The following is a 72,089-nucleotide window of genomic DNA, read 5'->3' as shown; positions in this document are numbered from 1 at the left end:
TTTTCCGGCAAAATTTATACGTGCAGAAAGTTGCAAGACGTCGCATCTTTGCATGAGCGTCGCATATTCCGCGTAAAATTTAAAATCAACTTTGTTTCCTTAACAAGAATGTGATGAAAAATTATATACTTTTTGCTAGATTTTTATCTGTTCAATTCATTACATTTAATTGATAAATGTAAAAAGATCCTTTACGTGGATATGCAAATCGGAAGAGAACGCGAAGGGCGAATACTGCTTTCATAAACTTAAGTATGAAAAAGAAATTCCACATGTTCAAATGTAATAACGAAATGAAAAGGCGAAATGAATGAAAACGTATGCGTATATCGGACGAGTGCATATCTTTCCTTTGTACCTCTTTGATAAAATTAATGTGCGCCGCTCGAGAGAGCACATTTTTTTAGTTCTGCAAGAACGACGTAATTGAGTTTCTTCAAGGATGTCCAGGACATTGTATGCGCGTTTGCCTCATTTAGACATTCGCCCTCACTTATCTTGATAACGCCGCAAGGAAGCACGATAAAGGTCATTTGCGTATCAGAAAGAGCGTACTTGGAGAACGAAAGTATAAAAGTATGAATAATGTTCGCGGCGCCGCATCGTTTTGCATTCTCGGTGTGCAATTTACGAGCGACCAGGGATAAACCGCGTATCAGCCCGCGTCGTATTTTCCAGTAAATTTCTGGGGGGATCTGGCAGAGGGGGAGGGGGGAGGGAGACAATGCGCATTTCTTCAAGGCGAATCGGCACAATTCTCCACGTGAAAGACGAGAGCGAATTGCGTGGTTGCTTGACTCGCGCATTATGACGGCACGAAATGGCGATAACGCCGACCGATAACATGCGATATTGCCCTCGCACTGCGTTATGTACGTACGTAGAACGCAGGTTGGTATATCTTTACGGTGGGCGAAATCTAGGGTCGCGATTACAAGCCGTGCACACACGCAGCGACGTAACGAGGGGATGAATCGACTCATTTGTCGTAACCTCGGCTATTTCGCTGACATTTCGCGACGGTAGCGGACTTATATCTTGGACTCGTCCCTGAACATGCCAAGATTGCTGGAGACACGAATGTTCGATATTTGAATAAAAGTTGGTAAAGAGTACGAGATACCAAAGGAGAATCGAGAGCACGGAACATTTAAATAGAAATAAAAAAGTGTGACGTTGAACGTGGTTTTCGAAAAGTGAAAATTTAAGTGAGCGATGTGAATTAAAATTGCTGACTCGCGTCACGTCTTTAACTTTTCAACATTTTATTTTATCATTGTCATCCACGTATTCTGCAATAGCGCTTACAATTAGCCACAAGATTTGCACTTCTTTCACGTCCTCGCGACCTCATTGTCACTCAAAATGAAAATTTTTGAATTAAATTAAATGTTTCTAAAGGAGACAGAGTAATATATATTTCAAGTGATATAATATCTCATATTTTATGCATTTCTTTCTAAATCAATATCCATATTCGATCGGAGGAATTGTTGGATATTTAAATAATCAGTCAACGGGTGGATTATTTTTCTTATACATATATATGTATTGATTTTCTATAAGCGCTTTTGTATGCGAATTAATAGTATTCCGCAGGCATTGTATTCACGTCGAAAAGCGCATTAACCTTTGCCCTCGGTATAATACGCGATGCGATTTTACCGCGATTCGCGAACAACCTCTTGAATTAATTGACGGAAGGATTCCGGGGCGCAGCGTATGGTAATGGAACAAACGCGTACTATTAAGGAAATGCGCACGAAGGCGCGCGGAGGAAATTACTCTGATAAAAGGAGGGGGAGGGGAGAGACAGGTAACAGCAGAGCCATGTTCTATCATTCCCTCGGGATTACGTAAACAACCCTTGCGCCAACACGCGCACTCGAATTGGACACACCCTGCTCTTATGCTGCGGCGTATCGCTCGAAATTTCGGACGTCGACCGTCCAGGTATCGCGCACGTATGTGCGCGCGAGCAAATAAGACGCCCGCGGGGAGCGTTGCCAAATTTACGACCCCGTAATTTCACATTCGTGAATGTGTACCGTTTCGTCATGTGAAACACATCGGACTTTAGCTACGTTGACTGTATACTGAGAACAAATATTATCCGACTGCCATTCGTAAAAAAGTAATTTTTAGGATACGAAAATTCTTCTTTACTATTGATTAAATTTCTCCTACGAAAGTTCAAATATATATATATATATATATCCTATCAATAAAATATGCTTGACAAGTCGTAGAGTTTGCAACTCAAGGAATTCCATTTTTTCTTGTTGTATATCTTTTTCTGTTATATCTTCGACTTATTTACGGAGAAAGATAAAGAAGAGAACAAAACTTTAACTCAATCTGCCTTCGAATTCACGTCTCGCATTAGACGTGCGCCACAAGTTAATAACTTTTACAATACGAAATCAACCCCGGAACGTCATTGTCTAACTTCGTACACGTATCTACGTTCCGTCGGATGAGCTTGATGAAGCTCCTTCATCCGATATGCGAGAAACGTTAATGTTCAGCACAAAACCATTTTCATTGTCGCCAAATGAGTCTCGGTCTCTGAATAATGGACGACGGGTTAACGCCTCGCCGCCGCGCCGTCATCATCGGCGCATGTCTGCCGCCGAAACGGCGAGAATTCTGGACAATGGGCCCGGACGGAAGTCCTACGACCCGGACAAAACGAAGCCACTTGTTACACGCTAATGCGATAGAAATTGTTTCCTCGACGCCGCGCTGCATCGCGCATCGCACGCTCGCATGAATCTTGCGTCGCGATCGATATTGCGCTTATTCCCGTGCAATCGCCCGTGGTAAGGTCGAAAGACCTAAAAGGAAGCTCCTGTCACGGTAATTGATGGACAAACGTTTCGACTTCGGGATACCGCGTATTGACTACCCGAGCATCCTCAAAGCGCACTCAGGCTATTGCACAACAAAGAGAAATATATCTTGCTGCATTGCAAATGCGAGCTTTCCTGCCGAAACCTATACATCGAATCAAACACGCGTATTTCCAGCTAATACGTAATAAACAAATAGCAACCGCAAAATCTTAAAAAAATATTTTTTATGAGAATTTTTTGAAGAGAAATGGGCAAAATTCACAGGAGACGCGACATCGAGAAGGAAGGAAATCTGCATGCACCGGAAACAATAGGTCTCTGAAGACCATCGTTATCGTACATTAAGAATAAAGTATTTATAAGAAATTCACTTGAGAATGTAGACTTTTTATTGGAATAGAGATACGATTAGTTGCTGTACTTGTATCCGATTTTTCTACAAAAGATCGTAATTAATCGTTAAGTAACTTCGAACTTTTACTTTTATATTTTACATTGTATGTTTTATACTGCACATTTTTATTCAACTTTTTTATTTAACTTTGTATCAGTTTTTTTATTTAATTTTTACACGACAAGCAATTTTCTGAGACGTATTTGTACACGGAAATATTGCATTTGTTAGTGTCTCTATTATAAACGTCTGCTTATGTGTTAATTTCACGAAAGTTTAATTTGTCAATTATGAGCTTTATAATTTATTATAAATTTTGTTGCATTAACGCTTGATATTTTTAATTATTCTTTACGAACTTTATGAAATGCATCGAGTTTTATTTTACTTTCTAAGAAGTTTTTATTTATACCACTCAATCACGAAGGTGATAACTAATTTATATTTGCATGATGACTGTAGCACAAAACTCATTGCAAACCGCAGTCAAACTTCCCTCGTTGTTGTTTCAAATTGTCGTTGTTAAACCCATGAAACTATAACGCACGGACACCATTTTGCGCCATGGAATACGATTTTAGTAATTATAACTACACATTTAAACTTCGCTACGACGGAGGTGCCTTTGATGTCGCAAGGGAAATAAGTGTAGTTTTACTACTACGCACAAGTGTAGTTTTATGCGTCACGACTTGATCAATACATCAGGGAACAAAAGATTGATCGTGGATCTCTCGATACCTATCGTATGTCGAGCCGTGCTATTCGACTAATGCGATTGTCCAATTTTGAAAAGATCGCATTCGGATGAAGATTACACAGGAGGAAGAGACAATTATTAATTTAACACCTACCTAACAATTTTGCGTTAATCGGGTTTATGCAAGATCACGGTATTTCAGTCTTCTACAATGTGGAACTTCTACGTCGTCACCCCCCACAATTGACGCGTTCCAATCGAAGTTCTAGTTTGTACGCTAGTTTAACAGGTGTCCAACTTACGCGCGTCGTCTCTCCCGTGAACAAGCGGGCACCTTCGAACGGCGAGCGTTCGCTAAAGGCGAATCTTCCACGGAGAAGATTCCTCGAGCGAGAAGTTGTACGAGGAATCCAAACTTCCGGCGAATTCGAGAAGCGTCACCGAATCCACCACCCGCGTCTTTTCACTTCACTTTTCCTCGCGACATTCCCGAGGAATGTGGAAAAAAAAACGAAGGTGCTCACTTGTTCACTGGTAGTCCTCCAACTCCTTCGGGACTTCTGGATTCGCCCGATTTTTTTATATTAGATCAACCGGTCGCGAACAATCGGTCTCACTCGAATATGATCCGTACATAAATTATAACTCGCGAATTATAAACTCGACCGGTTGCACGAGACTGAGACACTGATCCCACGACAATAACGAATCACGAATCTCACGTGTGTGACGTTGTTGGTGACACGTCGTGATACGTCTCTGACTGACCTGGTTTCCGGAGAGGATTCCCCTTCCTAGCTGACGAACGCGCGGGAACCGAGGCTCATGTCAAAAGTCAGTCGAGCGGACGAATAGCGGACCCGGCGGAGAACCGACTCTCTACGATGGGACCTCGCGATCCTCTGGGCTTCTGCCGCGCTCTGTGGCGTCGCGCGTACCTCAAGCTATCATCCAACAGAGGGGGAGGAGGAAAAACCGACGACGCCGACGCCAGCGTCACAGCGCACCTGCGCGCCTTGCTGGTAAACGCGCGCTAGCGAACGCGAACCCGGGCCCACCGTCAACCGACCGGGACACCCGGAGCTTCTGTTCCAGCAACCCCCCTGTTCCAGCAGCCCCTCCGCGTCCTTGTCGCGCTTCGAGCGTCTTCCGGCGACAATGAAGTCGATGACTGGCCACCTGACGATTCTCCTGGCATTCGTCCAGCATATATTCAAGCTTGTAGTGAGTTTGGAAAGGTGTAAACTCTTCGAGGAAAATAAAGCAAGTAGGAGACGATCAAGAAGTAGCGAAAGAGATTGGATAAACTTCTGAAATTTGCTACGATAAATAGATATAAGATAAAAACTTGTTTATTAATATGTTAATATTGAGGATTTGAGAGTTGTATATTTTTAAAATGTATACTTTTTCCTCACTATACTATATATTATATATGTATATTATATATCGTAAAAAAATATATAATAAAATATCTAAATGCAATCGCGAGCTTAGCTTCACTCGGAATCTTTTTATAAGCTTTATTTGATTCAAGGAAAAAAATTGGAAAGGCATTGAAATAATTTCTTTACTCGAAACAAGTAGTACGAACATAACACTCCTCCGACCAATTCCGAATAACTTCAAGTAAAGCATTCCGCTTACAAATTTTTCAAGGCTATTTTCTCAATTAGAAATTAGCATTTTGTTGAAGATACAGAAGCATTTGAATAAGACGATTTAAAGGGTTATTGTTTACTCAGGTATATTGTTTACTCAGTTGGTATTCAGAGACGTTCTACCATCTGAGTTTGCTCTTTGCTTCAACATTGCGGTGAGTGTAACGCTGAATATGTTATGCCGTTAATCCTCCAACTATAATATCTTCATGTAATCCTCCAGTTTCATGGCTATAAAACGCCAAAATCGGAATTTCGTGGAAGGAGAAGTCCTTAATTGCAAAACCATTGCGCCCACATAATCTCTTCGTCGAAGCGACACTTTACGAAATAGCGTGAGAGAATATTCGCATGTACGAAATGTCTTTGCCTTATTTTCTTTAATGCTTAATATTAACGGGAATTTCGCGTGAAATTTATGTCGCGCTTGCTAAATTGCTCGCATTATGAAAATGTCGTGACTCGCAAGTTTTTTGTGTGATATTAACTAAATCTTAAGTACGCGCGAATACTTCTCAGGTAATAACTACTTCTAATGATTACCAGAAAAAATCTAATATGTATAATTATAAGCTCACAAAAAAATACTGAATAAATTGTAACAAATCACAAATTCGTATTTTTTGTGAGCTTATAATCATAGATATTCTCGAAATTTTATTAATTTTCAGCTAAACGTTCGCAAATTAATGTGCCACACTATTAGAATGTTTATTAAAACACTGATTTTAACAAATGTGTTGAATATATTTATACACTTTTAATATGACAGTAATACTAACTTAAAAAATATCCTCAGCTTAGGTACTTATAATGTCACTCAGCTTAGTTGTAATTCCGGCTATAATTCCCGGATTGAAATCGATGAAATCGTTGAATCATTCATTTGTTTCGCTCCGCTCTGTTCTGAAGAACCTTGATGTTAGCTTACAAAGAGAAGGCTTTCTTTGTACGAGAAAAAGTATATTTATATCGACCGAATATTCTGTGAATTTAATTCGAGAAAGATTGTCGTTACTCTTATTCAGATACGCACTGAAATAAGGTTTTGGTTATAATAACCAAGGCTTGGTGGAATAGTTTCAACTAAAGGGTTTAGTGATTATGACAAAATGTTTGGTTAATGTTAACGTGCGTGTGTTATATCTTCCACTCTCTTGTAAAATGCATATATGTAGGTATATACATATATAGTTCAGAATATACGTATCTATACACTATGCACATTTATACGTGCTAACGTTCAATGATACATTGAATGTCGCGCGTATTGAACGGAGAGTAAAGAATAGAAATCTAGTTATATATAATATATTGTATCGTGCGACAAATGACAAATGGCACAAGTGACCCGTCAGCGATATATTTCACTTCTATAATATTGGCAAGCGTGAAATTCTCAACGAAGATATCTAACTTCTTGCCTTCGTAAGGCAATTATAGAAACCATAACTGAATTGCAAATGACTGAAATGACAAATATTCGTTATTCAGCTAGTCTAAACTTATTTGAACTTAATAGTGAGATTCAATTGACACACTAATCAATAAATCGACAGAGATAGAAGGTTGACAGAATTAAATTTATTATTCTAATAAATAATGTATAACATAACCACATTCAAACTTTCACGTGATTTAAAAAAAAAGCAGCGAATCTATTTTATTGTTCTTTTTATAGAGATGTTTTTACATTATGTTATATTTACAGAATTTTATATCTTCTTTTTGCCAAGAGAACATTATCAAAATTTACATGAATATCGATTTATAAGCATGAGTTAAGCGCTTATTCATTAATTTTTGTAAAATAGAAATTACATTTTAAAACAGCTTAATACAATTTATTATATACGATGCAGACGTATCAAATAATTTATACACTTGGAAAAAGAAAGCATTGTTTAGTGACTATAATATAAATTACATAAAATAATATATATGATTGTCAGCTAATATTTATTGAATTGTACGTAATAATAATAATCTATGTATCGTTGCAGAAAGAGAGGGTGGAGGGGAGGGAGAGAGAGAGAGAGAGAGAGAGAGAGAGAGAGAGAGAGAGAGAGAGAATGAGAATGAGAGAATGTTTGTATGTAGGTGTGCGGATATTTTAACGAATCGATCGATGCAAAATTTTCATGTTAATGGATGCGTTGGCGTTGGGTCAAACGCTCATATAGCCAGCGAAGTTAAATCCGTAAAATCTATCTTTATCCGCTTTACGCGTTGAATACAATAATCCATGTATTTTAAATCTTTGAAATATTGCACATTATTGCTAACATTTCGTCTTTTAGATGCGCATAGTATAGTGTTATACTTCGTATTATTTGTTTTAAATTTTAATCTTTTAACGCGTCCTTTTTTATATTAATTTTTATATTTATAAATGTTTATCTTAGGATGGCATAAACCTTACCATTCTACATTATTACAAACAGAAATTATATATAATTTCTATAATAATAATATAATTACTATAGTTAGTATCGCAAACATAATTTAGTACATGGCAAAACTCTGTCAAAAAGACATTGTGTCAAGTAACCCTGTTGAAGACACAAATTCTTACTTGTATACTTTGGAGTCTTAAATTGAAATTTTCTTCTCTATTACAGTCTACTTAAAAATATTTGAAGAACAACGTTCCACCGAGAAACTAAAATATCTACGGAACTTAATTAATATAAACTCTTCAATTCATTATATGTACCTAATAGCTTCGTAGAAAATCGATTACTGAAACCGTCAGCAAAAATATTTGATAAAAAAGTAACAGGATAACGGAACAACACTGTTCTTTTTATTCGCTTTCTAAATAAAAACCCTGCTGCATTCGGCAGCTCTGAAATTTTCTCTGTGAAAAATTAATTCAGATTAACGTTGCTATGACATGTCGAATGTATCAAAGAATTAACACCCTACACTCACGGGACTGTGGCTAAATTTGGCTTACGGGGCTAAATCGTTAACCGTAAACATATCGGTCATTAGCGTCATTAATGGCCAGCGCGTGCACGCATACACGCATTTTGCCACAGCAAACGCCTAATCAACGTCGAGCGTGGGGAAAGAACCGAAGAGCGAAGAGGGTGAACGAGCAACAACGAGCGCCACCGGCAACTGGGTCAATACTGCCACTCCTGTCTCACGTTCGCTTCCATCTCTAACCACTTCGCTTCCTCTTCGCTACCTTCCTAGTCTCGCAAATACGAAATGAGAAAATACAAGCATGATAATGATGCATACGAAATACACGACGAACTAACCGTATCTATCGCGAACTTTTTGAAGAGGATTTTTTATTAGAAGTATATACTTGTTGCCCCCGTAGTCAGTATCCTGCTACAGAAATCAGGATAAACGCAGCTAAGTTTTGCAGACAATATTATTAATTCTTTGACTGCAATATCTAAAAATTTTTTTTGATATTGCCTATTGATAAATAAGATAAAAATGTGATTACGATGTATCGCTTTAATTTACCATCTTTATATTAATTATAAAAATAATATTATAAACTGATATATATCATAGCAAAGAGAAGCTTAATAGATTACTTATGTAATTTTCATTTGCTTTTATGGTACGTTTTTCAACTGACATATATGTGGGTTTGTAGCTAAAAGGTTTAAGCGACAGGATATGAGAGAAGAAATGGTGGAAATTTAAACGTTGAAAGCGGGCCAGTGGCCGCATGTATCACGCATGATGTAGTGTAAAGTGTAACATTCTATATTTCATCTCGTAAAAGGCCATATCCTGCGAGCGAGATGTAAAATATTGCAGTAAATTATACTCACACTTGTTTTAATAATATATATAATAAATATCCTATCATCGAAATATTGAATTAATATTTATAAGTAAAAGCTTTAGATGAGAAATTTTTATAATTTTTTTCCTATGAAATAAAAGCAAATTGCAAAAATATTTGGCGACATAAAAATGGAAGCAAACATAGAGTAGATTCTAGTCCGATTCTTTGATCGGACAGAAGTAAATTTGCGAATGTAATGATAATTCTGCTTTACAAGTTTAAGAAACGGAGGTATTCTGAAAGGATTTTGCGCAATTAAGATAATTGTAAAGGACTGAGGAAAAGAGAGATAAAACGACCGCCAAGTTTCCCCCGAATTCTCTCGAAATCTCTGTGTCTCGAGATCGCGGCGAAACTGCGGTAGTCGTTGAGAGGAAACCGACGCTCCTCCATCATGAACAGGATGCGCGTAATACCTTCTCAGGGTGTGTAACCCAGGCGTCGCGACGATGAAAAACGGAAGAGCCCGCGGGTGTAAAGGGGCTGGAAAAAGGGTGAGACGCCGCCGGCGTCTCTCGGATGAAATTCAAGGAAGAGGAAGCGTAAGTGACTAGCCAAGCGAGACTTTCGTGTTATATTGTCTTCGGGTTCTTAGCCACGCGAAGGAAACCGCGGTATTCCGCTTCCGGTATTCGCGGCCGTGCTATTCGATGCACATTTTGACGCTTCTGACTGTTCACTGCAATAAAACGAGAAATTTCGATATCCATGCCTCATTGAGGACCGAGACCATTGACCCAAAAACGTCGAAGCCAAATTTAGAGAGTTACGATCGACAGAAAATGAGGAACTTTTCGAAAAGTGTATATATATATATATATATATATATATATATATATATATATATATATATATATATAGAAATGATGCTCTCACTGCTCTCAGCAATGCTGCTCTCGGCAAAAATGATGAGATTAACTTGAAAACTTTTATATACCGTAATTGAAATTATCCTTAATTGCATACCGATATTTCGATCGTTAATCACAGTTTATATATAGTGAAAGAAATTTAAATATGTATCTCAATTGCTCTTTGCGCTCTTCATACATCAAAATTTTCTTTCAACATTATGTGTTGTCGTGTCGCATTTGCCTGTAATTCCACCGCTGTTCTTTTTCTATCTTCTTAGCAGCATGTTATTTGCATTTAAATACTTATCCAGCGGAAAGCAGGCAAATTCCGTTACTTGCTGTTAATGCAGCGCGAGAGGATTTCTTGAAAGCGACGAGTAATCTTTATCACCTTAAGTACCCATGTCGCCGCTTCTTTTTTTTTTGGTTGCTAACGGATTACCCAGAGCTACTATGAGAAATGTGAATAAGCGAATCATGAAATAAATATTTATGGGAGGCAAATCTGAGCTGCACTCCGCTCACTAATTAATATTACTTAGTCGCAGTTGTACATTTAACTTTTAACAACCTATGCGTTCTAATCTAAAAAAGTGCGGATTTTACTTTTCAAAAAAAAGAAGACAAAGAGAAATGTATTTTTATAGGATAACACATTTTTTCACGATCCTTTTCAACAGGTTAAATATGGGTATTGAACGCGAATTGCCGAATATTGTTCACTTTATCCAATAAAATATAGGAAAAAAATATGGCGTAACATTTTCTACGCTCTGAATTATATTGCTGCTTGAAAATTCATTTTTTCCGATTTATGTTTTTTCGAAGGTTGTCGAGTTTAATAGTTTCGTTCTGCTCTTAAAGAACGGAAGAAAATTTATGATCTAACATCGATAAATCCATAAATATAAAATTGTCGTAAAATAAAACAATTCTCGTTTTAAAAATATTGTAAAATTAATAGTAAGTTTTTTTAAATATTTATAAATGATAAAAATTAACAAAGCATAAATTTTTAATAAAGGCTATCAGAGTGTTTACGCAATTCTTTAGCTTTAATATGCAAACGATAGATAAAGCATATTTTCAAGGTAAAATAATTCGAGGTAACCGATCTACGTGAATTTTCCGCTGTTTTATATTTCGACGTATTGGGAAACCGAAAGAGACAAGATAAAGAATCGGCCTATCTCGACGCTCTAAAACTGGAGCGCTCGATGCATCGAGAAGACTCGGGCCGAGTTTCGAAACTTGATGCGACGTGAGACGTTGAACAAACTTCTTTAAGGTTTCGCTCTTGCGTGCAACACGAATATATATAAAGATATCAGATTTCTGCATGAAGTATGCGCGGCAGTTTGCAATACACGCCTATAGGTACGAAAAACGCGATGCGTGATGCACGTGAAATTCTTTTAATTCATATTCCCGTCGTGATCGCGAAATCGCCGCCATCTGATATGCCTGCCAGCCGAGTAATCGTTAAACGCAAGACTTTTACACGGTTTATGACCGCGAAGAATTACGGAACCGCGTTCTCTCAATTACAGCCGTGTTCTGCTCGGAATTGTCGCCACGAAATTTTATACATCTCGTTGCAAATGCGAAACGCGATAAAGCGTGTCGCGCGAGAAATGAATAAATGTTTTTGTAACGGTGCGTTTACCTTATTATTTGCTCCGTTTTCGAATCGAAAGCGATCAGTTACATTGAATCCACCGCGAAACGTTTTCACTCCCGCATATTTTCGCTTGAGCACCTGAAATTTAACTTTGATTGTTAAAAAATTGCACGGTGTTACACACCGTAATATTATAGCTAAACACCGTGAATTTGATATATCGGTGCTAAAAAACCGAGAAACAACTGGTTTCCAGATATTATCGAAAAATGATAAAATGATGAAAATGTTAACTGGCAATTACTTATTTGGCGATTAAGAGGTTGCATAATAAAAAGGATCGATATAATTTTCAATTTTTTATGTTATTCTCTACAAAGGTGCGTCACAAGCGGTAAAATGTATGCTGTGAAAATATTGTACAGTAATCTCGTTTAAACATGAAGAAGTTTAACTACACAGGCACACAAAAAATAAAAAGTGTCTTGGCCGAGACACTACACTAGTGTATTCCTATGTATTTTGACCCGCTGAATCCGAATCCGAAGTCAGAATTGTCAGATTGGCTCTCAGTTCCGAGTAAACCTAAAAAAAAAGTGTTCGTTTCGTGGAGTTTTGAACTTTTTTTGAGGTTTGCTCGGAACTGAGAGCCAATCTGACAATTCTGACTTCGGATTCGGATTCAGCGGGTCAAAATACATGGAAATACACTAGTGTAGTGTCTCGGCCAAGACACTTTTTATTTTTTGTGTGTTTGTGCTATTAATCAAAATTGATTTTAGTATAGGTATATAATAATTTTAATAAACTTCAATTTTTTATTGGACGCGATTGCTACAGATATCTTTATTAACAAATTAAATCGTGATTTCATAATTCCGTATTTGATTTATGAGAAGTAAATGTCACATATCGAATTTTGCTTCATTTGAAATTGATGCCCATCGAGTACAAGTTTTTTAATGAGATTTTCCCCAATTTAGGACATTCGACATTATAATATACTGAATGAATTATCTCATTCGTTACATCTAAAATTTTTAATCAAATTAAAATAAAAATTTTAATATATAATAAAAATAAGTTTTTTTACGAGATTTTCTCCAATTTAAAACATTCTACATCATAATATACTGAATAAATTGTCTCATTCATTACATCTAAAATTTTTTAATTAAATTAAAATGAAAATTTTAATATAATAAAAACAAGTTTTTTGATATGAGATCTATAAGGATTTACTTTTTAAAAATCTCAAAGTATCTCGTAGAAAATCTACATGTCTCTCCGATTATCATGAAATATCAAAAAATGACGGTTATACGGTAATGTTATGGAATATCTATGTATATTGTTAAAATAAGAAAATAATATCTTAACTTTGAACGAAAAACAGAAGTTACTCGATGAAAATATAAATTACTATTTTTGGGCATTAATTTTATTTTAAACTGTTACCTCTTTAACTGCAAAGCTTATTTTAATAAACGCATCGATGCGGGTAGGAAAATTTTCTGTTATTGGTGGCTAAAAGCAACAAATTATGCGAGAATTCTTCGAGGCTGCTTAATATTGTACACTCCAGATCAATAAGAACATTCAATTGCTAACTAGTCATATGATACTTGACATATTCTCTTTGTAATGCACATCTCATAGGTCAAATGGAAGTATATGCGATTTATAAGTAATATCATCCCAATCAGAAGACATATATTTTATCCGCGTGCGTGCGTACAACACTTCTCGGTTATAAGATTACTTCTTGTCCTGGTTAGAAAATCACCCCTTTTTTAAAACGAGCGCATCACCTTTTGCCCCAGTTAGAAATTCACCCTTTTCTGGAGCCAGCGCGTCTCGACTTTTATCTGTTGCCGAAAGCTAAAACACACGATTTCGTAAAATATTATCTCATTCTCGTTCTCGTTTAACTTTCATTCTCCATGAATTGCTAGAACAGTTCTTGAAAGCTGAGTCTGCTGAGTTTCTGATAGTATAATTTTGTAACTGGAGAACACTGTATATATATTATGATCCAGAATTTTCATCTCGTTACTTCTGTGATAATAGTTAGCGTTGTACAATTAACAAACAGATATATTGTATATTAGCAACAATACATATAATATACGTAAAGATACATAAATATGCTACATTTACGCGAGTTAAAAGTAAATCGGAACTATAATATGAAAAATAACTGGTACGTTAACCTTTTCTCTCTCATGCATTTCCGAATAGACGAGCAAAATTTAGATATTCGTAAATATCGACAACACACGCTAACTATACTGACGTTTATCGATTATTTGACATGTAGCAAGCGAGGTTGTTGCACGCGACTCTCAAACACACACGGAGTGGTGGTCTCTCGGTCAGCTCACAAAACTAAAATCTACCGAGTTTGATCTCGGACTTTCGCGTGTTGCAGCGATCGTTAGTTGATATAAGTAGCCACCGTATTAAATGATCCCCTGAGAAATGAAGTGTTATCTCGTGCTTAAAGATAATTTAAAAGAACTACGTAAAACAATAATTGTTCTTTAAGATAAAAATAATCGCATGGTTTCTACATGGTTCGTGGTATTTTCTTATCCTTTTCTTTTTTATAATAATTATATGTTACTTTCTCAATAAGAGAACGCGAAATCTTCTTTAAATTCTTAAAATGTAAATTATCGAACTTATAAGTTTAACAGAATTTATAAATAGTTTATTAATATTTTATGGATTAAGAGTTATTTTAAATGCGGCACATTTTTAATATAATATAATATCGAAGGAATATAATGATTTGTATTCTAAGTTATGAAAATTTGAAACTAGAATGCGAAAGAGTGGTATGAGATGTCGAAGTAAAGCGCGAGTCGGTTACAATCGTCCGCGGAATAAATCTTCGTTATGTGGCGAAGTCTTTTGAGGCAAGCTTATCTCTTCCTTAAGTCCATTCCGGCTTCCACTTGCATACTTCTCACATCTGTGGATACAGGAAAATTTTAGAAGTCCCGGAAAGTTTTTCAAGTTATGGAGTGTCATGAACAGTAAGGTGCTCGAATAAAAGAAAATGCAATACGTGAAGAGTTCCTCGCGAGTTCCTTGCATAAAATCTAAATTTGCATAAATATAAAAAATGTGAAATGTTGAAGTATTTATGCGCCCTTTAATCTGTCAACTGGTTAAGAAATACAAAATGTAGATTAAAAAAGTTGGAGAGTTCTTAATTGCAACATAGAGGACTTTTATGCAATGCATGTCTTTTCCTCTTGCAATAAGGGTATTTTCTGAAACGTTCTGCATAAGAAAAGCTCGGTAATTTTCATATCTTCTTTCATTCTTTCAGTCGTAATTATATTCTGAATTGATATATTCTGGAGTAATATAAATTCGTAAGTAATTTCTGTAACGTAGCGCGTAATATTATTCCATTGTCAGAGAAGAAAGTGTATACTTCGGGGTAAAAATAGTTGCAATCCTGTTGAATTATGCATAAGCTATAATGATAAAGTAAAGAAACTGGTCGATGATATAATATTATACGACCGAAAGGATCCGATAATAAGATAAATGACAATATTAGCATTAAAAACGACCGTTAAAGCGTTATATAGCAAGTAATAAACCTTCAACATAAAATAGCGTGCTAATATATTGCTGGCCAACAGAATATAATGTAAAAACGTTACTTTTTGATAAGGAATAACATAATTTCCGGAAATTATTTAAACATAATTTGCAGAAACTTTCGGGCACGTAAATGTATACATGTGCGTACAAAAGTAAAATCTTCTAAGAAGTTATGAAAGACGTTGCAAGCCGGATTTATAATAGTTTCTTACAACTCGCCACGGGAGTTTATTCGTGGTAATTTTTTAAGTGCACTTTAGTCTCTTATATACTCTTGCATATTAAAATACTGTTCTACTCATAAGCATGAGAAGTTCTTGAATATATCATGATAAGCTTAAAGGTTCATTTATTGTGCTTTTGTAATAATTATAGAAATGAGGCTGCGAATATCTTAAGGCAAAAGATAAAATATTTCGAATCTAGGTCGGCAGAAAAAATATCTCACAAAATTTTTGTTTTCGAATATTTATTTATTTATGCTTACATTTAATTTATCTGATCACATCAAATTTTGTATAAAATTTTACAGAATTTTATCTGATTTACATTTATATAAAATCTAAAATGGTTTTATAGGTAGTAGGAAATGCGTAATTGAAACTACCAGCAAAATATACATAGATAAAATTTTGTATCTCTCACTTTGAGTTATTTTTACTCTTATTTTACATTTGATCTCGATCTTTCTCTTTATTTTTCTCGTATACATCGATCCACCGATACATCGATATTTTTAATTAACAGCGAACATACAAATTTCTTATCATGAAAAATATACCAGTGATATAATAAAGAAAGACTTTTTTTATTGTGTTTTCTTTATTGCATTCATAATTGCATTGCAGATAAAAAAAACTTATATTACTCGAATACAAAAAGCAGCACGTTTAAGGTTAAAATCCTTTCGGATGTAGATCCCTTCCTATCGCAAGGATTTATATTTTCTGAAGACGAAGAAGTCTCTTAATTCCATTAGATATACTAGTTGAAACAAAAGTATATGTATGTAAGGGGTGTCGTCATAGTGACACGTTGCGGCCTCGCATCCTTAGTAGCGTCACGTTACTTAAAGGTTCTTAAGCCTTGCGTTTTACTGTCAATATTGTCGTGAGGATGCGAAGATCGTGTTCAATGAGTAGGTCATCCGAAACCAGTAACGAAACACAGGATAATGCTTTAACGTGACGCCTGTGTATTTTGCAAGCACCATTAATTGCTTGTTAAACTACGTTACACAAAGTCTGTCTGAAATTAGTTTCCATATCATAGCGACGCTTTTCATAAATGAAGAGAGGAGGAATTAAGTCAAAAAACACTTAGTTATCATGTATGTACACACGAAACACTCAAAACAATGATTAGAAAAATATTTGTCTTAAATTTCCATTCTGTTTTTTTTTTATCTCTTAATTATATTTCGGTATTTATCATATTTTTAGTATAAAAGTTTACTATATATATTAATCATACTTCAAGCAGCATTTCGATAATATTTTAGTATTGTAACAAGTCAGTTGATGCGTGGCTTTTGGTGTTTGTTTTGTGCCTTATATAGCGTGTCGCTGCATATCCAAATTTGCTGTGCTATCACTCGACACAGTCGACAACTGCTATTACTCAGCAGTACTCGTGTGAACAAGTAGAGACGCGAGATGCTTCTCGTACCATCTCCTGAAACATAATCAACAGTAAGTGATCATCAAACAGTGTAATCAGGTTTTATAAGAATTTTATTGCGCCGACTATTTATCGACGCAAATATGTAGTTCAAAAGTTTTAGGCTCAACGATATAAAAAAAAGATAAAACCATGTTTATTTTTTAACATAGCCATGTGCACCCTTTGTTTTAAAACATTTTTCAGAATGGTGAATTTTAATTTTTCTATATTATTAAACAGAATTCTATCTTTTTGTTTTTAAAATAATTTAATATTGCGGAGATTATTTCTTCATCGCTCGCCTATTCAATTCCGGCTTTGTCCCTAGTGATTATATTTTATTTTCAAAATTGAAGACTGATTTTCATGGAAAAAATTTTACCAACGATGAAGAAGTAATCTCCACAGTATTAAAACTGTGAAAACTTTGAATTACTACATATATTTTGCGCAATATACCGGCATTATATACCTATTTAAAATAAATGCCGAAGTGATAAAGGATAGAAATTATACTAATTATTATTTATAATATTTTTCCTATTTTATAATTTTTTTTCATGTTTGGATTTTCACGCTTAGAATTTTTTATCGCTACAAATGTAATGTATCCATTTCCGTATTGAGAACACGGAATAATCGCCGAAGCGAGCGATATAATGATAAGTAGTGGAAAATATTCATAGATTTTTTATTAATAATCTGTATATATAAATATTTCGCAAGATTTATGCATTCGAAATGTATTGCCTATTATATTTAAATTTCAGTTGTATAGTTTTTAACGGTTGTAGCATTATTTTTTAAGACACAATTTGAGTACATCAAATGCGATTATTCTTATCAATAGTTTATCTATCCGTGATTTATTAATTTATTGATCGTAACTCGTAAATAGAAATAACGGATATTTATCAAAGCAATTTAATGGTGTGATTTATTCATATAAAGCAGAGATCGGAGCGATAGCGAACATAACAATATATTATCTTTTCATTGTGTAGTATTTACAGGCGATATGCATTCCAACGATATTGGTTTTCAAATTGTACTTTTTCACGTTTTGTATCTTTCGATGTAAGCGTAAATCTCTGAGTAATTTCGAATTAAGAACACGGAGTAATATACGAATCGCCAAATCGAATTTACGAAACAAAGAACGAGATACTTGTAATAACTTATCCAAATTAATTCGAGAAGCAAGGCAAAGAATATTCGGCATTTATTTTACAGTATATTAAATATTTCGAAACGCAAAACGCTCGGCGTGCGACCTTGTCCTTTGCTTACGCAGCGAGCAGCTGGACCGTTACGTACACAAAGTCGTCGCGCTCATTCGTACGCCAGCGCTCGAGCAAGCTAGTAACAACGCGAACCGCTCCGCGTACGGTCTTTTTTCTTAAAACGCGATAAAAAGCGTTATTAAACTTTACGATTATTACAATACGTGATCATTTGCTAACGTGGTCAACGATTTACAAGCGTATCGATATATATAATCGTTTTTTATCGAAGTAAATATTCCGCACGTAACACACAAACCATCAATTCAATGATTCAAGTAACAGAGAGTGGTCACGTACATACAGATATTTTATTGTAAATTTTAACCTCAAGAGTATTGCGCAATATTCGTATTTTGACAATTAGTTCGAGTGCAATGTAAATTATCTGCGTTTCCGCGAGTGTTGTATTGACGCAACGAGAGGATCCTCGAGAAAAGGAAGAAGAGAGCAATAATTTTACTGTTATATATCAATCGGTGAGTCACAAAATATCTTTAATTTTATTTTGAGATAACGGAAAAAGTTATGTTAGATATATGCTGCATTTAGATACATAATCGTATTATGTTAGTAATATAAAAAACTCTTATGAATAAATATAATATTACTACGCAAATTAATACGCAGCTCCGTTGCTTCAAATAGGATAGGCTGAAACAAAGGGTTATTATAGAACATTTAGGCGGTATATAAATATAATTTGTCCACTAACATAAAATTAAAAGCAGGGTGACAAATAAATCGTCAAGTCGAATAATTCAAGTAAAATCGTACGTAATTTATTACGAGATCGTTTATTAATAATATTTTTACACTTTAGTAGAATTATATATTTCATATAATTAAACATTGTAAGTTCCCGGCAAAGCCGTATTGTAATAAAATTTTACACATGATAATTATAATTTTATTAGCGGTATTTGGATTTGGATTCAATATCTGCATAACATTTACAATTATTTGTTGATTTAAGAGTTATTTGACTATCATTTACAAATTAGAGAGCAACACACGAAGCATCGGATCGAATGAATCGGAGTAACATTGAGTTCTCACATATTAATTGCTTATTTAATTAAATTATAATGCGTTAGAATCGTTAGATGAAACATTTGGTATTGATTTTATAATACATTAAAACATTCTGCAATAATGACAAATTGGTACACGCTCAATAGTCATTTTTTTAAGTGTATCAATAATCACATAACTTTTTGTCGACGATAACTCTTTCATGGATATGATCTCGAAATAGAGGGACTCACAATCAATACTACAATGACGGAGGAGCTAAACCCGTCGCCGTCGATTTAACTGAATAAACAAACCATAACGTGCAAAATATCGTCGATTTTAATAATTAGTATATAATCGCGTTCTTTTTATATTCTCGGGCACAATTGCGATCGATCTTGATTCGTTGTATTACTATCAATAAACGGTTGTGAATGGTTCGTTTTTGCTCGGTGGAGAGCGAAAACAGTTTTTATTGTAGATCTACACTCTCATTTTTCAAAGATCTTTGGATACTAACTGATTTATTAATCAGTGTTAGATCCTTGTTTTGGTTAAATTGGACGTTATCTGATTTTTTGAGATAACCCAATTATTGCTTCCGATTTTTTCACAAATAAAGTCATGCGTTAATTCACAATTTTATTTAATTTTATTTAAAATTGCAATAAATATTTGCAGAATGTTATCACGTTCTTTCCACGTTCTTGACTGCGATCGTTGCTTCGACGAAAAGATTTTATCACCAGAATTAAACCTGAATTTTATTGAATTAATCCAAATTCTCAAAAGCACTGGTTTTAGCAATGAGTTCATGACGCCAGTCATACAATTTTTACAGTTAAAATTAATATTATAAGAGAAATTTTTATTTTTAGTAAAATAACGTTTTACATATTACAGAATTATGAGAATATTTGACAGAAATTCGAAAACCGATATTATCACCGATTATAACTATCAGAATTCGCAAAGCGGAGTATTTTATCTCATTCTCGATTGAACATATTTTCGCTTTGTATTAAATATTTTTCAAATAAATTTTGACATTAAATCGATATCGCGATAAATATTTGTTAAATAATAATAATTACGAAATCCCATAATTTGATCATTGCGAAATGTCACTGCGTTCTTTTCATTTTCTTCAGTGCGATCGTTGTCTCGGTCAGCCTCGCTATACATCTTCGTTATTAGATGGACGTTAATAAATACATTTGTATCGATAAAAAGCCATAATAATTTTTATTGGAGGGTTATTTCTCGTCAGTTTGGTACTCTGTCAAAAATCTAGAATATCTATTGTAAAGCTGGGATTAAATCAGATTTTATTTAATTAAACACTGATTTCACCGTGATGATGACTATACAACTATTAGAGTCATAAAATTAATCAGTTATGAGAGATTATTTAATTCTTTTCAATACATATTTTTCCATTAACGTTAATTGTATCGAATCTTACTTATGAAAAAACAGTAATGAAGTCAACGTAAATATAATAGTTGTTTATGAACTACATTAAAAAAAATAAAAAATGAAAGAAAATAAAAAAAGACTTGTACAAGAGTAAAAAAGAGAGAAAGTGTAAAAATTAGTACGAAATAGTTACAAACGAGTAATTTTATTTTTTAATTTCTTCAGAGAACATTACGACGTTTTAAAGACGTTTTAAAGACGTTTTTAAAAGACATCTTATATTTTTATAAAACATTTTATAAAACTATCAGAGAGACGTCGTTATGACATCTTTAAGACTTCTTATGATCCGACTTATGACATCTTTGAAGCATCTTATAGACGTCTTATTTTAATTAATTTAAACCACTTTTAGACATTGTAAAATAAAAATTAATAATACGGAAACGCGTTAACAAGAAGAAAATGTTGTGCGAAAGAGGAGCTACTGTTGCTTGATAAATCTCGTATATCAATATAAATAACTTTATACATATTTTATAATCATTAATTTTATAATTAGTATATAAATAATGTAATATTTACATAACTTTGATAACAATCTATATATTACAACAGAAATTGGGTTTTATCGTTACAATTTAGAAACAGTCGCCTTGATATTTTCGTATATCTTAATTTTTGATTCTATATAAGTAATTCCAAAATTTGCTATTAAAGTATTGTGTCATGCTTTTTTATTTTATACAAATTGTCTTTAGTTTATAAATAGATATAGATGTAATAAATAATATATTTTACGTCTATATTCCACATCTATATGTAAATTTTTATTAAGTTGTGTAAGAAAACGATCTTTTATTACCAAAATACGGAGCAATCAGAAAAATGCTTTTAGACGGATAATTGAATTATTGATTGTGCTACGTATTGCGTGATTCTTCTTCAGTTCTCATTCTCGACACATCGGTATCTCTGCGACTTAATATGGACAATGCTTCATAAATTACTCTCACTTTCACAAAGTAGATTATAGTCTGTCCCAACACATTTCTTATGATGAAGATTAACTAAACGTTTTCTGAATAAAGTATTACGTTATTGGTATAACATACTAATGCATAGATATATATTTAATTGTGTCACAGATATATTTAGATCATTATTGTTAAACTATTAGAAAAATTATGAAATAATTTTATGAAATTATTCCGGCGGAGGATCGGTGGAGTGGACGCAGGCCAGCGGAAGGTTGGCGGAGGATCGGTGAAGTGGACGCCGGCCGGCGGAGGGTTGGCGGAAGATCGGTAGAGTAAACGCAGGCCGGTGGTCGGATATTGGAGTATATCTTATATATTTACGAACTCTCTAAATCTAAATCAGTGAATAGTACTGCTGAATCAGTGACTATTCATTGATTCAGATTTAGAGAAGAAAAGAATTAATACTCTTTTCTGAGATCACTGCACTAGAATTGCAATAGAATCTGATCAGCACACGAAATACAAGTCGGAGGCGAGGAGAATGGAAAGCAAGGTGCAGCTTGCTATTCTTTCGTGGTACAAATGTAACACGATAGCATATCGTGCTGTCTTTTACCCCGTTTTCCGATAGCTAAACTTAGTGGATCGGTTATAATGGATATGGAGCACGAAGAGCATTAGCCATTTACGGTAGTCGAAAACAGTGATAAATCGCTATTTTTGTGTCGCGCTACGTAACTATGTCCGACAAAAATAATTTTATTTGCAATGTTTGTAATAACGCAACAAACATGTATAGCAGGTTCTATTTTATGCTCTAAATTAAGAATTAAATGAGCTGTAAATTAATTAAATGTCAGTGACCTAATTGTATAAATAAATATACTGACATGTATTTTAATTATTAAAAAACTGTATTATAATTACGGTTTTTTTTTAATTTATATGCAAAAGTTAAATATACATATAATTAGACGTGCTTTAATTTTTTATTTGTGCTTCATGCAGCTGTCTTGATGCAAGTGCAACACTAATAGTGTATTTTAAAGATTAATTAAAGTGAGAAAATCTTAACACGAAGATGTTATTTGAGAATATAATAATGTTTCTTGTTATAATTGCGATCAATTAAGCAAAACAGTAAATAGTATGTTGTATAAAATTTGCGCGCTCAAACTCGGAATTATATTGATTTAAAAAAGTATATAATTTTATTTAAGAAAAAGTGCAATTTTTACTTGCAAAAGCATTGGTGTATTGTTCGAAAAAAATCATGGATGTTGTAGATTGTACTAAACAGTGAAAATATTTTCTTTGCCACATTTTTATCTTGATTTAAAATTGAGCTATAATCTAATCAAGTTATTAGAATCACGCTATATATACGTACGTACCGAATTCTCATTTATTATTGATTTTCACAACTCAAGTGATATTGATTTTCTCTGCTGGACTAATTTTATCCCCGACATTTTCGCTGTAGAATCTTTCAACTTAATTAATTTTCCGAAATATGGTGTATAAAAATACAAAAATACAAATATAATTTATATGTGGAAAAAATTGACTGCGTTCCTCTTTTACTCTCTCATATTTTACCGTTGAAATAATAAGCTAAATTAAGAAAAAACGCTCTAGTTTTGCTTCACTCTCTTATCAATTCTGGTTAGTGAAAAATGATGCAAAGAGTAGAACGTCCCTTATGCGCCAACTTCCAGACTTGAGCAATTTTTTTTAGGTCGTCCACAGACAAAGTGGTAGGAGAAAATAGGAGTTTATTAGGGAGCAAAATTGAGAGATAAAAGACGTACTTTAGCGTCTCGTTATTTTTTACCGTTGAGAGTTTTACAAATTACAAAATTAAAACATTCTTGTTCTTGTCTTCAGAGACACGACATAGTACAGTTTAACAATGTTTTCTCGAGCGCGGTACATTCTTTTTGCTCGAGAAACGTGTACACAAAACCATATATTTACATACGTCAAAAAGACAAAAAGGAGGGAGGAAATTAAATACCGGTCCAATTTTTTCGCGAGATTATTTGTTCTAGCAAAATTTCTTCGTGCATGGTCGAAAAGCGTTTCGCGCGTATAAAAGTCTTAACGGTGACGCCCATCTACGTAAAAGGGAATGTTTGCCGGCGACCGGGGTAATAGGTGGGCCCCATAGAGAGGATGCGCTAGTACCCTGATAATAGCCCCAGCCGCAAAATAAAAGACCGCGTAACGATCGGGTTTAGTGTGGTAGACCGAGCGACATACACAGGGCCTTCCGCGCTTCCGCTGCCCCGCGTCGTCGTCTTTAGCCGTCGTAAAACACACCGCGGAACGACACGTCGTTTCACGAAATGAGAAAAAAGTCGTGGTTGAAACGCGCATGGCGCGGGGGGATGTTCGGAATACAACGAAACCCCACCCTCTCGCGCGGGAGCCACATGTTGCGAAAGACGGTTCGCTTTTCTATTATGGTGCATCTGTCCTGCGCTTAATTACTAATTAAAATACTTTTGTGATTGTTAATTGAAATGCACCGTCATCGTCTGTGTGGAAAGTTTTGAACCGAATATATTTTTCGACAGCGGTTCTTCTTCAGTGGACAGTTTTTTTTTTTTTTTTGTTAAAAATAACAAATCTCCGACTGAATCGTTTGGTAAAATCCATGTTAATTAAGGATGAAGGAGTCACCGGAAATTCTGTATGTATAATAATATAAATATTTTAACATGTTGTTTTAGTAAACTGTGCATTGCACTTGCTAATGCAACTCTTTATGAAGCGAAATACAGAAGCATTACACAATTACATTCATTACAATCTCTATTACCGTAAAAAATGTTATGTTCACGTTCGTTAATCACGAGTCATCTATGCAGAATTATATACGCATTTCAATTAGGATTTTATTCACCTGTATTTTGGTCAATGCTGATAGTTAATAGATGCTTCTAATCTGCTAACTACGCCTGAAATAATTATTAAACAGATGAACGTACTACGCAAACATCCACAAATGATATACAAACAATATAGTAACAATATAACGTAACAACGTTATACTACATAACTATGGTAACAGGTATTGGATCAGCAGGATGGGAAGTCTTATTTACTGCTGCGGGTACGGATATTGCATCACGATAATTAGGCGTTAATGTTTATTCAAGTACATATATCGATACAATTTTGCCGGAAACGTATGCGTAATGTCACAAATATGTGAAACATCAAATGCGTCAAGCCGGTATACATTCGCAAATAACACATTCTTTTTACTGCAATGTATGTCGCTCGGAAAGTAAATCTAAACGAATTTCGGCCCTCAAATACATGTGACTCGGGTTATACACTATCTGATTTACTAAAAATATATCTAAAAATTCTTACACACCTCGTTCCGGAAGATTTTTACTCTTTTACGCGTTTCCTACGTTTCTTCAATGTAGTGTTCTGAAATGTAGGAAAATGTGGCTCTCAAGATACAAAATACACTATAAACCCGTGTCGACGCAGTCGATAAATCTCGCAGATATGTTAGTAAAAAATTTTGAATAGAAATTATCGAAAATTCTAAAATAAATCCAGGTGATAATTAACATATAGCAATTAAAAGCACATCATCATGAATGAATTTAAATCAATTTACATAAAATTTCAAAAGAAAATTCCGTGATATCATATCAAGATATATTCCATGTAGGTATGTTGAATATTTATTTCTTGAAATAATACAACAAATCTATATCTAGATCTAAACAAAATTTTCTTTGCATTCAGCGAAATTTTATATTCTCCTTAAAATTTGATAAAAATTTGAATAAGAACGTATGTATTTGGCAAAAAAATTTGCAAAATATTTCATGGAATACGTGTTCGAGTATCGTGAACGCAAATAATTCTTTTAATAATTCTGATTATTTATAGTAACAAATAATATAAATGATACAAATAATTCTTTCATGCATCGAACGCGTATGACGAGGAATTAAGGATTTAATCGAAGTTTACGACCAAATTTCAATGAAAGGAAAGCAGGTTTCCCCTTCATTTAATTTCTATTCATAGGAACAATGCTAAACTCCGAATTTTTTTTGATTTTTAAACGATAATATTATACACTGTATAAAACATTCATACAATGTATACATGTATACAGAAATATAATTTATGTAACACATTTAATTCTTCGTAGGAATTTTTCTGGCAACGAATACTTATTCGTTAGAGCCGTGATTAAATTATTCGTGCGGTCGGTAAATACGCTCGACAATAACGAATATGCAGATAATACAGACATTGTCGTGTAAGTAATTGCGAAAATTTATGCTCGTAGCCCCGGTCGTGCCTGCGCACATTGCAACATTGAATACATTTACAGAATACAGTTACACACGGGAAATACGTTATTATACTATCACGCGCTGAACAAATGTTTGCAACGTTACACATATAATTGCAGTGTTGCTCGCGTAATGGGTGTGAAAGAATTTTTTATGTTCGCGTGTCATTGAATAATTTGTTGATTAATAATCAGATGGTCGCGGGATTCGCGCCCGCGGCGCGGCGTGTACAACTATTTTGTTCTAACATCACGATCATTAGCAAGCAGTCGCCGTGTTCAAATCAGTAAAATATGTATCGCAATTGCCGATCTATCAATCGCTAAGCAAAATTACAAATTAATAATGCTATAGATACACGTTGTTCAACGCACAGACCCAACTGGCTTATAATATCGTTCGGTTCTTAGCTTACTATTGGAAGTATTTCGCATCGCAACAGTACGGTACTAAAATAGAAACGAATATCGCGTTAAGCTATCAGCCATTTCTTAGTATTATACAACGTCAACAATTGCAACACTTCGACAAATAGCGTTTTCGCGATTACGAGTATTTTACGGACTAAATAAGAGAAAGTATTCCCAATTAATTAGGCCGGTTAAAAAAGCGCTCTCTCCATTTGTCGTTATTGCTTTTCTATTTCGAATAAATGAGAAATTTTTCAGATAAAAATGTTTTTACGTTGAAAAAATGGTATAAGAATTTAAAAAGAAAGTCATGAGTAATAACAATTTTCTTACTAATAATGATTTTCAAACGATTTTATTACTAAATAATTTTATATTTTATGCTGAATTTTTGCAAGAAGATATACTTTGACGTTTGAATCGATTCGAACAAATTAAAATTCTGATTGCAACTTTGATTTAGAAAATTACCAAGACAACATTTTTTGTGGAATAAAAGTCTCAATTCCTTTCGAATAATTTTATAAATATATAACATATCTTTTTTATATAAAATTTGATTTTAATTTTATAAAATACTGTTAGAGAAGTGTCCCAGACACTAAATATTCTACTGTAATTGATCGCAAGTGCTGATTGTAAATGCAAATGTAATTGATTGCAAATGTTTTCTGTTTAAATTTGAAGCAACAGTTATCACAAAATTCAAAAAATACTTACATCACCGGCGTTAGATATTTTAAAAATAACATTGAGTTTCAAGTAAAAAACGGAAATTTTCTTTAATCCTATACATCGCATCATAAACGCATTATAATGTTTGCTTTAAAAAATGTGTAACTTGAAAAAATCTGAAACTTGTGCCGTCGAAGTTGAATGCAGAGTATAACCTGCTAGAACTTTGTAATAGAAATATTCTGTATCTTGCTACAGTCCAGTTGATTATTGCGACTGGTTGGAATCGAAAATATCTCTTCTCGGTGAACGCGTCTCCATATTTATTACGAATATTAAAAATTATATTTTTACTTCGTTACTTGTACTTCAGATATTGAATATATTTCGTAACTGTGCCAGTATCCTTATTCTATATACGCTATATTCTTATTATATTTTATGTAGTTGCAGCAATTCTCTAACGCGCTCACCAGGAAGAGCCTTCAACTATGTGAACATTCACCAGTGTACTTGGAATAAATCAAAACATAAATTTCTCTTTGCCTTGCAGACCATACTTCAACGTGAGAACCTTCTGTTTCCTCAAACCAGCCGAATTATCAACTAAACGACTTCTCCCTCCGTTAAAAATTCATATACTTATCGCGATATGATCGCGATATAAAAATAGACTTCTTTCAAATTGCCCGTAAATAGCTATCTGAATACTAGCGCGGTTTAATACTATTATTACTTCTAAATATTCCTTCCCGTCCCGTTTCCAATACTTATTATACCCTTTATTGAGTATCTTATCAGCTTGGTCAACACGTACGAGTCTAATTGCGATAACCAAATAATTTTCTTCTCGATTAAAATTCTCTATCTTAAAACATTAACAGCTGGCATAGTATATATGTTAACAAAGAATTTAAATAATTGAATTTCGAACATGTTTTATGAGACAAATATATCCTTATCTTCTTTTTAAAACATTAATCTATTATTAAATTAGTATATAATTATCATATATTATTATATATAATCTCTTTTAAAAAAAGTCTCTTTGAAAATGTCGTTTCTCTTGTAAGCAATAAGAAATTAAATATGACAATGTTAAAATGCTACAGTCAACCAGCTATTAAGGAATTAAGGAGAATCTCTGACATTCTTACCAGAAATACGTCACTAAAGAAATATATTACTGACTTATTATTAAATAAACAATAGTGTAATGATTGCTTAACTGAGCATACCTGTATGAAACTGATTAGTTTGACACGCGTCCATTTTGACACAAATTACTACTGAATGTCCAATTGTGCTGGACCCACTATATATAGATATACATATTTATCTTACTATAAATATTACTTTTAAGATAAGTATAACCTAACAAGTCAGAAGTGATCGCTAACGCTAATCATGTTTGACTCAGGAAACTGTTATTTTTCGTAATTAAGCCCGCGCTGCTCTCCGACATGGGTATCACGGCTGACTTTTCGCCTTTCGGTAACTTTGCGTGCGATTTTATATTCGGTTGTAAACCTTTCAGAATATTCTGAAAAAAGAAGCCATGATGGTAGATTACATCTACAATTCAAATGAAGTTTGCGGCAATAATTATAGCCATTACCGCGAGATTTACACGATTATAGCCCGGGTAGCTTTTTCATCACATGCATATGATTTGCACGCGAATGCGTTCAGATTTACCTCTTTAAATGATCCTGGCGTAATTATGACGTAGAACAACGCATATCCTGGTATCCATAACATAGACGAGAGACTCAAGCATACGCCAACTATTTCTGCCCACGTGGGATACTCGTAGTCGCTGCCATATTTCAGTGGTTTGTATTGCACAATTTGGAATATGAAGATAAACTGCGAAAGTAAGAAAAGAAGCTTTTATTTTTGCTGCACATAATACATAGGAGCTATTCCGCACGAATCAGTTCCCTTTGAAGGGAACAATAAATCTTGATTCGCTATATATAATTGGATGCAAACGTGATATGATACTTACGAGCATGATCACCGGCGCGAGTAAAATCCAGCATATATACCAGAATTTACTTAATCGAATACCCATCATCTGATGCACGCAGTCACAGAACTTCTTCGCCCCGAAAATCCACGATATCGCGATCGTTTGGAAGAAGCACACCCACAGAATAGACATTCCGCTCGCGGAGTAGAAGTCCATCAGTTGGAAAATATAAATTCCCCCCTGAAACAGACGTAATATTTTGATTTCTTTCTTATCGATAAATTGCGCCTGGAATTTTCGGTTGTACATAACGCGTATCGGATAGAAACGTGTTTTCGGATACTAACGTTTGTGACCATCGGAATTCCTAGAGCGAACATTATCAGGCAGATAGCGATGGTGAATTTGATTCTGTGAGGACGAAGGGTATCTGGCCAGTAGTCGACCATGCCGGTTATGAAAGATTCCACGATGCAAAATTCACTGTCGATGCCGAGTATCTGCGTGAAAACGGAATGATTCGTATATAATTTAAGATTTAAATAATGACTCGGTAAAATTCTAGTTTCTCCATATGCTTGACCGTTGCCCCAAAATCTAGATTTAAATTTAACATTTAATACAGCGATACATTTACAGCGTTACATTAACATTGTTATTTAACAGCTATTTAACAGCTACAGAAATGTATTTCTTATTATTATTTATACAATTATTTTAATTTACTATTCGATATTTATTAATCAATCTTGCGCAAAATAGTTATACGAATAATATAATTTGAGTTGGATTAGAAATTGATATTCTTAAGGAAAAAATTGAATAAAGTTTGATTCAAATAATTATACTGAATTTATAAATTGTGAAATTGTCTATAGGAAACTTTTAGAAATTTAATTTATTGTGCAAACATTTAAATTTGCTATTAAATAATTTTTTTTAGAGAAAAATATTTTTTGAAGTACGTTTCTTAAACTTACTTTTTAATTTTGCATTTATATCGTTTCCTATGAACATTTCACAATTTCTGTTAACAAAAAGCAGCGATATTAAGTGACGATGTATCGAGAGAAACTTCCTGCCGAGGGCGACAACATGTTCAAACCCTTTTATAGCGATGCACATGAACAAATATAGACGGCGACAGCCGATTCCGTCGTTGGAATAACAATTTCTTACGAGCAGCATAACGAAGAATATAATGGCCCACAACGAAGCACCGGGTAGCTTCAAAACGACCTCGGGATACGTGAGGAAGACGAGACCAGGTCCGCTCTTGACGACCTCGGACACCTGCGTTTGCTGTTCTTGGGCGATGTGACCCAGTATCGAAAACGTTACGCAACCGGCCAGAAGACATGTCAGGGTGTTGACTACGCAAGTGATTATTGCGTCTCTGCAAGACAAAACTATCTTTTTGAAAGACCCCAGCAGCGACGTCACCGCGTTTAGTGCGTCGTTATAACTACGTCTTTCTTGAATCATAATTTACGAAATAAGAACCAACGAATTCTGAAGTGGCTAAAGTAGCGATTATGTGGATTGTTCGAAAACCACTTGGAGCTGCAAGACCAAATTCAATTCAATTAGGGAAACATATGCTTTTATCATCTTTTTTTTCACACATTGGTGCCTCAACATTCTGACGAAAAATCGATGAATATTATTTAATCGGGCAAGCAAAATCTATTATCAAAATTTTAACGCTGTGGAAGCGAGGACGTCTTGTCGGTGTCCAGCTACGGGTGGAACAGCTGCGCGTCGCTTACCTATAACAATTATGATGGAACTTGTTGTACGAGCCCAGAGCGGGCAGGGCACCGGTGCCGATGCTGTACGCGAAGAAGATCTGGGTAGCACCGTCTATCCACGGTCCGGGATTGAGCAATTCCTCCCATCGTGGCGTCACGTAGTAAAGCAAACCGTCAACGGAACCCTCCAACGTCACCGCTCTTCCCAAAAGAATGAAAAGCACCACGTACGGGAACAAGGCTGAAAACCAGATGATCTTACCGCTCTGATGAAGACCGCGACGGATGATAAAGTAAACGAGCAGCCAGCCGACAATCAGGCAGCCTAGCAGCTCCCACTGGATCTTGCCGATACTCTCGATGCCGGATGTAATGCCGAGGACCCGCTGTCTGAAAGTTCAATGCCGTTTCTTTCCAGTCGGTTCGTATTGTTACATTCGACATAAAGCTGTGATAATTAATATGAAATATTGCAAACGTTATTTTACAGAAAGCGCTTCTAAAAGGAAGGAAATGATGTAAGCTTAAATATCAGATTGTCAATTAAAATTATGCATATTATCCGATTGCACTAACAATGTACACGTGTGAAAATTGCATTTTCACAACGCAATGATTTTTTATTTTGCTTGACTTGTTTCGTAAGATATATCTAATATAATGAAAGTTTTTTTATGATGTTAATTCGATAAATTGCAAATCTGCAATGCACGTGTAAACGCATTCTGCCGGTATTATTATATCATCGATATTTTACATTATGTAATTGCATTTATACACGAGAGAACTCTATACTATGACCTGATTTGAGAAAATCAATGTTGCATTTCTTATAGTTGTTTCATCGCGTAAGTCCCCTAATAACTTTCATCTTACATCAGAGCCTATATGACTCACAAGCACTGCCCAAGGGATATAAATCTGATGCATATATAATACCACTTCCATTTCATTAAACTCAAAGCTTTCGAGCTTGAAAAGTTCCTTTCGAGAGATTACACTTTATTGAAAAAAGATGGAATGAGATTGAGGGTTTTTTCCATCACATTCATTGTGTACACTTTATGTACAGCATTTTATATGTGTTTCATATTTTGTAGCACTTTTTAATGCTTTACTTACTCCCAATATTCTTCTACTGGCGTGGTATGATGATAGGTACTATTTTCAGTGATATTCGAATAGTTTATTTTTCCGTACATACTCTTGTTTTCTTGGTTCGCATCGTAACAATCGTCCGTGTTCCACCAGTTTCCTGAAAATGAAATAATTTATTACATTTTATGGTAAAAAGACGTTATTAGATTCATTCAGAGTTTTATGGTATTATAGTATCTTATATCAATATCGTCTAGAAATAAAAACACGCAATTAAGAACATCAAAATATTTTTAATTATCTTATTTTTTAAGTAATACTATGAAGTACGATACTACATAAATGTTAGCGTTTAATAATTGAAAAATATGTTATTTACCACATCCATTCCAAGGTACTTTCGGTAAATTCACGAATGTGCTTATGAGGTAGAAAAGAGTCCAAGAAATAATTATGCAGTAATATACGTCGAGAAAAAATACAATGGTCATCGTAGCATACCCCACACCTGAAATCCGATAATATATTTGCGATCATTAATTTCTTGTTGACATACCTAGATTATATAATCTTGATGTCGGGAGATATCAAGAAATAATTATTACCTTGCAAAAGAGGACATAATTGTCCTACTAGCGACATTCCGCCAGCTCCAAGATATTGTCCAATGGCGACTTCTTGAAAAAATATAGGGATTCCGCAAAACAGCATTGCAATTCCATAAGTGATCAAGAAAGCGCCTGCGACAAAATTCCAAGGTAAAAAAAAGTTATACTTTTATGGAAATAATAATAATAATTTTTATGTCAGAAATAATCTGTCGCGATCGCGCAATCTTAAGCAACTTTGACTTGTTTTCTTTTCCAATTTTATTTTATTTTAAATAAACATGAAAGAAATTTAGTTAAACAGCGAGATAGTAATTAAACTCGAGAAGACCGCAAACGTTAAATTTTAATGCATGCCATTAAATCATTATGTTAAAGACTGCATGACTTCATAAATTAGAAGGCAATTATAAATGTCGGACGTTATTGAAATCCGATGCTGTCTGTATCCTCGACTTACAGCGGCAAATTTAATTAAAGCACGGAGGAGAAACTTCTAAATAGAACAACAGAGTTCTGTTACTTTATATTAAATACTTAATATTAACACCATTAATTATAAATATTTTCTGTGTTAGCTACGTTAGCAAAATAAATCTTAAAGTGAGAGATCCTTTTAATTAAAAATAAATCTTGTAATTTGTAATAATGAAAAATTTGATAAAATTTGATAAAATATAATACAATTATGAATTTACACGATGATTGAAAATCTTAACATTTGAAGAGCGTTTATAATATATTTATAAATTAATATTATGAATAAAAGTTTTAACATTTGAGAACCGTTTATGTGTAAATCCAGCAGGGTTGACACTTACCACCACCATTTTTATAACACAGATAAGGGAATCGCCAGACGTTTCCCAATCCGACAGAAACGCTTATGCAAGAAAATAGGAAGTCGAGTTTATTGTCCCAGCCGCCGCGTTCGGCATCCTCCTCCCGTTTACCGAGTTCAGTCATTTTACCCTGCGGCGAAGACACCGTCATCTTCGGCACAGCACGAGACGTCTCGCGTTTCTTGTCCGCCACTGATTTGGCCTTGAATTGTATGAAGGTCTGATCAGGATCGACCTGATCCTTCTCCTCGCCCCAGTAATACATTTTTTCCGCCATGGAGCCTGAAACATGTCGAAAGTTGACACTAAGTATCAGAGAAGGAAGCGTTAAACCAGTCCTTGAACGTAATTGGAAGGATGAAACGCAAATTCTTACGACCTTCGTGCGATCGATTATTATGAATTTGTCCTATCTTATAACGCAGTTAAGCTATAATATTCTGCTGGAAAGATACACGCGATGTCTTGCTATAACTTGATAGAATATGAGAAAACTTTACAGTTTCATTCTTTTAATGTTTTTTGAGAAATTAAAAATTGACAAATAAATGAAAAATCGCGAGCATTTATTCTGCGAAAATAATAATCTAATCCTCAAGTAGTTCTATACTTATTAATTCAAGAATATTTAAGCTTTTTCTTGTTTTTTTAAATTTCTTTGAAAATTAAGTTTCAAAACATTTGGGTTTCCTTCTATTTTTTCAAGTTCTATTCTGAAGAAAGACAAGAACGTTTCCTCTTTTTTTACGAGTTTACAAAGTTTTACAAACTTCTTATTGATATCTTTTTGATTCGATTAATTATAAAGATTGCTTCAAAACATGCAGATTTCTTTCTTGAAAGAGAATTAATCTCATTAATGTTAGCAACAATTTAGATTTCCGAGAAAGCAGTAATATAAATGCATATTTGCTCTAACACTGACATTTTGTCATGACCTCTATTGCATTCACAGGAAAAGAGCGATGCACCTAACGGTAAATTTCTCCGCCCACGCTCCGATAAGGTCCGGGCACGCAATTGTACGTAAATTACGAGTGTCGCTCGACGATTGCTTTTCCGATAGCTCTGCTCAGTTTTATTTACCTCGCCGATTTTCCAACATGTTTATAGATAGCGTATATACATATCATAAATATCGTTGACCTTTTCAACAATGTAATGTTGAAACGACGCAATTATACACTAAGAATGAATCATTAATAACAGCGTAAGCTAAAAATGTAAATAATTTCTATATTTACATTAAACATAAAATAATTTCTATATTTACAATATTTATCGAGAACAACAGATATCTCTTGCATCTATTTTTTATTAATGTTTTTATTAAATTTTCATTAAATTTAATATTATTAAAATTGTAGTGCACTCTGAATATTCTTTTGACCATATTTTTATACATATAAAACAGTTTTCTCTTTTACGTTTCTAAGAAAAGAAAACAAATTTGAATTATTCACAGAAAAAAATAAAAGTAATCTTGCAATATTTCTTTTAGAGTCTATATTATTTGCTATTCTTCCTCTATATCTTCTTTAAATAATGTAAAATTAAATTCTCGCGGAGAGAGGATCATTTCCGACAGACTTTTAATATTCAACTTCAAACATTTCTGTAATTGATGCCGCGATTAAACTTTCATAAAAATATACATAGAATTAACCGAATGATAAATTTCTGTCCGCAATGCTGATGGATATCTTTTAGAATCATTTGCGCTCAATATCGCATTAACAGCTGAATTCTCTAATACCGTCGATGAGATTAATTTAAAAAAGAGGCAGAGATAATTATTTAACCAGGTTTGCTTAATTCAGACTCCTCCTGGTCAATTGCCTTGTACTCTTTCTGCAAAAACTTTGCATCGATCCTGGTCGGTGACCAGTGCGGAACCGGTTTCCTATTCAACGTATTCGCGACCATTCGTGCGTATTGTCGTTGTTACACGCGTTGTTTGCAATATCGCCGCGTATTCACTCATTCTCATTCAAGTTCTCCCCTCCTGCCCAGGAATCCTTTCCCTATTTCTTTCACGGTTGTAGTCCGGCTGATTCGGGATCGCCGATGAAGAGGGTGCACGTGCCAAATAGCGTATACACGTGCTACGTGCGTGCGTGTATGTAACCTGCATATGTTTGCGTTTAGATGCGCGCGCGCGCGCAGTTTGCCGTGCGCGCGCTCCACGCGCACGGATGCTGGACGCAAAATCAATATCAAGTTTACATCGCGCGTCTATGTACACACGTGGACTGTGAACCTCGTCGTCGAAAATTCGGACGCGTCGCAACGCCGAGGCCACTGATACCCAATCGGATTGCGATTGCGTCAGAACGTGATTGTACTAGGATCAATCAGGAATGCTTTGAATTAGAGGGTGGAAAAGGGGAGTCACGTAGAAAATAAAAGCGCACATGTTAGACGCAAAAACCCATGAATAATTTGAAGCGAAAGATAAACTTTAAAGCGATATGTGAACGTAAATCAAAAATATATCTTATCTTGTAATTATCAATAACAAAGAGAAATATTAAAATTATTGTGTTTCGTTAAAAGGGATATCTGAATCTTTAATTAAAGTCTTGATATTTTATTTAAAAAAATATTAAAATCATTAAATTCTATACGTTCTCATAGTGCTAACGAAAATATGCTCAACATTTGTTTACCACGTTACTTAATATTTTTCAGCCTTTTTTAATATCGATATCAATATAACAAAAGATATTTTCGATGTTTTTTTAACACAGATTGATAAAGAAGTAGATTTAATGTAACGCGACAAGATTTTAACAAAAAACGATCATATATATAGAGCAAAGAGCATTAAAAGACAGTTAAATAGTATAATTAACCCTCATAGGTCACACTTACGCCACAGCGCATTGGGGTCACACTGGGTCTTTTTTACCCGAGCGATTTTGAAACGCTTGTAACTTCAAGTCTAAGCAAGCTTTTGGGACATGTTTTTTTTTTAAATTCATCGCCAGATTCTCAGAAATACGACTGTTTAGTTTGTTTTGCTCTAAATTTTATCCTTTTTTTTGTATTTTGAAAAATATGAAGACATTTTTTTTTAAAACTGATTTTTTTTCAAACTGTTGTTTCTCCTTTAAAAATTAAAAAAAATAAACTTTATAGGTGGTTGGAGATATACGCATGTGTTGAGTTGGCGTCGGGTAAAATCGACCCAGTGTGACCTGTGAGGGTTAAGAAGAAATAAAAAGAATGTTAAAGCGTAATTTAGTTATTCTCTCAAATATGTTTAAAGTATTTAAAAAATTGCGACTTATAAATTTATTATTACCCGTAGTGTAATGCTACGTCCATTCTTGCCATAATTAACGGACCTTACATGCTATAACGATGCAGCTGCTGCATCATGCGCTTGCCTGTGCGAGGGAAATACTTAATCGTTAAACGAATCGCGTAGGTCGTGTACGAATATAATCTTGATCATTATACGATACGTGTTTATCGATTATCAGATACTTAAATTAGATTTGTTATTGTTAATTACAACGCATTATCAGCATTATCGGCTTAAATACGTAACTTTACGCAATCTCTTTCTGATGTGAGTAAATATAATTATATAATTTATAATAGTATTAATTTATAATAGTATTATTTATAATAGTATTAATTTTTTTACCGCCGCATGTAATTTGCGTCTCAGCCGGTGTGAGAAATTTTTGTTGTTTATTTACACTATTTATTCTAAATTTAAATAGAGATTTAAATCATTCAGACAACAAAACGAATCTTGAAATCTTAGTGTCTCAGTCGTGACAAAGTGCTATGACATTTATGCGATAAAAAATTCTATTTCAATATTATTTTTCGAACTTCGAATTGTCTTACCAAAGGGTGCGCACGGTGTTCCAACGTAGCAGCCGTGACCGTTGATTTTATAGTCTGGTGATAGTCGTAAAATTCAGTATTGCGTATAATCACATCGTACAAGGAAGCAGACGTTAGTTACGCTGCGTAGGACCGTTCACGCCCGACTCCGCTTCGGAGGAGCAAATCCTCTTCCTGAATTTCTTCCGGGGCGGCTTTCCCGACCGGAATCGATCCCGGAGTGACTCACGCGAATTCACTTGTCAAGGGTGACGTTCGGAAAAGCGCACTTTCAGAGCGAATGAGGTTTGTCTGACGTATATATCGTCACGTTGATCACGAATATCTGCGACCTACCCCACAAGAGTTGTAGTTACAGAATAATGCTCCGGTTCAAGATGGGGAATGTTACCCCTTTCGGACGCATGCGCATTTCTGTGCATCCCCCCTAAGCCGGCGAAGCAAAGTGACGGAGTCCTGGGGTCTGGTGGAGGCGGGCAGGACGTTTTACCCGATAAATAATCAAAGGGAGGGTGGCTCGACGCGTACACTGTATTTTATAAAGCTTTTTTTAAGATACTAACGAGAAGATGTGCTAACGAGAAGAACTCTCGTCGCCGTTTAATTTTTTTTCTACACAACTTTTTTTTTCGATGTTTCTCACACACAGTACTTTCTTATAATACTTTTTAATTAATCAAAATTAATTGAACATTTAGGCATATCTTCACGGAGAGAATTTTCTCTAAAAATTTACCCTGAAATCATGGTAGTTGTGGGACAACATGTACCACCAAGAATTTTATGCGAGCTATTAATATCTACCATAATAAAATATATTAATATCTATTACATTAAAATATAAAATATGTTTGATTGATTTTACTAAAAATATATCTAGGAAATTTCAATAATTTTTCAAAAAGACCCCGCAACGGTCATGGGGGGTTTTGGCTCCCAGTCAAATTTGACAATAATGTATAGGATAATGTAGTTCATAACATGCTGATAAAAAGTGTCCATAGGCACCAAGCCCAAAAATGGACAGTTTCCGAGATAAAAGGCATTAAAGAGTGGAAAAATGAGAATTTCAGGTTTCAGCTAATGGCAGTTTGCAACTGGCGGAATGCCATGCTTTCACTAAAACATTTACTTGATTGCTGGATGAATTATACTTATGCACAGTATGCGTGTTCACATAGTCAAGTCAATGATCAAACCATACGTAATATGTCATTGCATCGAATGACATGTATGCAACATATATAGCAAGCAAGAATCATTTACTTATTTAATGTTAATTTTTGCAATGTATGAAAAGTACAATATAATACTACTAAACCGACTTGTGAATTACAGTTATTATTGTACTTTTCATACATTGCAAAAATTAACATTAAATAAGTAAATGATTCTTGCTTGCTATATATGTTGCATACATGTCATTCGATGCAATGACATTATATTACGTATGGTTTGATTATTGACTTGACTATGTGAACACGCATACTGTGCATAAGTATAATTCATCCAGCAATCAAGTAAATGTTTTAGTGAAAGCATGGCATTCAGCCTGTTGCAAACTGCCATTAGCTGAAACCTGAAATTCTCATTTTTCCACTCTTTAATGCCTTTTATCTCGGAAACTGTCCATTTTTGGGCTTGGTGCCTATGGACACTTTTTATCAGCATGTTATGAACTACATTATCCTACATTATTGTCAAATTTGACTGGGAGCCAAAACCCCCCATGACCGTTGCGGGGTCCTTTACCGATCTGCTCGGTGATTTTTCTCACGTTGTCTGTAAAATGTCTTTTGTATATTTTAAAAATTCCTTGGCTGCCAAGTTGTCCCAAGTTTGTAGTGAATTTAAGGGTAAAATATAACAAAAAATTCTCTCCGTGTTGTTATTTACTTGAAAAAATATTATGAAAATGTAGTAAAATTGCATGTAAAATTTTAATATTTAGAACTGTTTGTAAAATATAAAAAGAATAATATATAAAGCAATTTTGTTTATTCTAAACAGACATAGCGGTGAATAGAGTAATATTTTTATTGGAGATCCTAACATTGTTATACTAAAATAAAAACATTTATGTCGCATATTGATAGATTATCAACATATAATCATCACTGGGACAAAAATTCAATTGAGTTTTTGATTGGTGTATATTACAATTTATTATAAATTCGTAGATTTGAGAAGAAGATATTCAGGTATTAAAAAAATTTATATAAACCAAATGTTAAAAGTTTAAACATTTATTTATAAAAATTTTATATACATACATTCTATTGATATAATTGATAGGAGATAGCACATGACCTTACGTAACGTTACGCACATTGGTTTTACGTAACTATTGCACTTCTTGAATGGTCGTTCGACTATTGTTCAATCTCAAAAATAAAATCTGGATTTTACATATTACATGTATAAAATATTTCTGTAAAAAGTTTTATAAATTTTCGTCAAATATAAATATTAGATAACTAAAAATCTTATCGGTATATATAAACGCCGTCTCATCATTTATGCAAATTACGTGTCATCTGCAAAGTTGACGCGCCGCCTTCGAGAAAACTTTTTCCCATAAGCATTGCTCAAGGGAAGACCTCTTTGATGACGATCGTTCAATGAACATTGACAAGTCCCTTCAACATTCGCTCGATTGCTCGCTGGAATTGCTCGGTATCACGGTCTGACAGCCGCGTCGGTGTCGCAATTGCTTTGCTAATTTGTCAAAATCCTGAAAGCAACAACCCGTGTTACGGTCATATCGCATCAGCATTTGTCCAACACAATTAGAATTTCTTTCGAAATTCTAACGAATTGTTGCAGTTGTATTGCATCAGCCGAGGCATCAGCATTTCTTTAGCGCAATTAAGATTTTCTTCAAAATTCTAGCAAAGTTTTTGAAAAGTGTCTTGCTCTAAAATGGTACTTCAAAGCCTTAAACAATGTAATCGCTCAGCCTATATCAATTTCTTTTAAAATGAAGTCTTGATTTTACATGTTACAAGTTACAAATATAAATCATTTTTGTATAAAATTTTATGATTTTTTTTGGGGCACAAATATTAAACAATTAAAAATGTTATCGGTATATAAACGTGTTACCGTTTATTGAAAAAATTAAAGGTGAGCGTAGAGATCGTTGCAATACTAATTAAACATTAATCTGACATTAATTAAACACAGAAAGAAGCTCTCTTTCTCTTTCTCTCTTTGTCTCGTTGTTACCTGAACGTCATTTGCGCCTGTCACTGTGTGAAGGGATTTCATTGATATTTTGCGATGCGCTTCTTTAAACGGTGAGAAATTTGGCTGTGGCATCCAATTCGTTCCGTAGGAGATCGGATGAACATCCCCGCGTGCCGCATTGTTTGTGTCATTCGACGTTTCTGAGCGACCGCGTTCACAAACTGAAGTGATTTCGCCGTCGTCCATCGCCACGTTCGCTTCAGTGGTTACGAGCGTCTCTTCCGCTCTGAGAGTGAAAATGTTTGCTCAAAGGACGTTTTATTTTATGTAAATTGTTATTATTATACGTAACACTATTTCTCTCGCTTTATTTTGCTTCTCTTGCAACGAACTAACAAGCTAACGCGCGAAGAGAAACAATTAAAACGCACGAATCGCGATACTAACTTGTCCTGTGAACATTCCACGCAAGACTTGACTACCGCAAACGTAGTCCCAAATTTAGATAAGGTTTCTTTAATGACAGTTTCCAAGCGATCTGTAGAGTTCGTGCATCCCAGAGCGATTATCGCGATCGACATCGCGACAATCCAACTAATAAAACTGGCCGACATCACCGGCGGTTGTATAGGTACAGGATAGTACGAGGACCAGACTTGTTGCCACCAGGGATACGAAATATCGCGATGTTCAGACTCCTACGTCGATGTAAAGTGTAAAATTAACTATAAAATTTAACGCTTAATCATTAGTTTATTCTTATAATAATTAGTTATACTAATTATAATAATTAGACTAAAGTTCTTTTGTTCCATAAAATATTTTTAATATTTTCTTCTTTGGAAAGAGTTATAGACAATTAATGCCCTTTTTTCTAGCGTATACAAGCGCTTATCTTCTCTTTCATAAAAGCGGGCAATTCAAGCGTTACGAAAGCAATGCCTTTGTTAGTTACGGCAAGAATATAATAACGAGTTCACTCACGTAACTCCAATAATGCCAGACGCTGCAATAGAGTATCCTCTGGAGGATCAGCCATAGCCATAGAAGCGCGTTAACCGCGAGCCAGCTGACTGACACCTTGAAAAACGCACGTGTATAACGCACGGAAGGACATTAGCCAACACGGGAGATCGCAGAGACTTTTGTACCTGAAACCCTTTATAAATGAATGTCTCGCCTACGAGGCCCATGAGCCGCGTGGAGGACGGGGGATTCTTCCAGAGGACAAGTACCGCGGCTGTCAGAATTAGGAAGGACGGCAGGGTGTGGATAAAGTCCGGCCCGACCGCGATTTTCGCGTATTCGCGGAAAACCCTGTGTCGCAGAAACAAAACCTCCTGGGGCACGGAAAGCAGGGTCCCTATCTGGGTGTGCAGCGCGCTCAAGCAGGACATTACTGCTAACGAGGCTACGCGTCAGCCTGACCTCGGAATTATCCGTCACCGGCGAAAGAACGAATCGCGGTTATGGCGGTTATACAGCCGGTTACATCGAAACGTGTCTGACGTGCACGCCGAGATGAACCGCGAAAGTGAGCCTATCCTTTGTTCGAGAAAAAAGAACGAGTGACAGCGGCGGAAACACTGTAGCGTAAACACGGTAGAAGTCGCGCGCTAATTCCGCTCGCTAGGTTCTGAGACACGATTACTTTACGACGATACGAACGTTGCTTAAAGCTTAGTTGTTAAAAGTTGAAAATTACGAAGTCGCGCCACGTCTGTTCCGACAAACTGCGACTTTCCTGGAACGACTTGTTAATGGCGAAATTGTAATTAAAATTTTTAATTAATATCAAGTTTCTTGAAGTTGAAACTGGAAGAGTTGCAAAGAGGTTCAATTAAAATTTTGTGGAGGAAATAATTATGATGATATGAGAATTTTCGAGACAAAGGGGTGAAAGAGTTTCCAAGCGACTAGCGAACGTAAATGGATATTTATTCATAAAAATTTGTAAAATTTATCTAAAAGCGACTGTAGGTTCTTGTCCGGCTATCATTATATACAATTATATACAATTTAACGTTTAAACAGTCTATATGAGAAAGTAATCAGGTCCGACAAAGGATCCACATTTAGGAAAGTCTTGTGGCGCGGTCACCATGTCGCTAGGTTCTCCGACTTGCAGGATAACATCTAAACCACGTGTCCAATCAGTCGCATGCTCATCCCGCAACATCCAATAACCTGCGAAATCAAATAACAGTATTAGCCTCATAGAGTTATTACACCGCGTCGCTATTATACAATATGTCTCATATTTTGACATTAAAAATTGGAGCCAAAACGTTCGACAAATTAAAGATCGATTTTTCTCGAAAAAATTTATAGAAAAATTTCAATATTGGATATCTAACGATTAAACTAAAATTTAAAATTAAAAACCAAAAGTTTTCTTATTTATTATACATCTTGAAATTTAATTCGCAAAAAATTCTTTATCTGATCGCTAATAAATCATGAATTGCTGATATATCCTAGCCTATTTTGATAAAATTTGTATTTCCAATTTGTCGAAGAAAATTACCAAATTAACAATTAAAGCCGTTAGAATAGAGGCCTATATATTAAGTATTTATGTCAGTTCGATTAGCGAGAAGAGAGGATTTACCTGGATTATCGGCTTTAAACCGCAGCGCTACAGCACCGAACTTGGGCACGATGACGGTATCCTTGGATAACGCGCAATCGAGATTCCGCGAGAATAGCTGCCCCCTCTCATCGAGTTTTTTCACCTCTTGCAGTGACATACTTCGCCCAAATTGCCTGGCTCCCACCACGTAAAAACTATAGCCGTGTAGGTGATAAACTAGATCATTCAGACCACCTGTGGCAAAATGATGTTGGATTAACGGCCGTTCTTTAATAGAATTCTTTGTGGCGAAAAATTATTATCAAATTACCGCTATTCGTGACTTTAGCTAGAGAATTATTCTAATAATATTCAATTATATTATTATTTTATGATACTAAATTATACATTATGATTCTGAATATACACTGAATTATGTAACAAGAATTTTTTCCGCAGTATGAATAGGTCTAATAGAAAATGTAGTAAAAAATAATCACGTCATGTAGGAAATCGTTAGGCAAATGGTCAATGAAAATATAATTCGACGAGAAATATCACGAACCCATGGTCGACTGCTACAATTAGTTTCGACAATGTAATTGCGAAGCTTTACGAAGGAGACCAATCGTTCCACGTGCTATTATCAGAAGTCGCGGGATTTCTTTCGGCTGTCGCAATCGTATTGGAAGAAATCGCGTTGACGCGTCGAATATTATTCTTGAGGCGAAATAATATACACCTCCCTCACGAGATTTATGATGATGGAAATCTCCAAATCAATAACTTGAACTTTCGCGGCACGAAACGCGGACATCGGGGTCAAGCGATAAATTCTATTATGCACTAATGTTCTCTCAGTCTCTCACGTGCCGCTTCGCTCTGTGAGATTATCCCCAAGCATCGGGGACTGTGTAATAAGCTTAATAAGCTACGTCGTATATAATATTACGCAGAAGACCGCATACTCCTTCATACAATGAGTTTTTGCAGTAACCTTGTCATGCGTTTCATATTATCTGCCTTATCTTGACTTTTATGCAAGATTCTGAAGTGTAACATATATAATACATACGATGATTAACAAATATATACGATAATTTAAAAATTGTTTCTTAATCATAAAGTGTCCATTGAAATATTGATCATTAGAAATATGTTTGGTATGATCTTTGATTGGTATACGCAGTATAATGAAAAGAATCAATTTATGCTTAAGAAAGTTATGATTCTACTTTTTTATATATACCTATAAATGCAGTTGCATCTTACATCTCTCTCTCTCAGTACACTATTATTCGAAAAATATAGATCTCACACTAAACAGTGAAAAATCTTTCTTTACTACTTTTTTCTTTCTTGACTTAAAAATGCTATAACTCAGCTCAGTTATTAAATCACTCCGTATAATATCGATAAAATTACAGAGAAAGAAAAATGAAGAAATCTTGGGCCTCGTAAAATTACGGATGGAAAATCTATCTTTGCCATCTTTTCTTAGACTTTCTAAACATGAAATAAAACAGATATCTGGACCTCGGATGAGAACGGAAGAGAAAAGGATTGTAGAAAAACGTGGAAAACTCAAATTAATCACGAACGTACACGAGACGAACGTACACGAGACAAACGTACATGAGACGAACGTACACGTGTCATCACGAGTCGCATTTACGTTTTGATGACGTTTAAATGAGACTAATTACCCTGGTCCAAGAGAATAATCTCGACGGTGGCCCCGAGCGGCACGTGACGCACGTGCACGCACTCGCATATGTCGCCCGCGCCAACATCGCCGACCGGACGGCACCGTCGTCGCGATACGGTCTCGTTGCCCTCATTGAGATCGTCCTCGTTGCCGTCGCTGTTAGTGCACAGCATCCCCGGGGACACATCCCCACCTTGTGTCAATAGCGGTGACGACGGAAACGTGAAAGTGGCGTTGTCCACGTTCAACACTCGCGTCTCCGTCCCGCCGTTACCTGGACAGGAGGAAAGATTTTTGATTGAGTTGCGATTAGATAATCGAGCTTAATTGCGCGTCGCTCCCTCGATTCGAAACTATCCTGCGGCTCTCTTAATATCTATTTAATTACGCACTGTTTTCTCGATGTGCGTTGCGATGCGAGCGTCCGGAAATTTCTTCTCCGCGTGTATAAAAAGTGATCGATGAATATGTAGACCGTCCCATTATCGGTGCCTCATTAGCAACTAGATATTTCTAAGTGAATTTCGAGAGTTTTTCATAACGAAAATTTGATGAGAAATCAATATAGCATCTTCTACATTCAATATTTTGATGAGTTATAATAAAATCACGTAAAATTTTTATTGCAATCAAATTAGTTGAAATTTAAGAGTAAAATTTATAATTTTTAAATTTAATTTTGCTTCAACTTTTAATAATATTGTAGTTAAGTTTTTTGCGTTAATCATCTTAAGGGAAAAGATAAACTCTTAACTTAATTCATTAAAAAAAGTTAATCGGAAAGAAGTTTTGTGATTGTAAAAAAAAATAAAAGTGGTGAAAGTGCTTTCTAATCGGGATACGCTATTATGTAGAGTAGCAGCAAAATTTTTATAACCCGGATTTGAATATAATGCGGTGAATAAAAAATAGTGGTGAAACTTAGTTGGAAGAATTTGTATCGGTCAAGTCTGCCCGCGTTAATTAATGCCCCGTGCAATTATATCCCAGTCTTAATTGGCACTTTCACTCCCATCAGGCGCTTCCATTAGTTTTTTTTTTTTTTACGTTAGTTACGCACCTATCAGTTCCGTCGCTTGCATCTTGTAGTTAATCGGCAGGTACAGTGTCACATCCGTCTTGGGATTAGTCAGTATCTGCGGCATTTTGCGAATATTTTGAATATCCATGGCGCACAAATTCTCTCGATCGCCGCATTTCTGGGCGGGATTCGTCGTCACGGCCAGCCGGTCCGATCCTATCTCGTGGATATCGCGTTGATCGATAACTTCCGCCATTGCTGCAGGATTTTCCGAATTGCCTTTATAGTTGAGTATCGCCGCGCCATTTATCGCGCTCGTTCCACATTCCTTCGTTGTATGAACGTTCATCCAGTAGGAACCGATGCGTTTGCTCGCTTTGAGGACAAAGTCCGCCCTTTCACCTTTAACGAATATTGAAGACTGCTCAAGTCTCGGCGTACTCGATGAAAATCGGATTCGGATGAGGAATCGGGAAATGAAATCTCGCTTTGTGTGAACAATGACAAAGCTAGGCCATCGATCTTACGTTTGCGATATTGAATTCTAACTCGCTTACAAATCCTTAAAAGGTAAAAGTTGCGCGGCGTGCCACTTAAAACTCAGTGTATCCGAAAGCGGAAGCGTTTAAGAAAATAAATGTCATCGACTGTTACTTAATTTACAACTGAAAAATCAAGCCAACTTGTGAGACTTGCGCAAGATGTTTTCACCGTTTGCCGTTCTTGGGTCTAATCGCTTTACGCAATCAACTTCTTAACTCTTAAAAAACTATGCAGTATGTAAATCGGAGATATTTCGATCAAATGTATTCAATTTTTTCTCTCGACGATATCGGAAGATCGTTAAACGTAAAATAGGCATGTGCCTGCACCGTGCTAAGCGTATAGAGATCCGATTGAATTCCGAGAGAAAAATTAACAGGACTCCAACCTTTGGCCAGAGTAATCGAAGTGACGTGTCGCGACTCTATAGGATGTCCGTCGAGCGCGATCAGGAAAAGCGGATGGCCGTCGACGGAAAGCGTCACCGGGCATGCACCGGCACCTCCGGCATTAGCGACGCGAAATCTGTGACGTCGTCCTGGAATAACCGTGAATGTGCTCAGAGGAGTCGCGGGTCCGCTGGGCTGCCGACCTCGTCCATTGATTAAAAGAATTGCCGGTTTCGAATGACCCTGATTAAACGATACTTCCGGCGAATGTTGCCACTGGGTCACCAGAACCACGTGATTAGGATCGTCGATGTCGTAAAGGGCACGATGGGGTTCCCGAAGGTCCGCCTGTCTCACGATCAACGATCCGATAATGCCATTCGTGACGTCGGCTCCTGAAAAGTTTTTGTTTGTTTGTTTGTTTGTTTCTTGAAAAATGAATCAAACAATTTGTATGCTGGTCATATATTGTATTTCGTTGCGTTGAAAAATTATAATTAATATAATCAAAAGTAAATCGATAATATAAAGTCAACATCGTGAACAATTAAATCTATTGACATCCAATAGAAAACAATTTAAAAATAAAATATGCATATCCTCAATTTTGAATTCTATAAATAATTTTATAGATGATAGATGAAATATATATAAAATAATTTTATAGATAATTAAAATTGAAGAAATATAATTTTATAAATAAATTCTTATTAATAAATTAAAATACATTAATTAATTTGATTAATTAAATCGATGGCAATTGCAAAGTATAGATATAAATTTTAATTAAATATGTGAGTTTTGTAAATGTTTTTTATTGCGATCCACGAAATATTCAGCGCAAATAACAATTACCAACCTGCATGTGCATGCCAGAGATGTGTGCCCGGTGTGGAAGCGCGAAATTTGTATTGGAAAGTGGTGTAACTTGGTATCGGACATTGCGTGACCAATGGTGCGCCATCCATGTAAGGCATCTCCATTTGCGTTTGTCCACGCCAATGTACCGCTGCTGCTTTGCCAGGAAGACGATTTATCACATCCACCACTAGGATATCGTTTTCACAAACCTGTAAAAGCGTAAACACGTGTGAAAGTTCGCAACTAATCATCGGGCGCGATCATTAGAAATGTTTACTGAGACGTTAGAGACATCCTTACGAAAAAGGCCACTATATAGTTATAATTTTGATTGTTACTGTGAAAGTAATATTATAATATGTAATAATAAATGCATTTAATAACTGACTTTAATATATATTGTTCTTGTTTCATTTTAGATCATTGTTACACATATATATAACTATAAAAAAATATTCAATATTTATATTTTTAGAAAAGTTTTATTTTATTTTGATTTCATATAGTTTTGAATATAAAAAAATTAAAATTTTAACGTTTTAATTTGTATTAAATAGCATCTGATTTAGTTCTTCCCTTAAATACTTTCAATTTCAAGTATCAGGTTTAAGTAACATGTCCGATGAAACTTTCTTCTCTTTCTCTGTTAGAAATAGGAATATACGTTTTAAAAGTGTATTAAAGAATACCAAACAAAAATGACATAACAGATTTAAGAGAGGCTGTTAAAAATGGGTAATTAGCACTTGATTCCGCGAAGTGAGAAAAGGCACTTAGCTTCAATCAACATTTCTAAAGCTTCGGAATGTTTGCGGCCAAGGAAGACCAATCGGATGCCTAGCAAATTTCGCTTCACTTCAAAGTGTTCACTCAGTTAAACGAGGCACGTGCGCGAGATTATTCCTATATATTGAAGGGGCGTAATTAATTACCAAGAGTGTGTATATTGAGTACGTGTCTCAATCATCACGCGGCATTTAATTTTAACACGAGGTAGAACCTCCATTTTCATTGCAATTACGGATTACTAATTGCATATGAAAGCGTATTGATGTTGGCGAAGCCGCGTGAAACAGAACACATTCGATTCTACATAAATTTAATGCAATTTTTCTAAAATTATAGCAACCACATAGCAGCGAGAACACATTCGTATCATGGAATTAATCGTACATTACCGATCAATTGCGTATAATATCTACTCATCAGTTTAATCTCGAGTCCCAAAGTAAAATTCAATATTCAATTATTCACAAATTCAGTTAATACCTAATTCCGGATTTAGTTTAATAATAATCAAACTAAATATATAACTGAATTGATATTTACTTGACAGCTAAACTCGTTCTATGATTGCTCCCGCGTCTTAGACAATAAAATTGCAAAATAACACGGAAAATTCTCAATGCGTATAATAAATCATTATGGTGTATGCTCTAATTAAAGAGAAAGGGAGAGTGTAGAAAGGAACCGTGCGATATCGTAAGCAAATTGTGCTCTTGCACTGAACTTCATTGAATTCCCGGCGGTAAGTGTGATGCACCCGGACTATTGATCGCTGGTTGAACATCGGGGTCATACCTGAATACTGGGTCCTGGCATTTGACGATTGGCCGTAAGTATACCCCGTCTCTGTCCATCCGCGGAAATGCAATGGTTAGCCAAGCATGCCGTCTGATTCAATAGACAGTCACCGCATGATCTGTAAGGAACGTCGTAAAATCGCAATCTCTATAGCAACTCTAAAGCAAGTACATACACCTACTGGAAGAAATCAAATCGTCGTACTGTAACTTTGTTAGAGTTTTGCACGAGAAACTTTTCGAGAAACTTTTCGTGAAATTCCTCATTTACTTGCCTTATACAGATTTTCCGGTGACCTTCTAAAAATACTTTCACATACGCGAAGATAAGTTATTGCATATAAGTGCAATTTTCGCAAGAAAAATAATACCGGATGATTACAACATCTTAATTGAAGACGGTTGATATGAATGAACTATTCGTACGATTTATGAAAGATGAAAGGTAGCGGACTGTATTATTTAGTGTAACAAATACTTGCACCGTTTATTTAATTTTATTCGCGTTTATCAAATAACTGTGAGATCGTCGATTTGGTCTCCCCGATAAGAATTAAGAATAGTCCTGTGCCTAATGCAATATTCGTTTTGCTTGTCAGTTTCGACGACACATCGCACGATTGATCGCGAGAGTCTTCCGCATTACACCAGTTAACGCTTAGAAATTGCGTAAGGCTTATTACGCCCCGACGAGTCCGAAACCGCTGATGCGGCACTATATATGCTGCCATAATCGTTGCACGGTTAACGTAACACACAGTAGAAAAATCGCTACAATTGCTACAATAATCCTGCAATCGCAAAAAAGGAATTCTGTAATAATAGCGCACGTAAAGAAAAATATAATTGCCTTGCATGAGGCAATTACGATCTAAGACGTGTTTTATTAGATATATATAGAGATACTTTCCCTTTCGAGTGTATCTTTTTGTTTGAAATGTTCGAATAAGTGAATTTTCCATAAAGGATATACACAAGTTAATGTATTCATGACTTAACTTCAAGGTTGTTACCTTGATATAAAATAGATACAATTATAATACAGATATTTTACAAAGTATAGAAGATAAACGCAATTTTCGCGTTTATTTTTTGCGCAATACTTAGCAACTCAACTTTCATGTAATACATTCTTATCTAATTTTCTTATATTTTTCATAATACATATTAAATTTATACACAACTGGCTGAAATATATTACTATGCAAATCCATTACAAAATATAAGTAACTAACATTTAAATATCTAATTCTCTTCGCGAAACCTTTATGATATATATATTCTTCCCTAAATCCTTCTGGCTCGATTTATTTATTGCTTTCTTTATTTTCCATATACACAACATTTAAATATCTACTTTAATTTGAAGAATTCTTCGAAAAATTGTAAAAGAAATATAAAAGGTAAATGAAAATATAAAGACACGTAAAAACATCATAATTCGACGCTTGCTGATTATTTATTAGATTATCAAAACGCTGATCACCTATGTTAGTGCGATACTCAGCCCCATTTGACAGTCCGCGTAAAAACAGGATGAGTATTATGGCTTTTGATATTTTTTTACGTATAACGAAGTTTATCGAGTGTCACGAGTATGTAGATACTAGATCTTTACAAAACGGATTTAAGGCGCGGCTAAGTGATTTTCTGGCTTACTTGCTGAGCGTTTGGAAGACTTCTAACGTGAGTTTCACCCGGCAGATCATAGGCCAATCCAAGTGGTGACACGGTCTGTCACAGGAGAGGAATGTTTGTTCTGGAAAAGAAAAATAGAAAGAGTCAAGGAAAGAAAGCAAGGAAAAAAAACATTTTTATCCTCGAAGCGAAGAAAGCAGTTTTCCTTGCCCCCGTCAACCGCAAAAGAAAATCCAAACCGCCAATTGGTATAAGAGATGAAAGTTCAAATCACATAGAAAGTGCCACGTAAAGTGCGTATAGTAAAGAAAAGTTAATGATGCGCGCACATGGTAGGTACACACATCGGATGCTGCGCGCATTAGGAAGAACAAAAATACACTTTGCACATTATCATTATGGTCATCATTATTTATCGTTATTGTATTGCAGAGCTCTAGACTGCATTAGCAAGCATTAAGTCGTTTTTAACAGATTGTAACTATAAGTCTTCCTGTATTCAAGTACTTCTTACATCAATTAACGTTATTAAACATGTACCTATTCTAAAACGTACTGTTTTAATGAGGGAAATTTAGGGATTATGGGACACAGAGGACTTACATGAAGCCTGCGTATGTCCGCGCACTTTAACTTTTATAAACTAATTGTTTCAACTTACTGGGCCTGTAATTGTTAATATGCAAAAATGTGGCCGCAGCGAAGATCATAGTGACAACCACGAGACATCGTAGAATGTACGTAGTCGGTGTCGCCACATGATGGTGACCGGATTTAGGGGAATACATCGCCTACCAACGTTGTTATGCGACAATAACAAGAGGTGACGACATTTATTCCTCGTGAGCTTTAGAGAGATCGACGGATTGCGGATGCAATTTAGGTGAACGATTAATGTTCACAAAGTATACATGTGTCGATTAAATTGTCGAAAACCATGAAGGCTATTAAGCAGCGAGGTGTGTGTATTTAATGACCAATTGTCGAGATATCGTAAATTTCTGTCAATAAGCGAGAATCATTTTTTGTTTCCATTAGATTGAGTTTTCTGCTGAAAGGCTTTGAACCAAATATCGGTGTCAAGGGTAATAAAAATGGAGGCGCCCGGTGGAGAAAACCGACTCTGAAAAGAAAAGAGTAGCCATTTGTATGAGACGAGACCGAAAGTTGAGTCGTTGCTTGCCTCGTTAGGCAGACTCTTTCAAGCTCCCGTCTTTGAAACAAGCCGTTCATCGATCAACTTTCATGAGGCAACTGTGAACGAATTGTCGGAATCAATTTTGAAAAGTAATATAATTAACGATGATTAATCACGTATTGGATTTATCAGACGCTATTTGTCACGCTTTAACTACAGTGCTTCTGAAAATTAACAATTAAGTTCTTCATTTAATTATAATTGCAAAGTTGATAGGTTGTTCAAAGATTTTTCAACAGATTTTTATCATTATAAATGCAATGAGTTATAATTATTTCCTTAAACTTAAATATCGCTATATTCCTGAATAAACTGAGTCTCATGGATGAAAATCAACGGAATAGTAAGTAAGGTCAAGAACGTTTGTGCTATTGCCTTATAATCATTTTTTGTCCTCCATTAGATGATCATTATCACGTAAAGGCTTATTACGTGGACTAATCTAATATATTGTATAATATTCATATAACGTGTAATAATCCGGTCACGTGTGACGCACGGAATCACGCATTCGAGAATTCTCTTGACCGAAAACGTTAGTCACACTGCCATGAATTTCACCACAGGAATCTTTTTGCAGCACGGAAGCGAATTGTATAATACAAACGCATAGAGTTTATCTCCCAATTATAAGGTGATATGTTATCGAAATTCTGTATGAATAATTTCAATGTAAATTGCGACTCGCGTAATTTTTTTATAAAGTTTGAATCAACTATTGATACAAATATATAGGAAATCTTATCGGTGTTTTAAATCTAAATGATATCCTGTGTGCAATTTCGTTTATCTATCAATATATTGCATTACTACGTCTTGATTTATTCTATTTTTGGACATTAGCCTTCCATTGTGAAACGCAAAGTCATGTTTGCGTCAATCGATAATCTATTCATGCCGGTGTATCCCGTAGTTAATGCAATACGCGGGCAATTATCAATCAACCATTGTATCCCTAAACCTAGACGCGACAGAAAAAAACGCAAGAAAAATACGACGAAAATAATTCGACTCCCTTAACGCGAAAAAAAACGTATATAAAAAGAAAACGTATATGAGGAAGAATATAGATCTTTATGTCACTGCACCACTGCGGACATTTACGTGGGCGACCGATGTAACAAAACCGCGGGCACAGTCGCGCTTCTCGTCGAAGACTGATAGGAACACCGAGACTCCGAAATTCGTTGCCAGAACTGACGTTTCTCTCCCGCTCCCTTTCGCCGTTTCTATCGTTCTTCCTCGCTTCCTTATTGCCTTATGATCGATAGTACGTCTAAGTAAGGATTAGTTTGGGCTTCGCTTACTCGCGTAAAATCGTCTAAAGCGAATAAACCGGACCCGCAAGAAGAACAACGGTCAAAAGAAATAAACACTGACAAAAGTCGCGGTAAAAGTATTTACGATAACTTTACGAGCGTTCGCTACATGGGAAATATGAGACTGCTTTTACGAATTACGACGTTGCCTGCATTATGTTTTATGGATTCAGTCGCATCGAACAATCGCGTCGTCGACAATAAAAGAATATTTCGTTACGCAAAAGCGGTTACAAAAAAGTTGATCGTATCAAGACTTTTTCCATTCGAATACAAATTGCTTGTTATTATGTTGTTGCAAAGAACCGCTGGGGCTGCGTACATTGATGCGGATGATAAATTAATCGAGATCGATCTGAAGCTATTGAAGTATATACGCGATAAGTAACAACGCGACGTCTTTTATTTTATATTTTGCTATTAAATTGATATATCTGTCGTATATTATTTCATCAGTTTGAAATTGATTTTTATTAGTATATAAAAATATATCATGATGGGCTTGAAAGAAAAGTATTGAAACGACAATATTTTTAACACCCGGATATTTATCTGTCAACAACTAATAAAATCGAAAAGCGAATTTAGATCGCTAATGAAACGACGTCCTAAAGATATCTAAAGATGATTATGATCGGGACGAAATGATGGCTGGATTCTCATAAATCACTACACCACTGTCGGTTATCGGCACGTGAACCCGCCGTGTAACGACCGACGACGTCGCCGGTACCGTCGCGCACCCGGTAGCCAACTGACGAGGAGGCCCAATTTCGTTGCTGCGGTCGTGCAAATGGTGACGTCATCGTTTTCCCTCTCTAGCCCACCCCGGTGGTCGTCTACGTCCTCGAGGACCAAAGATCATGATCGTTTTTTATGTACCCAACCAGCTTTTTATATGCGCATCCCCGCGCGATTGCGCCAACACCTCGCGTGTGTTGAACATGAGACGACCTGTATGCCCGAGATATGTGTCAGAGGCTCTGTAACGTCAGTGAAAGTTCGCCGGCGGGCCCCTCTGATCGCGGGCCCCTACCATCCTCGGGCAATCAGACCCCCGAGTTCCATCTCCCTCAGTCGGCCACGCGAATACTTTCATCTCCCGACCTTTCTCCTTCGAGTTGGTCCAGACGGCGCATAGATTTCGCTTTCGCTGATGCCCAATCGATTCCACTTTTACTTATGGATGGATAGAAACAGTCGCTACTATATGTGATAGAAAACAAGTGACGTTTCGCTGTAGCAGGATACGTCTAAGCTCGCGTTTTCTTCGGTCATTCACTGAGATTGCGACATCGTCGGCTTGCTCGAGCGAAACTTTCTAGAGAGAAAGATAATCAGATATTTGGAATATGTACCTGCATGATAAATCCATAGATTGAAGATGAAGGTGTAAAGTCGATGAATTTAATTATCCGCGCCGCGAAGTATTTCTCGGTCAATACAACGAGACGTTGGCATATCGAGAGAAACTATCAAAATTCGTTAGCGTAGGACGAAACATATGTATATATAATGTGCAAAACATATATAATATAAATTTAATTCTCTCTATGCGCTTTTTTAAGATATACAATCAATATTTAAAATTGTTCCTTTGCAGTAGAAAAAAAAGAAAGGATGAAAAGAAGGAAAAAAGTGAGAAAAAAAGAAATCATAAAAATTGTAATAAAATTTGAATTATGATATAACGCCTACTTTTTCTAAATTTCTCTTTTCTATCGAATTTCAAAATTTTTTCAAACAAGATTACTTTCTTCTTAAATCTAGTAGCAATTCTTTTTAAACAAAATTTTCTTTTAAGTTAAAATAAAATTAGAGATATAGCATGCAAAAGAATTAAATAATGAATGGCGTGGATTTGTGTAGAGTTAATTAGAATGATCGATTTAAGTTTAGAAAGAAATAAAATGGAAATTGCTGAAAACGACATGGCTTTGCATTTTTCTCCGCGGAAATGTATTACCGATACGTATGTACAAAGCACTAAAGAAAACCGTTGCGTTTCCTGTCGTCATGACACAACAGTCCGAGCATTTTTTCTGCGCAAACATGTCAAAGATAGTACACGAAGGAAAGAGCTGTGTGAAGCCACGGTACGATTATTAGACTTTGAGATCGATATGTCTATTAGAACATTTTTTTTGTCCGAGTATTTCACCCGCAAATTGATACGCAGAATGTTACATGAATAAAAATTTTTTAAACTTCGATGATTGGCAGTATACCATAAAATTATAACTCAAGCAAACATATCGCGAAATGTAAAATTCCTATACATTTCTCTTACGTGTTATTACCTAATACATATTGGATAACAAAGTTACATTACTTAGATCCGTACACATTACGTTATCTAATCCGTACTTAAAAACCGGTTGTCATTCACGTCATTCTGAGCAAATATGTTACTTCCTAACTTTGTAGGTATAAGAACGCGTGTTTCCAGTTATCTCGAATAATAATTCGACATTATATCTTTCTGTTATTTAGTAGCTCGACTGTAATTCTATTACGTTTCCGTCTTCGTCTGCTTATAAAGATGCATCAGGGAGAGTTGTTGGTAATGCAATCATCCGATCTAACTTAACTGTAACTCGCTGTCGCTCGAACATTGCTCAAAGTGAAACTGTTTAATCGCGCGAATTTAGCGAAGTCATCGTAGTAAAACTAAAAACATTACTTGTCACTTAGGAAAGTGAAAGACACATCTGTTTCCATATTGCTAATAAAAATTCTCTTCCCTCTTAACAAAGTTTCTTTTTCTTTAATTGATATTAAGTAGTACTCGAGTGAAAATCTCTCTTGCATAAAAATGTTTTGCTCGATACATTTTGCGTTCTGCATTCAGCAGTTGCCGATATTGATCTCTATGTGAGTCACTGGGTAATCAAGATTCTATTTATCTGAATGTTAGAAAGGAGGTTAATAATTTTCGCGTACGCATATACAATTGAAAATGCTGTAAAATAAGCTGTAAGAAAGAGAGAAAGGCTTTATTTAAATGAATAATGCTTTTCCTTCCTGTATCTTCTTAAGGTAAATGTACCAATGCCTGGATAGTCAATGGACACGTACCTATCTGGACACCATTATCATTTTAGTCCTTAAATAAGTATAACGCAAATTAAGACCAAAGATAAAAATATTTTTTCTTGTATTTCGAAATTTTAGTTATATTAGTATCCAAACGTTAATTCGCGTTGTACTTATCTAAGGCATAGGTACGTATCCACTGATTGTCCAGGCATTGATACATTTGCCTTAATAATTTTATGGAAATGCAAAGCAATGTGAGTACATCGATCATATTTTACTTCGTTGCAAATTAATATTTTCACACTTCCTGCATTATGTTTATTTCAATATTTATGTTAGGTGACAATATACTTTCTATACCATCGTTATTTATCAGGAAGTTTTCGGAGTGAGGCTCTCGAAATTATATGTTATTGAAACAGCTTCGTATACAAAATAAAAGTCCACGCTTACCGTGTGTGATAATAATTGACGCTTTCACTTGTTTAATTCAACGTAAAGCATCTCTCATACTTTTTACTATCTATTAAATTTAAACAAGTGTCTCGTACGCGTATTTCGCTAATACAACTTCTAGGAAGCGCGAATGGATCATGGATAGATTCACGTGCAAGTTACATCTACGCAAGGCTGATCACGACAATCAATTTGATCGTCAAACATTCGCAAATGGCAAATGCATAATCGCGTATGTTTTGTTACCGAAATCATAAAATGTGTGATAGGTATAATCACGATCATCAACGAAAATTCAAAATCATGCATGTATAGGTATATAAATGTATATACGCTCATTTACTGATTGCGCAATTAAAGCAATAGATATATATCCGTAATATAATTGTCGCACTTCGTCGACATGTATATAATCAACCAACACATCTTTCGTGTACGCATATTAATTATTCCCTATGCAATTTGTCCTTTCGATTAACAAATGTGTGCAAATTATTACGATGAGAAAGGGAATAAATCGGAACATTTTTACACGCGATTTGTAATTTCCATAACAATTGCCAGGGAAAATTAAAAAGAAGTCGTTTAAAATTATTATACAAGAAATTATATACAAAAAATCTTAGTAAGATTTTGTCTCCTGATTGAACAGATATCTATTATTAATTGCAAGCGAATAAAATGTTAGCGATCAGCTTTATAGCTTTTTAAATACATCAGTTTGTGAGTTACAATTAAAGTTGCTGGAAGGCAAAACACCGGTGAAACTTGCTATCAAAGAGCCTGAGCAATCACAAAGAATAAATTCTTGACGGATACTTTTTCGAAGTATAAAAGAGGAGAAAGTGAAAGATATTTAGTCAGCCACGAAAAAAGGCATTGATATTCGGACACGTTAAATTGTGATTAATAAAAAAATTCGAGCACCTCTAAAACGGAAGTGACCCATTATCGAAAAGCGACATTGTGTGGGCGCATGCTGTTGCATACTTTCACACAGGACTTTCGATTTTAGTGTCGGTACATTTTAACAATATATTACTAGGCGCGTGAAAAAATTTATCATACTATTCACGTTTTCAATATTGCGATAATGCGAATGATAATAAACAAAATTTCTGTCACATATTATTATTTATATTATTTTTTTTTACACTGCATTCATCCTAACGATAATTTTTTTATCAGTTTTGCAAATAATTCAAAATATGTAATAGAACATAATAATAAAAATAATAATATAAAATAATGTAAGATAATATAAAATATAATAAAACAATTTAATGTAATAATAATAATACAATATAATAAAATTATTTCCAAAGTTGCAATTTATTTATAAGAGCGATGTGTACTTGTATTATCAAGAAAATTGTGTATATAGGTATACATAATAATTATGCAATATATTAATTATAAAAAGAATTAAATTTATTTTGTTATAATATAATTATTTTCTGACGTTCGAGACATTCGAGTTATTTTTAGAATTAATTAAATGCATATAAACGTGTACGCAACATATTTTTTCGGTGCATTTCATCAAAAGAATTAAAAAATACGTTTGTATGTAAGTGAAGGCAAACAACTTTTACATTCTTATATAAGTGAAGGCAAACAACTTTAACAAAACTGGTAAAAATAAAAATAATAATACTATATATAAAATATACGATTTCTGCGTGTAAAATGTGCGGACATTTATTTAATTGTGCTTTATTTAAAAAAAATATGTAACAAAGATATTTTTTCATTACAAAATAGAAATATTTTACATTTTGTATAAAATAAAAATAAAAATCTTTAATTGCTGCCAGTTGATAAAAAAAGAAGCCATATGTATGACAGAAATGTTATTAAATAATTATATTATCTTTGTATACTTTTATTTGTTAATAGTAATAATCCTTTTTCTGCTTGATATTTTAAAAAGGTCCTATCTACTTGCTTTCTATCAGATGTTAAGATTGATGACATTATGTCTGAAAAGACGACAGTTAGTACAATATGTTTCGAGTTGACATACACTATACACTATCACTCGCATTATATCTGAGAAATGTAGCCGCGAGCGATCAGCATCCTCGGCAGTGGGTAGTTAGTAACAGAGTTGCATGTATGTACATACATATGTGCATAACTGTAAATTTTGATTAAGGTCATTCACCTCTTGCACAGACTCGATCCAATCATGCAAAACGCTTTTTCACTATCTCAAGCACCCTTGGGGACATATTAAATGGTATATCGTGATTCGGAAGAGGAGAATTTCTATATTCCTTTCTATATTGGAAATCTTTCGCAAATAGCACAGTCAATAGTTTTGTCAATAATAAAAAATAACCTGGATGTGTATACTTTTAAATTTTATCTCGAAACTTTCGAAAAAATGGAATGTACTCTGCAATTTTAACAAAAACATTCTACACTGTAAATCATATAAGAAATAACTTAACAATTTAATATAATTAATGTCAATGCATTTATATAATATAAATGTGTACAATATGCTGATTTTAAATATTTAAGCTAGTTTAAAGTCAACAACTTATACGACTCAGCATATGAGAATACTGGGTCGTATACATTGTTGACACTTTAAACTAGCTTAAATGTAAATTTAAAATCAGCATTATATTATTTACTATATATATGTATATATTATTTATATATATAGTATTTTATTATATTATTTACTATAGCTGTATTGTAATCTTTTATACTACTACTTATATCACATCTGTTTACGTACATTTTGATATAAGAGAAAAAAAATTGTTTTTAGAAACTAATACTTATGAAATACCGATAGAAGCTGATATTTTGGCTGCGCTCCTTTTGACGCTTTCAGCGCTGAAAACATATCACTCTATCTTTATTTGATATTCGATATGCAACGAAAGCGTCAAAAAGAACGCAGCCTTAGTTTGATATTTCTACATTGTGCCCTTTTTAAATTCATTTTAGAGAAAATAACTGTAATTATATAACGTATTATAAAACGTAGACATAGAGTTAATTAACATAAATAGATTGGTGCTAAAAAATCAGTTGTCTATTTTTGGATTTTTTTGTCATTTAATTATTAAATCATTTATCATTTATACAAATAATGTGCCATATAAATAATTAATTGACGTAAGAGCGTCCTTTCTATTTATTACTTATAGCGAAAATATAAGAAAAACTTTCGAATGTTTGAACATATTTGGACTTATTAAATTTATATTTGAATCAATTAGGCAGAAAATCAAATTTATATTTGCTTTTAAGTAGATTATGATAAAGAAATAGAATAGTAACATCTAAGTAAAATATATATAAAAATAATATTTATCTAAATAAATATAATCCATATACATATATAAGTTTATGCATATTATTAAAGATTTTAAATATTAAAGATTTTAAAACAAGATAATGTATACAGTGTTTCATTATCAGTAGTTGCTTCTTAAGGGTAATTTATATATTTTTCTCTTTTATTTCCTCCGGAAGTATTGGCGAAAGCTATATGCCAAATATAGCCGCACAGCATGAACTTTTGAACTGGTTCGACATTTCAAACTACAAAGCTGAATGCTTTGCGGTAAACAAAGAAGATTGCTCTCACGAGTGAGGCACAGGTATGCTTTTATCTCATGTTCCTATACTTCAAAATGGACGTTTTTGCTTTGGATTTATTTAATTTTCCTTAGTATTGGACCTTTTACTCACCTGGTATGGGCGTGAAATAAATAATGGTCGTGACCACGGAGCTCAGGCCAACAAAGATCCCGAATCTGAAGAGCATGGTGCGCCTGACGGATCGCGACTTGTTCAGCCGAGATAGCCGGAGAGTCGCGAAAGGCGCGAGAAAAGCAAGCCGAGAGAAGGAGCACGGACTGTCCGATGTCGTAGCCGCGGACACACTAACGCTCCTTGAGCAAGTTCATTGCCAGGGAGAGAGTCGATTCCCGGTTAAAAGAAAGATGTTTCAATTGCGGAAGCACTAGCGTATACACCGTGCCGTTTTACGGTCTCCCGGCGCAGCAGAGTATACATGCATGCACATACGTATCTCCCCGAAAGATCGCGATACCTGCTAATCATCGGGGAAATCGTGAACTTCGATGACCCTTTCGCGAGAAGGTATTCTTCTCACTTCGAGCTTTCCTCAACGATATTATTATAATAGCGCGAAATAATTAAAAACCGCGTTCTTATAATAAGTAAATTATCTTCTTTGCGAGACGCGAAAGTTGGAATGATTATAAGTACTTTGTAACATTAATCACTTCTCTTTAGAACTTTAATATTTTCTATTACAATACGTTTTCGATTGCATTTATGTTTAAATATTATGGTCTGTTGTTTTCACTTTTTGCACATTCTTGGGAATTCTTATATTAATTCTTTCCCGCTCCCTATTCTTAACTCATCTCGATGATAACAGGCTTGAGGCCTCTTATTTTGTGAGCTTTATATATGCATGTTATGCATTTTTCTACATATTTCTATTGACAATAGACATATATTTAATTTATAACGATTTACAGTTTACTTATTTTTTACTTACCTAATGAATAACGTGTTAAAAGAACAAAATTAATTAAGCAGTAAAAAGTTAAATATTAATTTAACTCCAAAAAAGTAATAAGAAAGAGTAATCAATATATACGTTAATATTTGAAAACTTTAGTTTACATTTTTATCTTTATTACACGTTATACATTTTTATCTATTTGAATTATCATATGACATGTTATTATTTTATTATGCATTATATATTAAGTTACTTAATTATATTAATTAAAGTAATTTAAATCGACCGTGACTGGCAATCTATAACGTCTTTCCGATATGAACATTGAAAAACTGTGAGCCAACTTGGTTTGTTGGGGAGCAGTGTGGTCTAGTGGTAGAGGGCCAGACTCGTAATCTGTGAAACCGGGTTCGAGTCCACTAGAGCCATGTAGCATGGAATTAATTTTCCAAAAAGCAGTTGGTCCAGAATGGTCCCCCAGGTTGGGGATTGCGACGATAGGCTAGTTCCCTATCTCGCTAAAAAACCGAAAAAATTACTAAAATTTTCATGCGCGTCACTAATTAGATGACGAGGCATTTGGCTATTTTATAGAGAGTCATATAGTTGCTCCCGCCGTTTGCCCGCGCTTGCTTGAGTTTCTTCACGTTGACATTCAGAGCACTGGGCAGAAGTCGCATTGCGCCAACGCTCGCGAGAACCATCCGCAAGCCTAGAAGAAAAAAATATATATACATATATTACAAGGAAGAAGGCAGTACAGAAGGCGATCCCTTCCATGCCTTGTCTTGTAATATATATGTATATATATTTTTCAATATTTAAAAAAAAACCAAGTTGGCTCACAGTTTTTCAATGTTCATATCGGAAAGACGTTATATATTGCCAGTCACGGTCGATTTAAATTACTTTAATTGTTATTCTATACTGGCGAAAGAAATTTATTATCCTGTTAATTATATTAATCAATTATTATGTAATATTAATATTTATTAATTACACTACGTTCATTTTATATTATATATATATTATTTTAAAAAATATATAAAGTCCACAGAGAAATGTACTAAATATGTTTTGTTACTGTCTTTATGGATTGAAGACTTTCCTAATATTCGAAAAAAGGTGAAACCGACCCTATATAATATAAATGTTTTATATGTGGTATATCTTCCATAGAGTTAGAAATAAATAACCCTAATAATTTAATATTGTCTATAATAGACTATAAAAAAATACATATATAAATAAAACTTTTGTGTCTATATTTCATTTTTAGTTTAAAAATGTTGTATAAATTTTAATAAATAAAAAAGACAATATGTAAGTAAGACGAAGAAAAAAATAATATTTAATGCAAAAAAATGATATAAAGATGTAAATTAATATTTGTAAGAGTTCAAAGTATTTGAAAGCATTCAAAAAATAGCTGAAGAAAGTACATAAGTAAAATCACACATTACATTATACTTTATAAACACAATTAGAATTTCATTTAACAAATATTTTGTTCGTGCATTATATGTATTATCAAGGGAAATCATTGCAGATTAGTGTACCATGAGAGAACGTGATGGCGATACCGCCGCGAACAGCTGGGACCTTCCTTTCCTACTTGCGCAGTAGACCGGTCTTGCATGAGGTCGTCCGGCAATTTAAGGTTATTACGCACGTACGAAAAAAAATAATATTATGATTGAAGTCACGAATCATAATTTCAACAAGGTGTATCCACACCTGGAGCACACGTTGAAAAATGCGAGTTTTATAGCGATTGATGGGGAATTCACAGGTATAGAAGGCGATGATGCAAAAAATAGGTTAGTTTGCACTGTCCCGGGAACGTATAATCGAGCGTTTCGATGAATATTGGTAACAACGCTTCACATTTCGCAACATTTCGTTGCAGCTTGTTCGATTCCGTACACGAGCGCTATGAGAACAACAGGAGGCACATTCAGCCGTACATAATAATTCAATTCGGTATCTCGGCGTTTCGACGAGTTCACGATGAGACCAAGTACACTGCGGAGACCTTCAATTTCTTTCTGCTGCCTAGGTCCATTCCGTCAAAGAACAGACAATTTCTGTCGCAGGCTACAGCGTTAGAGTTCCTGACCATGTATAGATTCGACTTCAACAAAGTATATATGCATATCTTATGTATCCATTACAGATATTAACTTATTTTTTACTGCGAGTTACTACTAATTATAATTAGGATCTTAAATTATATCTGACGTTTCATTCTGTAGGAATAAAGAATTTATGTGTATGTAAAAAATTTCAGCTTGTTTATGAAGGTCTTTCATACCTGGATGAAATCGACGAGGCAATCTTACAGCAGCAGCTACAAGAGAACACGTTGTTCGACAATGTGGAGCAGTCTCTCTCTTACGGAGAAGAAAAGGATTTTAAAGATGTAATTGTTCAAATATATGAATGGCTGAAAACAGCTGGTGAAACAGACTCTTTTAAAATTGAGTCCCCTACTCCAACTTTACAGTATTATATGCATAAAGAATTGAGGAGACGTTTCCCAAATGTTTGGACCTACTCGGGGAACAATATGGTATGTATAGCCATACTGCTTTTCAGGAAATAAGGACTTTCTTTCAAATTTCTTAGGATTTCTTTAACTTTTTAGGTAAATGTGATTAAAGTGCCACCAGACTCAAGAAGAATTTTGGAAGAGGAAGAAGGCTCTATATTAGAAAATGTATTGCTCGAGTCATACATAGGTTTTTCAAAAGTGTTCAAGCTCTTGGTTAGTCTGAAAAAACCTATAATTGGACATAATTCTTTTTTAGATTTTATGTTTATGCATCAACAATTTTACAAGCCATTACCACGTATGTATAATTTATTTTTTAAGTTTTTCCGTTATTCGCGATACACACCAAGGGGGTGAGAATTAAATCGCAGTTAGTTATGGATAACGTTTTGCAGGAAAATATACTGATTTCAAGAATAATATACATCAACTATTTCCAACAATTTACGACACAAAATTTTTAAGCTTTGAACTGAGAGAGATTCTCCAAACAGAAGGTAATTATTTAATATTTATTTATTAGTTTGTATGATTATTGTGCAGAAACATATTAAATACATTCTTTTTTTTTTTCAGAAAAATGGAAACTTAATACTCTAAGTGCTTTAGTCAATTATTTTACAGACGAGCGAGGAAAACGTGTAGCGCTAGGATCGCCTATTATTCAGCTCATAAATTCAGACGAATTAGATGGTAGATATGTAGTTTTTTCTTATATTGATTCTGTATAATACTACTGTTAATTTATGAGTTATAGTATTTTCCTATTTTTAGATATTATGTCTTCTAACAATAATAGATATCACACCGCAGGATGGGATGCTTATTTTGCCGGTTACATATTTATTAGATTGGCTCATATATTTGTTACAAAACAATATGGACAGTAAGTTACGTATTGCATGTACAATTAAAAGTCGATAATTATTCATTTTTACTCTTAGCATATTTAGTAACCATATATATATTTTATTCTCTTGCAATTTTACAGAAGTTTAAGTTCAAAGCAGTTTACGCATACAGAACTGATGAATAGCGTAAAAAGATATGCAAATTGTGTAAATATTATACGCGGCCATACGTCATACTTGGTGAGAATAATGCGAAGTATTTTAACGATAAATATATTATTTACTTTGCGAGAAGAATAGTCGACCGTATACCATTTTTTTCATAAAGAAAAAATTTGCTAGAGATTTGACGGACCTGAACCGAAATCGACTCGACCAAAATGGCTTTATGTGAAAACGTTAGAATCGAAACCGATAACCGCCTCACAGGTATTATTTTTAATTATTGCACATAATATTGCAAATACAGTAAAATTAAAATCTTAAATACATATTTCGCATATTTTGCATATAGCGATGTACGTAAGATGAATGGTTGCAATCACAGTCTGCATTATTATGAATTATTTGATTTCAGATAGCTGAAAAAATGTCACAGTTTGGCGCCGTTGACGTAAAACAATATGCACCGAAGCGCCTGTTAGTTGCAGTAGCAAATCACGGAAGGTTAGTACTCTGTACTCTATTAAACTCTCTTTTTTTTCTTATTTATAATAGTTTTTCCTGTGTTCTACATTACATATATAAATAACGGTCATTATTACACCAATTTTGAGTGTATGAGAAATAGGACGCAACTTTATGCATATATTGAAAAAGCGATCGCTGCCAACTGCGTCCGATTTCAAGATATGTATGAAAATAATATAATTCAGAACTGTTGAAAAGCGCGAGAAATTAAATCTGATAAAGGCCAGAAGTATCTTATATTCAATTTTATTCTTCCACATATCGAATAAATATGAATATTGAATACATAGTTGTACAAAGAAGGGAGGGAAATTTATAATAGTGTGAAGCTGCTTCGGTGCAAGGTGGCGGAACTATTTTGGATACTCTTCAAGGGCAGCCGCATATACTCACCAACGCATCGTACAAAATGTGATTTTAGCGTACCTTACTTACCCATTTTCATATAAAACAATTATATTACGGTGCAAACTCGCACGTTTATCTCTTTTCCACATGAATTAAAGATTGATCTCATTCGAGCATTCAGAATATAATTAAGAAAACGTTAATTTAAAAAATTAATTTTAATTCTCTGAATTGGCATAAAACAAAAAACACTTAACAGGCAACTTGAATTTCTTTAATTTTAATATTTCTGAAGAAATGATAACCATTAGTATTTGTAATAATTATTTTTATTTTAAAAAGTTACTGTGAGAGAGTCTGATGTAAAATATAATTAAAGAAACTTCGCGATCAAGAAAAGATGACTCAATATTTTCAATCTAAAGTATGCTGTATCTCAGCTGTGTCATTATATTTAAAATATTTATTCAAAGATTTTGCGACTAAGGGGATTGGCACGATGTTACTTATATCGAATTATTACAGCATTTCGTAACGGTGAATCGCCGCACACGTTCGGCCAGAGAGTTTATTTTTCCAGTCTGATTGTACGATCCATCGATCGACTGTGCGCGTCTGTCTAATTCGAATAGTCTGAAAACACAAACCGTCGAATATATCGCAAATTCAGTAAATCTGTTACAATCGCTTGTTCTACGAGGAGCATGTTGAGATCACGAGCGCATTAAATACCTTGCGATCGTTTTAACGCTGCAGGTGTTCGCGCGGCGCACCTTCGTGAGTTTCGTTTTTTGTTTTTTTAAATCAACGAACTAAAATAATATTTTGTACGCTGCCACTCACTGACCTATCGTCACGGCACCACGTTTGATAAATTGCGCGTTCTCTGTTATCAGTCTTGAAAGTATCGAAAATTTTTCTCCTTATCTTCAAAACGATTTGATAAGAGAGCACTTGAAATATTCACCTCGCGTGTTTCTGCACAGCAGATAATCCAGAAGACATCTTTCCTACACCGAAATTAAAAGACTAAATTATCCCATGGAATGTCGATAAACGATACCCCTTTTATGATAAAACTTTTCTTGAATATTCGTTAATGACAGATAATTGACTCGATGCCGTCATATTGTACGCGTAAGATTTTCTCCGTCATTGGCATCGTTCCCGTCTTTATGTCGCTTTTACCAACGAACTTTTGCGGATATATTTACAGACCGCTTATTAAAAGACCGCCACTGTCTACACCACCGTGTACATTATTATTAACGGTCTATTATTACACTTGATGTGCCACACGTGTGCAACTTTTGTCACGCGAAATTGGCTTAACGCGTTATTACGTTTATCTCGTCGAGCGGGGGACTATCGGAATTGTTGGACACGTTCTCATTTGCGACGCAACCGATTAAACGCAATTTCCTTAATCGTTTTACACAGCGCACGGGACATATTGATGCACTTCAAGCAAAACAAGGAGCTGTACGTGGCACCTTACAATCCGATACGGCATTCGCCCTCGGTTCAACTTGTCCTATGGTATGTATAAGAGTCGATAATTAATCAAAGTGTTCTACACTGTTCTACACAACGCATGATAATTTGGCATGAGTCCCGTTAACAAATCGTCTTTCGAGACCAGACGTATGAAACCAGACGTATACGTACCGGTCTGCTTAACTTATTTAAAGTAGCTTGTGCATTTCTGTTCATTGGCGATTTGCAGCATATCTAGACGAGATTATCAGCATTCGTTGCCTTATAATTTACATAAGTTAATTATTTCATGCTGTTGCAAAATATCTCAGAAACTTTTTTAACCTGCAAGTAACTTAATCTCTATTCGATAAAGCGTTCTTCCTACGTTTATTCTACGTACGATCTTCATGCATTATAAAGAGAGAGGAATTAAATTTATTTCAAAGTTAAATATATTTCACAGAAATAGCTTCAGCTTTTCTTCTGTATTGAGGAACTTGCACCGTCTCGTATCATAAAGTCAAAGTATTTTAAATGGGACGAAAATACTTGGAAGTCATTAGTCAACTAGTTAAAAATTATCTTTAGTAATTTGAAAAGACACTATAAAGCATAATTCTGCGATTTGAAAGGAAACTTGGAGATTTGTTTAAGCATCAAGATATTTAATGTAGAAGAGACTGGTTTGAAAAATCAAATATTGGTCGTTCGTAGCCGCGACAAAATGTTACAAAGTGATTCTGGGATATCTGATCCCTACGCATTACGACTTCGAAGCACCTCCCGGTGTCGCAATCGCGATTTCAGTCGACGGTCGCTGATGCATTAAGGCTGATCCGATCCCTATTAGTGGCGGAACGCCGTTGATCGCATTACGTCAAACAAATTAATGGCTCCCAATTGAGCCGTGTTTGCGTAGTCTCTAATTAGCGTCGGCATTGCCGTAGATGCAGAAGCCGCGCGGCTCGCGTTGCCAATTGTTGCGTCGGCATTAACGAACGACTTGGTCGATCGTTGCATTACCTAACGCTCGAGGGTGAAAGACTCGCCGTTCCTTATCGTTTTCCTGGCTATCCCATTTCTCGTACGATCGATATATCAATCCGCGCTCATCATTACTGCGTTCCAAGTGCAATGAAAATGCTATATTTAGGTCACCAAACCCGTCTCGTTTGCATTCGCACGCGTGTGCTATGTAATGAAATTCTTTTCTGAATTTAATATAAAGAATAAAGACTCGGTGCTCATCGATGATTTTCGTGATTTTTTTTTTAAACGCCTTTTATAATCGATAATGGCAATGCGAGTTTTCCTCGAATAAAACTTTCGTCGAACATTCTTGTTGACTTTCATCTTATTGACGAAAGAAAGAATACATGATTATATAGAAATTAAATCCTTTCACGGTGCTTTAATTACGGAATTGTTCGTGCAAATTAGAATATTTAAATTTAAATTTTATTTATTGATTTTTTTATTGTCAAGTGATATATGTTTATATAAGTTGCTGATTTTTTGTTAACTACAGGAGCAGTATAGTCGTTTCCGGCGGGATTTTCGCGTGGGTGATGCATCAGAAGTTACAGAGAAGTTCTTAAACAGACTGTAAATATCTTTAAGATATAGCAAAAAATCTAAAGTTTTTATACATTATAAAGAATGTATTACCCATCGAATACATTAAGTTTAAACAAAATATTAAGTTTTCAAAAAGATAAGATTTTAAATATATGACGTGAATGAGATACATTTTTACACACAAATAATAAAAAATTAAATATTGCAACTTGTGTAACTATTTTGCATGTCTTTTCTTACCCTCGATTTGCAGCCAGGATCTCTGATAACATCGACTCCAGGTTGGTGAACGGATTTATCATCGAGATTAAGATTGGCGACTCTGCGTGTAAAAAAGCTATTTGTGACGTAAACAACAAAGCTGCTTGGCGTTCTGTAAAAGACAGCGAGCATAGGAACGGTTGCGGGTCCAAGATGCAGAAACGATGAGCATTTTACGCTTCGCCTGTTGCCTGTTGCCATTCTGTTTAAATTTAAGATTCAGCTCGGCAGCAGAATCTTCGCGGGAGTTGTTATTATTATGACTCGTAGCGAGAGCTCGAGAATTCTAAGCCGGACGGAGCTTGAAGCTCGGGTTTTCGAGTCGAGCAGGAAGTGTGCTCCTCCGTCCTCGCTTGCCAAAGAGACAGTCTCTCTCGTTTTTCCTTTTTGAAAAAATCCAATTATTTCTGTCACGATCGCGAGCCGTCGATCCGTCCACACACGTCCATTCGTCAGGTTCTTTTTCCTTCGATATTCTTCTTTTCGTCACCGCCCAACCGTTCCGAATAATCATATGTTAGGATTCTTTCATGTGTGTTTTCCGCGATACTTTTTTTTTCAGTAACGCGCGGGAATTTATCTGCGAAAGAAAATGAGGTGAATTTCTGTGAAACTATACTTCGGTGTCCGGTATATGTTCCGAAAAAGTAAGACTGTTTTCTGCTATAATATTGCAAAATACACTTACCTTTAGGGAAAAAATTTTTTTCTTTCAATTTTATGCGCAATGTAAATCTTATATTTTTATTATATCTTTATTTGTATATCTTTATAGAAGGAATATAAAAAACCGTCCCTAAATATATTTCTTTCGAAGTATCCGTTGCCATATCTATATAGGTGTTGAAAATAAAGAATTCGCGAGTGAGGGCCGCCGATTACGCTACCGGATGATGCATCCTCCCGATCGAAGTAGTCCGCACTTTATCGTGCTCCTGAGGAAGAACCAGGGATATCGGCGCGTTACGCCGATATCCCCGCAAAAGTTTTCTCTGGCCGTTACCCAAGGCCAAAGCACTCGAAATAATGCGGCAGCAATTTGTGTAGGCGTGCGGCCGGACAGTCAGCTTGGTCGCACTGGTATCCGATGGCAGGTGGACTCCTCGAGAGACGGTCCCTCCCCTCGTTCTCATATCTCGCGTAGATGAGGCAAAGGTCGCCCGCGTGGGCTCGGGCCCAGGGTTATGGAATTGGGTTAATAAAACTGCGAAAATCGGAACATCTCGAAATTGATTGGATACTCGCGATGCAATCGAGCTCGATCTGATCTAGAAGTAAAATAAAAGCTGAAGATTAAGACTGCCTATCTTTTTCCGCAACGGACCGTGATCTGTTGTAAAATTTGACATTGCAAAAGAATTCACCGTTGTCACATTACATTTGTTACACTTTAAAGATATGGTGTTTTTACAGCCAATTTTTCTATAACTGAAAATTCGGTGTGTGAATACTGTTTTAACGGATCCTTGAGTTACAAATCTGTGCTTGAAGGAGAGCGAGACCTTACATAACAGACTAATTTCTAGTGCGATTAATTTAACAATTAACATTTATAGTTAATTATTAGATAATTATGTCTTTTTGCTGTCTTAATCTTATTTAACACGCTATTTTATAATTTAACGATCTAACGCGTCGAAAAAAATCACATTGACACATAAATCTCATGCGGTTCCACATGCGCAAATGCAATTCTGGCGAACGATCAACGTGTACAAATACAGAAAATATAACGTCGGCGTGGGCGGACGACATTTCTCAAACATATAATAAAAAACGGTATTGGATCACGACACACGTAAACACGTTTGGCAGCCGCATCTACACGCACGCCGGCTGTGAAATTGAAGTCCTCGGCGATCTCCTAAGAGGTTCTTCAACACACCGGAACATCTATCATACGATCATATGATCACCCATCATCGCATTGCAAGATTATTATATCATGTATGATGTGTAAGTTTTGTTTTATCGTCATTATATAATTTTCTACACCTTATGCACCATTAATCAATTTCAATATCACCTGTCATATTTCATATTTCTTTTAACGACAGACTGAATATTATTAAAATGGAATGTTTGAGTGATTGCTTTGATGATCGAGTTATCAACCTAAATTAATGATTAATATTTTTTTAAATCTCGGTTGAAAACATATATTTTATTGTAATGAATTTGTTTGCCATTGTGATTTGAGTGGTATCTATATATTGCAAAATTTTTCGTCCAAATGATTATTGAAGTATCTATAACATCGAGTATGTATACACAATGAAAAAAAATTGCAGAGTTTAAGAAAAAATTGACACCAAATTTGTCAAGTATTACGTGTGCGGCATGAAAGGGATGAATCAGGAATGCTTCGCATCAAAATGATTTATCTCAATGTATAACGTGCAGAACGGCGACGAATCATTAATTCGAAGTGGGACAAAGCCACGGGTAGGTATTAATGGAATTTCCCCGAAAATTGGCTGCCGACAATGTCGAGTCTACCAAAAGCAACGCGAGTCTGTCCTCTTCAAACACCCCTCGTCTCTCTACTTCCCTTCATCGTCACATGCATATTACGCGTAATCCTTTGTCTCCGTCTCTGGCTCTCCCCCCCCCCTCTCTCTCTGTCTCCCTCCCCCCTCTTCTTTTCTTTCCCTCTCTGCTCCTCGTTCTCTTTCTCCACGACGAGCTCGTTACCGCTCGCTTGCCGCCCGTAAAATCGTATCTCGTGACTGCCAGAAATATGCTCTGCGAACCCACCTATCCGTTCGCCTTCACCTATCGGTCCGGTGCCGCCGCGTTCCCAGGACGACGCGACGCGCGACGGAGGAATA

At 35.0% G+C, this 72,089-nt stretch overlaps 5 protein-coding genes across 16 annotated transcripts in view; 1 reads left to right on the top strand and 4 right to left on the bottom strand.

Moving 5' to 3' along the window:
* LOC139815342 (uncharacterized) overlaps positions 1–4,917 on the bottom strand; it is a 97,254-nt gene extending 92,337 nt beyond the window's left edge. For 4 of the 6 annotated variants that reach the window (XM_071782202.1, XM_071782206.1, XM_071782205.1 and 1 more), the window contains exon 1: positions 4,718–4,917. The gene's annotated coding sequence lies outside the window, so the exon portion shown is untranslated. The other 2 variants (XM_071782201.1, XM_071782203.1) reach the window with 2 other exon arrangements.
* Positions 4,918–25,037: 20,120 nt separating this feature from the next.
* On the bottom strand, positions 25,038–37,827 carry LOC139814568 (sodium- and chloride-dependent GABA transporter 1). Its single transcript, XM_071780907.1, has 11 exons — positions 37,457–37,827; positions 33,572–33,874; positions 32,748–32,882; positions 32,522–32,650; positions 32,167–32,299; positions 31,063–31,434; positions 30,473–30,689; positions 29,641–29,793; positions 29,330–29,533; positions 29,017–29,187; positions 25,038–28,861 (listed from the first exon to the last, which is right to left on the bottom strand). Exons 2-11 carry the CDS (start codon positions 33,867–33,869, stop codon positions 28,724–28,726), a joined length of 1,950 nt encoding a protein of 649 aa, XP_071637008.1. The 5' UTR covers positions 33,870–33,874; positions 37,457–37,827; the 3' UTR covers positions 25,038–28,723.
* Positions 37,828–39,739: 1,912 nt separating this feature from the next.
* Positions 39,740–42,427, bottom strand: LOC139814571 (uncharacterized). Its single transcript, XM_071780909.1, has 4 exons — positions 41,630–42,427; positions 41,093–41,343; positions 40,685–40,931; positions 39,740–40,190 (listed from the first exon to the last, which is right to left on the bottom strand). The coding sequence occupies exons 2-4, from the start codon at positions 41,257–41,259 to the stop codon at positions 40,098–40,100; spliced, it is 507 nt and encodes a 168-aa protein (XP_071637010.1). The 5' UTR covers positions 41,260–41,343; positions 41,630–42,427; the 3' UTR covers positions 39,740–40,097.
* Positions 42,428–42,562: 135 nt separating this feature from the next.
* LOC139814567 (uncharacterized) lies at positions 42,563–60,818 on the bottom strand. Of its 6 annotated transcripts, none has more exons than XM_071780901.1 (10): positions 54,153–54,267; positions 51,622–52,083; positions 50,982–51,081; positions 49,321–49,441; positions 47,738–47,948; positions 46,878–47,273; positions 45,986–46,348; positions 44,924–45,199; positions 43,257–43,472; positions 42,563–42,832 (listed from the first exon to the last, which is right to left on the bottom strand). In XM_071780901.1, the coding sequence occupies exons 2-10, from the start codon at positions 51,746–51,748 to the stop codon at positions 42,681–42,683; spliced, it is 1,962 nt and encodes a 653-aa protein (XP_071637002.1). In that variant the 5' UTR covers positions 51,749–52,083; positions 54,153–54,267; the 3' UTR covers positions 42,563–42,680. The 6 variants fall into 6 exon arrangements, with proteins under 6 accessions (XP_071637002.1, XP_071637006.1, XP_071637003.1 ...); XM_071780905.1 differs by having other exon boundaries at positions 51,622–51,807; positions 54,153–54,214; XM_071780902.1 differs by having other exon boundaries at positions 51,622–52,728; positions 54,156–54,201.
* Positions 60,819–60,899: 81 nt separating this feature from the next.
* On the top strand, positions 60,900–70,665 carry LOC139814569 (pre-piRNA 3'-exonuclease trimmer). Of its 2 annotated transcripts, none has more exons than XR_011732487.1 (12): positions 60,900–61,103; positions 63,047–63,317; positions 63,407–63,641; positions 63,788–64,069; positions 64,145–64,349; positions 64,447–64,548; positions 64,628–64,744; positions 64,826–64,937; positions 65,043–65,142; positions 65,231–65,331; positions 65,480–65,568; positions 67,381–67,431. XR_011732487.1 is itself a non-coding variant. In XM_071780908.1 (12 exons), exons 1-12 carry the CDS (start codon positions 63,190–63,192, stop codon positions 69,015–69,017), a joined length of 1,626 nt encoding a protein of 541 aa, XP_071637009.1. In that variant the 5' UTR covers positions 63,047–63,189; the 3' UTR covers positions 69,018–70,665. The 2 variants fall into 2 exon arrangements, 1 of the variants encoding a protein (XP_071637009.1); XM_071780908.1 differs by lacking the exon at positions 60,900–61,103 and adding an exon at positions 68,948–70,665 and having other exon boundaries at positions 65,245–65,331; positions 67,381–67,479.
* The last annotated feature ends 1,424 nt before the right edge of the window (positions 70,666–72,089 follow it).

The sequence above is a fragment of the Temnothorax longispinosus genome, chromosome 6 (genome assembly GCF_030848805.1).
Source record: "Temnothorax longispinosus isolate EJ_2023e chromosome 6, Tlon_JGU_v1, whole genome shotgun sequence".
Classification (NCBI taxonomy): Eukaryota; Metazoa; Arthropoda; class Insecta; order Hymenoptera; family Formicidae; genus Temnothorax; species Temnothorax longispinosus.
This window is presented reverse-complemented; position numbering and strand designations above follow the sequence as displayed.

Bases quoted from the DNA above. Each gene is read 5' to 3' on its own strand.
- LOC139814568 (XM_071780907.1), bottom strand. From the start codon at position 33,869: ATGGCGGAAAAAATGTATTACTGGGGCGAGGAGAAGGATCAGGTCGAT. The intron at 32,300-32,521 runs GTAAATAACATA...TTTCATTTTCAG, and splicing joins AGTACCTTGGAATGGATGTG to GAAACTGGTGGAACACGGAC. The intron at 31,435-32,166 runs GTAAGTAAAGCA...TTGAACTTTCAG, and splicing joins CCAGTAGAAGAATATTGGGA to ACAGCGGGTCCTCGGCATTA.
- LOC139814571 (XM_071780909.1), bottom strand. From the start codon at position 41,259: ATGTCGGCCAGTTTTATTAGTTGGATTGTCGCGATGTCGATCGCGATA. The intron at 40,932-41,092 runs GTTAGTATCGCG...TTTCACTCTCAG, and splicing joins GTGGAATGTTCACAGGACAA to AGCGGAAGAGACGCTCGTAA. The intron at 40,191-40,684 runs GTAACAACGAGA...TGTTGCTTTCAG, and splicing joins CAGGCGCAAATGACGTTCAG to GATTTTGACAAATTAGCAAA.
- LOC139814567 (XM_071780901.1), bottom strand. From the start codon at position 51,748: ATGTATTCCCCTAAATCCGGTCACCATCATGTGGCGACACCGACTACG. The intron at 47,274-47,737 runs GTTGGTAATTGT...AAAACTTTTCAG, and splicing joins TCTCTGGCATGCACATGCAG to GAGCCGACGTCACGAATGGC. The intron at 43,473-44,923 runs GTAATTAGTCTC...ATTTTGCCACAG, and splicing joins GATTATTCTCTTGGACCAGG to GTGGTCTGAATGATCTAGTT.
- LOC139814569 (XM_071780908.1), top strand. From the start codon at position 63,190: ATGATTGAAGTCACGAATCATAATTTCAACAAGGTGTATCCACACCTG. The intron at 64,350-64,446 runs GTATGTATAATT...AACGTTTTGCAG, and splicing joins ATTTTACAAGCCATTACCAC to GAAAATATACTGATTTCAAG. The intron at 65,332-65,479 runs GTATTATTTTTA...ATTTGATTTCAG, and splicing joins AACCGATAACCGCCTCACAG to ATAGCTGAAAAAATGTCACA.